The sequence below is a fragment of the Panthera tigris genome, chromosome E2 (genome assembly GCF_018350195.1).
Source record: "Panthera tigris isolate Pti1 chromosome E2, P.tigris_Pti1_mat1.1, whole genome shotgun sequence".
NCBI lineage: Eukaryota > Metazoa > Chordata > Mammalia > Carnivora > Felidae > Panthera > Panthera tigris.
Window position 1 is genome coordinate 57113084 of NC_056674.1, and position 62159 is coordinate 57175242.

General features: G+C 56.4%; 1 protein-coding gene and 1 long non-coding RNA gene across 8 annotated transcripts; one reads left to right on the forward strand and one right to left on the reverse strand.

Moving 5' to 3' along the window:
* Nucleotides 1–4526: 4526 nt before the first annotated feature.
* MEAK7 (MTOR associated protein, eak-7 homolog) lies at nucleotides 4527–25339 on the reverse strand. Of its 6 annotated transcripts, XM_042968136.1 has the most exons (9): nucleotides 25260–25339; nucleotides 25009–25094; nucleotides 17583–17760; nucleotides 14478–14708; nucleotides 14039–14183; nucleotides 11725–12153; nucleotides 7418–7536; nucleotides 5811–5990; nucleotides 4527–5141 (listed from the first exon to the last, which is right to left on the reverse strand). In XM_042968136.1, exons 3-9 carry the CDS (start codon nucleotides 17733–17735, stop codon nucleotides 5028–5030), a joined length of 1371 nt encoding a protein of 456 aa, XP_042824070.1. In that variant the 5' UTR covers nucleotides 17736–17760; nucleotides 25009–25094; nucleotides 25260–25339; the 3' UTR covers nucleotides 4527–5027. The 6 variants fall into 6 exon arrangements, with proteins under 6 accessions (XP_042824070.1, XP_042824068.1, XP_042824073.1 ...); XM_042968134.1 differs by lacking the exons at nucleotides 25009–25094; nucleotides 25260–25339 and adding an exon at nucleotides 23189–23250; XM_042968139.1 differs by lacking the exons at nucleotides 25009–25094; nucleotides 25260–25339 and adding an exon at nucleotides 23012–23178.
* LOC122234014 lies at nucleotides 20209–25883 on the forward strand. 2 transcript variants are annotated; one of them, XR_006211694.1, is made up of 3 exons: nucleotides 20209–20513; nucleotides 22797–22879; nucleotides 25278–25883. It is a non-coding gene; the product is annotated as an uncharacterized LOC122234014 (long non-coding RNA). The 2 variants fall into 2 exon arrangements; XR_006211693.1 differs by lacking the exon at nucleotides 20209–20513 and adding an exon at nucleotides 21350–21554.
* Nucleotides 25884–62159: the final 36276 nt, after the last annotated feature.

A 62159-nucleotide genomic window follows, 5' to 3' on the forward strand; every position in this document is an offset into this window, starting at 1 on the left:
CTGCCCCTCCCCTGTGTGTGTCTCTCTCTAAGAGAAATAAAGATTTAACAGAGAAAATCTAGAAGCCAACCACGAACACAGAACACATCTATCAGAGTCTATACAGTATTACCAAAGAAGGCGGAGCTCAAAGAGAAAAGTGATACCTCTATATACGCATTTACTTCCATTCTTCATGTAGGAACTTAACAATCAACTCAAATTGGAAAAAGAAACAAACAGCAGGAGATACTATAAAAGCAAAATTAATTTAAAAGAAAAACAGAATTGCTACAACATAATGTAGGAAAAATGGAAGTAAAAAGCCACAGCTCAAAAGATTTCATGTAACTGGTCAAACGTACGTAAGTTAACTTGAAAACTTGCATAAGATGAAAAACTTACCAGGATATAAAAAATCGTCAGAATGGATTTTATTCTTAACCGACTGAGCCCCCCAGACGCCCCAGACTAACCTATTTGAACACACAAGTACTGAACCCAGTCCAACTGAATTCACACATTCGAGGCTTGGCAGTTTAAATACAAACCAGCTTGGGGCACCTGGGTGGCTTAGTCGGTTGAGTGTCCGACTTCGGCTCAGGTCACGATCTCACGGTCCCTGAGTTCGAGCCCCGCGTCGGGCTCTGGGCTGATGGCCCAGAGCCTGGAGCCTGCTTTCGATTCTGTGTCTCCCTCTCTCTCTGCCCCTCCCCTGCTCATGCTCTGTCTCTCCCTGTCTCAAAAATAAATAAAAACATTAAAAAAATTAAAGAAAAAATAAATACAAACACTGCTCAGCAGCTGGAGCCCTACTGATTTGGGTTCCTTATTTAAGAGGGAAAACCTTTTTATAACATTCCCCATCTAGACGGAAACTTTTAACGTAAATACAGATGGATCCTTCCTTTACGTGGAAATGTATCTGAAAAGCACCCTGCTTCACGGTAAAAGACCAGGTGCATTTCCATCAAAGTCAGGAATGGTGAGGGCCTATCACTGCTACTGAAGTTCTTAAAGAATTTGCTGATACAATTAAAAGAATAAAAGGCCTAGAAAGTGCAGAGTAGGGAAATTCTCCTCATTTCCAGGTACACAATCGTTAACAATTGCATTCAACACGCTGTATGTACCTACCTCGCAAACTTGCACAGACTCCTGTATCCGTCAGATCTCAATAAGGCTGGAGGGAAAAAGAAGAAATCACAGGGGCCAAAACACTAAGCCTGGGGACTCCTTACAAAGGCCCACTCTCAGGTCCCTCCCCAGCCCTGCCATCTGCACCTCAGGAGGCTTTCTAGAGAATTCTGAGGCCCAAGGTTCAAAACCCCCAGACCAAAGAATTCAGCAAGGTAGCTGGGGTACAAAACTAGGTAGAAAGATCAAGGGCTTTCCTATGTTTAAACAATCCTCAGGAGGAAAAAAAAAAAATCCATATACAGTGCCGATCCCAACGACAAAATCTACATCGCAAACTTCGATGTTCCCATCCTCGGGGACAGGAGGAAGCCACATCCGCCAGATGTCTGCCCTGCCTGTGCCAATCTACGTTCGATGCGGTCTCCAACATACAACCATCAAACTTTTTAGAAGGGTTACCAGCCGTCGGAGAAAATCAACAGGCAGGCATAGGGAGGAACATTCCAAAAGAAACCCGGAAGTCATCGGGGAACAGCTCTGGCATTTTTTATCACAAAACACCACGACTTAAAGCATGAGGTAGAGACTCAAGTTCAAAGAGACACTCAGGTGATGAGAGAGACAGTAGAACTTCTAAGTCAGTGGGAGAGAAATGTACCACTTAATATAAAAGATACTGGAATTTATTTTGGGACAAGATAGAGGTACATTTGAAAATACGTTTTGAATGGGGGCGCCTGGGTGGCTCAGTCGGTTAAGCATCCGGCTCTGGCTCAGGTCACGATCTCGCGGTCCGTGGGTTCGAGCCCCGCGTCAGGCTCTGGGCTGACGGCTCGGAGCCTAGAGCCCGCTTCGGAGTCTGTGTCTCCCTCTCTCTCTGCCCCTCCCCTGCTCACACTCTCCCTCTGTCTCAAAAATAAATAACACATTAAAAAAAAAAAACCTTTAAATACGTTTTGAATGGATCAAAAATTTAGAAGGAAAAATGCAAAGCAGAGGGGCAGCAGCAGAAAACAGGATTTTTTTTTTTTTTAAATCACAGAGTGGGCAAAAAACTTTCCAAGCATACCACTAATCTCAGAAGCCGTCAGAGGAAACGCTGGCCAAATGGGACAAAATGCGAAATTCACATATAGAAAAATCAAGTCCGACAAACTGGAGAAAAATACTTGGCATGCAAGTCACCAGCTACTTTGCTTCGTTCCAAAAAGCACTCTTGCACATCATTCAGAAGAAAACCGACACCCTAGGACACCAGGAGGGCAGGACACAGACGGCTTTTGAAAAAATAAAGCTGAGACGTGATCAGGTCCACGAAAACGAAGTTTTCACACAGTGTCCACACCAACGCAGCAAACAGGTGCTCCCGTACGGCAGGGCTATAAAACCTCAAAAGAGGTTGGCTCATGTGTCAGCCTCTAAAGAGGCATATTTTGGATCCAACCATTCAACTTCTAAGAGTTTCTTCTTCCCGACAAAAATCACAGATGGGGAGACTCAGTGATCTCCACCAAAAAAAATTAAGTGCGGGGGACACACCGTCACGGAAAACAGTTACGCCGGGTGTGCAAGGAGTCCCCTCGTGGTTTTCTCATGAGTGGCTCTGCCTCCCGGGGAGGAAAAGAGCTGGACGGAGATGTAAGCCTGCGTGTTTCAAGCTTCCTTACCGTGTACACCTCCGGCCATTTTTTTAAGTAAAGGAAATGTGGTGGGGAAAAAGCTAACAGTAGCCATGGTCGCACCACAAACGACATGCTTTTGCCTCCTCCTTCGAGCACCTTCTGGGGCCCTCATTGGTCTTCACTCAAGGGGAAACCACGGGTCCCCAATTCTTATTCCTGTTGCACCAAGGAACCAACTCTTCATTCGTTAAAACCACATGCTTCCCAGGCCCGGTGGCGCGTGTGCAGAGAGCAGGTCTGTGTGCGGAGAGCCTCGCACCAAAAGAGGTCACCGGAAGGGTGAACGCCCTCCCCACCCCCGACCCCAGGCTGCTGAGCGCCCGGAGGCGCCCGCCCTTCCTCGTGTGAGGGTGCCGTCTTGGGAGACAGACCCTGGGCTGTAATCTGAACTCTGATGAGAATGAGCACAAGGAAGGAAAGCGGGCCGACCAAGTCTGACCCTCTCTGACAGCCATAAACAGAGGCAGCAGTGAAGGTATTTAAGGTACAGATACCAACAGACCTGTTATTAGTGAGGCATGGAGTTGCACTGACAAGAAAAAATGTTTTTTATATTTGTTCCTTTTTGAGAGAGACAGAGCGTGAGTAGGGGAGGGGCAGAGAGGGGGAGACACAGAATCGGAAGCAGGCTCCAGGCTCCGAGCTGTCGGCACAGAGCCCGACACAGGGCTCGAACCCACGAACCTTGACATGGTGACCTGGGCTGAAGTCGGACGCCCGACCGACTGAGCCACCCAGGCGCCCCTAGTTTCCTTTCCGTGAAAGCAAATTCCTCAACAAACTGAAGGTGCAGGACCTACCTAACTCTTTGGATTTACGGTAACAAATAGAACTTACTACAGAGAGATCTGAGGATCCTAATGTCCTGTGCCTGGGATCCCAGCAGCTGAGGACAGCACACAACGTACCAGAGAAGCTTATTAAAAGCCGGCTTTTTTAAGCAGAATCAGCAGTGACTAAGTCTGTGTCAGACTTAGTCTGACAGCAGAGCGCTGTCCCTCTGCGCGCTGGCCGGACACGCGCGTGCCTTCTGGAAGCTAGGTTGCAAGGCCCTCTGCTCGGCCGGGGGGTAACTGCTGAGTGTAAAGTTGGAGGAGCCTCCTGGCAGCAAAAGCAGAAGCTGAAAAATGCCCACAGCTCAGTTGACGACGGCTTAGAATCCGGCGATGTCGATCATAAGGGGTCACGTTCTTCGTCAGATCTGCAGAAGGTGAAAAGCCTACGGCGAGAGAGGCGAAGAAGAGATACGTGTTCTGGAGACGAGCACACAGCTCTTTGGGGAAGGACTTCTCAGTGAGGCTAGTTTCCTCCAGCCCGTCTCAGACACCGACCTAGATCCCAGTTAGCGGCCGGGGTCACTCGAGTTGGTTCAGAGTGAGTCCCTGCTATCGAATGGCCCGTCACCCCCCCTCTGGGAGCCGCTCTGGGCCAGGGGGCAACACCGAGGAGGCGGTGCCAGGGTCAGGAACCTGGGTCAGTACTTCCCAGCGACTCACCACCAGTTTATGCGACGGGACGTGGCGGGGCTTCCGCCCTGCCCACGTTTAAATCGGTGACAGAACCACACCTCGGCAGCGATCCGTAGATCATGGCACAGGCTCCTTTAAAACCAGCTGAGAAGGGCGGATGTGGAACCCGGTTGCAAACCACTGAGGACCCGTCGCACGGGGACACCTGCTCTCTCCCGAGTCTTTGGCTCTCCCTGCCCACCCCCACCCCCCCCACCGCAGCACACTGTTTGTGCTGCTTTATCAACACAGAAATTTCATGTCAGGGGAAGCTGCTCCCCAAAAGCGCGGAGACCCACACCCCAATGCCTCTGCCCTTGACCAGCTGAAATGCAACATCAAGGCACGGTTTCGGCTGCAGGGTCCTGAGCAGAGGCCAAGCGCCCTCGGCACGTGGAACCCGTCCTGCGCGGCAGGAAGGCACGTGCCCATCAAATGCCCACTCCAGCAGAGGCCTCGGCGTCTGTGTCCCCGGATTGCCTCGGCAAGAAACAACACAAGGACCAAGTTGCTGGCCCTCGGGACTTCTGGGAGAGACACTGACCAATCCGTATACGGCAGCAAAGGAATTTTACTGCGTTCCGGGTGGTCCCGGACGTGACCAGCATGGCTCTGTGTTGAACTTGAGCACGTGCGACAGAGGGAGGGGTCTGTAGGCTGTGCCCTGCACAGGGCAGCCGGGATCCAGCTCTGGGGAGGCCCGAGCCCGGGGGGCTCCTCACTCATCCTCCGGGGCATCCTGGAGCCCTTGGCTGTGGCGAGGGCGCCCCATGATCTCCAGCAGCGCCTGGGCCTCAGGGTCCACAGCCAGGATGCTCCTGTTCCTCTGGGCCTTGGGAAGAAGGGAAGGGAGGTGAGCGTCTCCCCGACAGCCGGGGACAAGCAGGAACGTCCTGCTGACTTCAAGCTCATGACAGCAGGATCAGTATCCCACTGTTGGCCACAAGGAGAACACAGTGGGGGCTCTGGCACTCTCAGTGAGGTGCCCCCCAGCCTGGGAACCATCGTTGGGGGTCATGAGGGGCAGAGGGCCCATCGCAGGACCCCGGAACGAGAAGGAACCCCAGAGCCCCCTCATCTTGCAGACGGGCTGTGCACCCGCCCGGGTTCCCACCTGGGGCAGGAACCTGTTCCAGAACCGGTTTCCTCTACCAAACCGCACGGAGCCCGACAGGACTCCGAGCTCTGCCCTTCACCCGCGGGCATCTCTCCGTCCAGCAGCAGCCGCTGGGAATGAGTTCCGGATAAACCGCCTCCAGATGCAGGAGCACAGGGGCGGCGCGCAGAGAGCGGACAGACAGCACACGGAGAGACGACAGGCGACATGCAGAGAGCAGAGACGCGGAGAGACAGGCGACACGCGGAGAGAGGAGAGATGGCCCACGGAGACACGACATGCGACAGGTGGAGAGGGGAGAGACATGACGCAGAGAGCAGAGACGCCGAGAGAGGAGAGACGGCCCGCGGAGACACGACACGCGGAGCGACGGCCCGCGCTCACCTGCTGCGAGCCCGGCGCCTCGCTCAGTGCCCACACCTCCATCTTCTCAAACCGGAAGTCCTCCTGGGCGGACAGCTGAGGGCTGTGGTACGTGGTGCACTTGGGCTTGGCCTTGCTGTGTCCTTTCCCGAAATCGACATCAACCCACAGCCCAAAGTAATTGTGCTGTCCGCCCATGCCCTGCGGGGGGGGGGTGGGGGCCGAGCGTCAGCGCCTCCTCCGTCCGACGCCCCGCCCGCACCTGCCTTAAGCCCCAAACGGAGACCAGGCGGCTCAGAGGCTCAGAGGCGGATGCGGTTTTCCTCCGCCTTTTTTTAACTGCGAGACACACACACAGCGCGGCAATTTCAGCATCCCGGCACCCGTCCCAAGCCGCTAAGACGGTCATCGCGGCGCCTCCTCCCGGGGCCGCGCTGGCCGGGGGCACCAGTGACAGCAGAGCAGGCCCAAAACCGGAGGCCACGGCCCCGAGACCCCAACCGCGAAAGGAGGAGGCGAGAGGTCAGCACGGACCCCGAGGTTGGAAAATCCGCGTCCGGACCCCCGGACAGGTGCCTGGCTCGCTCAGACCGGGACACTGCCCGTCGCCTACGGGGTGCGGGCGACCGCAGGGACCAGACACAGGAAGCAGACCCGGGGCGACTCATGCCCGTTCTCTCCGCGCCCCCCCCCCCCCACAGTCACGCTCAGCCGGGGGACCGAACTGATGAGCTTCCCCGACGTCCCCACCGCCTCCGCCCTCTGGCGCCCCTGGTGGCCGGCGACTGAAGTTGAGCGACAGACCACAGCAGGAGCTGCCGACTCTCAGGGCTGCGTCTCTCTCGGGCTGATTACTGAGGACCCACTGGGTGCTGCTCCGGAAACCACCCAACTGCCCTTTCCAGGGTCCTCAGGCGGCCCCGCGGGGGCCCTGCAGCAGCCTGGGAAGGAACACGGGGGCGTCTCCGTCGGGACAAGGTGGACCCGCCAGCACAGAGCTGGAGTTTCCCGAAAGCTGCTTTGTGTTAAGAAGCAGAGAAAAGAGACAGGCTGGGGAGCTGGCAGGGGACCCGTTTGTCACGCGAACCAAGCCGGCTCACAAGTACAGGTGGGGGCCCGTTGGTGGGCACCCGACCCAGCTCCCACTCCCCCCACCCACCCTTGGCCTTCACCCCCATCCTCTTCGTCCCGTGGCTGAGTCTCCGGCCGCAGCACAGAGCAGATAGGAGGTGTGTTCACCCTGACGGGAACCCCGGTTTTGTGAGTCGCCCACTGACAACGCCCGATGGGTCCAGGGCGGGACCCAGGTCGGGGCATGCCCCTCCCCCAGCTCATGGCCAGCCACAAAGGCCACAGGCCGGCCAGCTGACCCCGGGAAAACGAGCCGCGTCCACCGTTTGCACACCAGCCACTGACACACACCCCGACCGTGCAGGAGAGACTTCCGTCCCAGCTGTCACGCCAGCACGGAGACCTGCGCAGAATGAACACGGCCCACGCACGCGACCCAGTGCATACGGCTCCCCTGGCTCGCGGTGAGAGCATTGGCCTGGGCACATCAGGACTGGCCCTGCTGCGGGAAGGACAGCACCAAGGTGGCACGTCCCCTGCTCTCCTCAAGTCCTTACCAGGCCGTTTGGGATGGTCTGCTGCCCGTGATTCAGGTACATGTAGTGGTCGTTGTAGCCCGTGGAGGTATACACAGCCATGCGGGGTGAGGTGGAGAACAGGAAGCACCTGTCGTCCCCTGAAAGTGAGCAGGGTGTGGACAAGCAGGGTCACCAATGTGAGCTGGGCACCAGGACAAGCAGGGACTACAAACAAGCCACAGCTCACAAGGCAAACTCTGCACACGGGTCTTCCTGTGCCCATGGAGCTCACCGCACACTGGGACTGTGGCCACCAGGGGTCAGTGGGCAGGTCCCAGACCCCGCAGAGGCTGGGCCTTCTCACTGTCCCCCCACCAGCCCCCCACCTCCGGGCACCCAGAGGTGAGCTCAGGGCAGGGGGGGGAGGGTGGTGGTGAGCGTACCAGCGGCTTGCTGGGGACACCTTCCAGCTCTCACCAAGGAAGACAGAAGGGGAATCACCTGTTGCTCGCTCACCGAGTACACTCAAGTCAAAAGAGCAGTCTCCCCTTCACGCAGGAGCCTCGTCAGCACAGCCCCCTCCAGTGGGCACGTGACACTGAGTGGATGTGTCCCCAGCCTGAAGGAATGCGTCCTCCGGGGGGGGGGGGGGAAGCCTGCAGGTGCACAGCGGCCCCCGGGGCACTTGCGGCCGGAAAGGGAACACACGGGCAGCTGCGATCCTCTGCCTCCCCTCCGGGCACGAGTGTGGACGTGTGTGTGCCCCTCAGGGAAGACGGCGGTCAACACTCTGGAAATGACCAGCATCCTAAGGCTCAGGACTCCCTCCTGTCCGCAGCGATTTCCTCTCTACCAGCACCGTCAGCACCACGGACAGGGATGGAGGTGGGGGGGGGGGGGGCCAGGGACCTCCCTGGGTGGGGACCAAACAGGGGATACTCCCCACAGTTGTGAGAACGCGGCCCTGAGGCCTGGCTCCCCGGGGACATCGTGAAGGCACCTGATATCAAATCACCTGTACAAGAAACTCAACAACCAGCTGCCAGTACTTTGGGGTCGGGCCGCTCGCGACATGGGAAGGAGCTGTCCGGCAGCATGAATGCTGAGGGTGGATATGAAAGGGGGTTCGAGTCCCAGAGGGCTCTGCGGGGCGGGGTGGGGGGGGATACCTCAGCTGGCAGAGTCTGGGCAGGAAACCCTTGGGCCTCCAATCCAGAGAAATCCACGAGGAGAGGGGGGTGGACCCAAGGTCACGAGGGACATCCTGAACCAGAGGCGGCTGAGAGAAAGCACTTCCTGGAGGAGGGACCCCGTGCTGGGACAAGACATGGGCAGGCAGGGAACCGAGGGGCCCCTGGCCACACTGCGGGGTTTGTGAGCGCCGGGGTCAGAGGACAAGACAGATGAGCCTGGGGCCACACGACAGAGGGCTTTACTCCAGGTGAAAGACTCCGGCTTGAGTCCACGGGCTTATGTAGCCCCAGAAGGCCGGGGTGTTTTCGGGCCAATGAACTGCCTGGTCCCACCCTGCTGCCCCGGGTGCCCGTGCAAGCATCACTTTGTCCTGCAACCCCAAGGCTGGCTTTCCAGCAACACTTCCTTGGTCCCAGACGCTAAGCGAGGCGACAGGCCCGCCAAGTGCAGGTGGTCGGCGGCAGGGGGCCTCCTTCGAGGGCATCCGGGTGTGCTCTCACGGGGAGGGCCGTGTCGGGAGGGCCACGTGGGGGCTCCCTCCCTAGGGGCAAAGGTCCAAGGTGTCATTATCGGCTGCAAAGCCGTCAAGCCACCAGAGAAGGCTCATCTAGGTCACGTCAGGGATACCTGCTACCCAAGGGACAGCCGTGGGTTCAGCACCTGCCACCACCCGCGGCGCTCACAGGTGGCCTTTCCGCGCAGCACCAGTTCGTGCGGTGCCGGGGAGCCCAGGCCAGGGAAGGCGAGCCCCCCGCCCAGCACCGGGGAGACCGTCTGCTCGGCCCAAAGCCGCCGGTCTGTCCACCGCACCACAGACACGTAAGCAAAACGGAAGCGACTCGGCAGCTGCTACGACACATCAGGCCCGCAACGTCAAGCAGTGAGGGCAGCTCCTGCGCTGAACCTGACCTGCGTCTGGGACGCGAGGCTGCCCTCTGCTGGACCTCTGCCCTCACGTCTCGGAACAGCACAGACTGGGGTTGGAAAGTTGGGAGCTGGCATTTTTCCACCCTTCTTACTGAAGACTAAGCCCATTTGGCAATAAAACATTAAAACCAGCGGAGACAGCCTGGAGTTAATGCCAAAGGGTCTGGGAGGGGCGGAAGTCCATGCGACTCATAGGCGTGTTCTTCCAAATGCTGAGGCCGAGCCCCCAACCGTGCGGACAGCACCTGTCACTCCCCCAAGGCCTTGAGCGGGGCCGGGCGGGGGGAGGATGCCCCATTCGTTCCCCCAGACACGGTGACAGGGAGGGTGGGGACGAGAGGTGAGCTAACGCAACAGGGCTGAGACTGCGGCCCCCAGAAGGGTCGCTCAGCCGCCATCCGGGGGCTTGGAGGGTCCCCCACTCCCAGAGCTGGCGAGAGCGGCTCCCCGGGCCGACACTTTTGCGCAAACGGTGTGGTTGAGGCCGAGCACCTGCTTTCGTCCCGGGACTCTGGGATTTGGGCACGTGCCGGGCAGAGGGCGCTCACGTGACCGGCCCCCCGATACAACCCGGGGCGCTGAGTCCCTACCGAGCAGCCCTGGTGGGCGGCACCTCACATGTGCTCTCACGCCTCATTGCTGGGGAACTGAGCGTGTCCCGTGTGACCCCGGGGGAGAGGGCTCTGGAAGCTGGCCCCTGTCCCTTTGCCGACCTTGCCCCGTGTCCTCTTGCCGTAATAAATCACGGCCACGAGGAGGACCGTAGCCTGAGACCTGCAGGGGCTCCGAGGGAGTCACTGACACGTGGGCAGTCTTGGGGGTCCCGGCAGCAACTGGATTCAAGATCTAGGACATTCTGAAACCCAGAGAAAAGCAAATCCTAGAACAAACAGGAGCTCAGGGATTCAGCTCCTTCCACCGACCCAGTAATGGCAGCTGTGCCACCTGGACACGACGTCCCGGCCCGCAGAAGCTCGCGGAGTGGAGGAAGGTGTGCAGAGGTGTGCAGTGTGACAGAGGATGAGCAGGAAGCACCTGGCCCTCCCACGTTTGGGAAGGCTTCCTGGAGGAGGTGACCTCGCGCTGAGTCCCAACGAGGAGGCCATGCCAACAGGTCGGGGGGAGAGGAAGAGAAGCGTGTGCCGAATCAGAGGATGGGAGGGTGCCGCTTGCAGGGGGTCCGGGGAGACTGCACACAAAGCACCAGGGGACAGGCGCGGGTCAGGAGGCTGGAGAGAAGAGGCGACCTCCTGTGGGCAGCGTTCAGGGTCTCAGAGGAAGGGCAGCATGTCAGACGCGCTGGGACACGATGGATGGACCGGAAGGTGAGAGGGACACCAGGGGGCTGGTCAGGAGGCCCCCACAGAGTGGCATGGAGAGAAGGCTGGGGACGAACAGATGACCTAGTTCAGACACGCAGTCCCTGTCCCCAAGGGACTGCCTTTCCACCCCGTCTGTCATGTCTAAGGACCTGTTCAGGGCCAGTATTAACCATTTGGCTCCTGGATGTGAGGACAGGGCTGCGTCGGGTCTCCCAGAATCTCCAGGAAAGGCCCGTTTCACAGCCGAGGAGACCCTCCCGGGCCACACGCCGGGGCTCACGCAGGGACATCACTTCTGAGTGTGTGAGCAGCCTGCTGCCCAGGAGATGAACGGTCCTTTAAAAATGTTTATCAGAGCACTTTTCTTTACGGAAGCGGAAAAATTTCCTTAAAAGACCACCATCCAGTGCACGGAAAGTCACATCAAGAGCGTTTGAATTACAACGAAGTCACAAGACTGAAAAACCAGGGCAGAAGGGAAAGACAGAAGCAGCAACGCAGACTCACGGGCAGGGGACGGGCTGTCCAGGAAGGGGGGGCGGCCCGTGGAGGAGACACCCATCGGACAGGAGCAGCCCAAGCCCCCAGCCTCCCCGTGGCCCGGACCTGGCGCTGTTTATTAATGCCGGGCCACTGCTGCCTGGCCTGAATCCGGGGTCGGGATCCCTGTCCTCTCTGCCTTCCTCTGCTGCCAGAATCACAGAAGAAACCCAGGAAGCACCAGACCACATGAGGCAGCGTCTCCTTTCTCCCGACCACATCCAGAACCGCACTGGTAGGACACAGAAGAAAGCCCCGCTTCACGCCCTGCTCGGCTCGGGGGTCCCCAGGCAGCAACCGCGAGGCCGGAAGTCTCAACAAACCCCGTGCTACTGCCTGCGGTTTTGGGGGACCAAATCTCACCTTGAAACTGAGGCTTGACCTCCCAGGAGCAGGACGCAAACCCACCGAACACGTGGCCATCACGGTCCTCGAGCAGCAGCACGCAGGGGCCCTGGTGGGTGATGCGCCCACAGAGCTGGGCGAAGCTGTGCCCGTGGAGCTCAGACGAGAAGAGCAGGTGCCAGCGGTGTCGCTGCTCCCTGGGCAGGTGGGCGTTGACGTAGATGACCGACGGCACGTCCAGGATGCTCTCAAACACCCTCTCCTGGTCCACGTGACGCTCAGGGACCAGGGGGGCCAGATCGAGGGACAAGCGCGGGAGGAGAAAGCCTCTGTGGACGACCACGCTCAGGAACGTGGCCACGTGGGGGGCCCTGAACACCCAGTCCTCGATCACGGCTCGGTCACAGTCACGGTCCAGCTGCTGAGGCCCCGGAAGCTCCTCGCCGCCTAGGGGAGGGGGAGACACAACCAGTGGGGCCATCGCATCAACTGACATCCACGACCCCCATCAGAGCACCTGCCGTGACGCTCATTTGGACAGAGCTGGGCGGTTAGTGCAAAATGCGGCCCTGATTCCAAAGATTTGGTGTCCAAAAAGAAATGTAAGATACCCCGATCACCTTTATGGTGACCGCTGATGTCAGAGTATACTCTGGACACGTGAAAAGTAACTCCCCTGTTTCTTTTTCCTCTTTCAACGTGGCTACTGGAAGATTTACAGTTTCACGTGTGCCTCGCCTCAGTGCCTGCATTCCATTTTTATTGGACGGCGGTGATCTTGACCATCTGACAGCCGCACCTTCTCTCCTCTGCAAGCTGCGCTTCAGAGGCCCAGGAGACGGCCAGGCCTCACCCGTGGGCCCAGCCCCGAAGCCCTCCAGCGGGTGTTCCGGAGACAGCCACACCAAAAGCCGCTCTCTGAGGGCCTCGACTCAACACAGCCAGTTGGCAGAGCTTTCCAAGCGTGATGTTCTCCAGGCAAGTCAGGGTAGTGGCTGGGTAACTTACTGGACACCCCCCACCCCAGTTTATCTGGGAAGAACGGGTTTCACGAACTCTGAATTATGCTTCACATCTATCTACAGTCCTGTTTTATATCTCTTATCCACGAAGAATGGAGGCGATATGGTGGTGGTAACAGAAGACAGACCACTGATATTTTATACGTATTGTTCTTCTTCTGTCCGAGTTCCAAATTTCACCACTTGGTTTTTGAAATATGACCTGTTTCCAAAATGCGTTTTAAAATCCAACTTTATAATAAAAGAATGCTTTTATAAAACAAATCTACTTTGCCAAGAGATTCATTTGCATGAATTGGGATTCATTCAAAGTAGACCAAACCAAAAAAGGTATTTTTAAATCCCAAGTGAATTCAAACACATATGGTTTCTCATCCAACGGGAATAGAATATACATGATTCTCAAGTGCACATGGCACATTCTCTGGAATAGTCCGCATATAAACTAGTGTGTAAAGCATGCCTCAGTGAATTTAAAAGGGCTGAAATCATACCAAGTACGTTCTTCAACCACAATGGAATGAAATTACAAATCAGTAACAGGAGGCGATTTGGGAAATCCACAAACATGTAGAAAAAAAATAACACACATCTAAGCAAGCAAGAGACCAAACAAAGGAGGAATCAAAGAGAAGTTAGAAAATACCAAGAGGAAGGAAGACACACACAACATGTACCGAAACTTATGGGATTCAGCTAAAGCAGTGCTTAGAGGGAAATGTATAGCTGTAAATGCCTATATTGAAAAAGAAGAGAGATCTCGAATCAATAACCTAAACTTCAACCTTAGGGAGCTAAAGAAAGTAGACCAAACGAAATCTGAAGCCCCGAGAAAGAAAGACTAGGATAGAGACAAAGGAAGGAAGAAACACACAGAGAAAACCAACTGTATCAAAAGTGGGCTCTCTGAAAACATCCACCAAAAACCGAGAGACCTTCAGCTAGACTGATCGAGAAAAATCAACAGCCTCAAATGACTGAGATCAGAAACGAAAGTGGGGACATCACTACTGACCTTGCAGAACAAGAGGAAACAGTAGAAACAATTATGTTAATTTCTGCCTGTTTGTGAATTTCCCAAATGCCTCTGGTTCATCCCATCGTGGTTGCAGAACATACTTTGCAGGATTTCAATCCTTTCAAATCTATCGAGGCACGTCTTACGGCCAGCCCAGAAGATAATCCAGAACAGAGCTGGAGGACTCATGTTTACGGATTTCAAAGCTTCACGACAAGGCTACAGTAACTGAGACCGCGGGGTACCAGTCTAGGCGCCAAGGCCTCAGTGGGCGAGCGCACGGGCCACTTGCCTCGGAGTTCCATCTCGGAGAAGAGCTGGGCGGCCAGCACCTGCACCCCGGGCGGGGGGCCCGGGCCCCTCTTCTGGGTCCAGCCTCTCAGCTCCTGTCTGTAGTTTAGCACGTGCACTACAGAGCCAACCAGATCCTCCGTGAACTGCAAGACCACAGTTTTACCATGAGTAACATTTCCACCCTGACCCATGACCTAGTCCTATGAGCACAGGGAAGGGCGTTTATCTTTTCAATGCCGACCATCATGGGCCACAGGGTGGGACGAGATCACACAAAGGGCATTCACGCTCCGGCTCACCAAGGCCTCTGTCCAGGGTCCTGACCTCACCAGGGTTCCCCCCCCCCCCCCAGGGGGACATCTCCCTGTGTCCCACCCTCATCCTAAGCCCCCAGGTGAGGATACGAAACCTCCAAAAGGGTCTCGCGGCCTCGCTACCTCCTGGACTTCTCTCGCTTTCACGGGACCTTCTGTGGCAGAAATCATTTTCACGATCACAAGACTCTTCTCCTCGGAGCTTCCCTTTAGCAAGTGGGACACGAACATTGTGAACTGCTCCCGGGAGACGCTCTCGCTGGGCCCCTTCGCCTTCCCCGGCAGGTCGAGGCTCCGCATGCCATCGTACAGTCTTGTGACCATCTCCGGCGGAAGGGCTTCCCCTAGGTGGCTCTGTTGGGGACAAACCGGAGAGAAGGCTACATGGGGCCAAGCTAAGTGTGGCGGGATCGCAGGAAAAGGACCAGGGACCAAGAGCACCCACTGCTGCTCCCGGATGAGTGCTCCAGCACTCAACCTTGCTAACTCCATGTGGACCCCGTTCCCCCACCCAAGGGCGTCACCCCCCCCCCAAGATGCCCATGCCTGACGCATCCTGGCTCGTGGCTCCTCTTGGCCATGAGGCTCTTCCACAGTCTGTGCCCAGCCTGCCCTGCCAACTTTCCAGTCCCCACCAGATTGGCCACGTCATTCCTGCCTCTGGCCATTGGCTACTCCTCACTCTGCTGGCACTTTCTTCATTCTAGACCAGTGGCAGCCACGTACGTGTCTGAATTTATTAACGCGTGGAACACGTGTCTGGGCACAGCTGATCGGCTCTCCTCCAGCTCTTACTTCTTACCCAAGGTGTTCAATAGGTCTTTTTAATTACATTTTATTTACGTCTAATTCTTTTTTTTTTTTAATTTTTTTTTTAATGTTTATTTTTGAGACAGAGAGAGACAGAGCATGAATGGGGGAGGGTCAGAGAGAGGGAGACACAGAATCTGAAACAGGCTCCGGGCTCTGAGCTGTCAGCCCAGAGCCCGACGCGGGGCTCGAACTCACGGACTGCGAGATCGTGACCTGAGCCGAAGTCGGCCGCTTAACCGACTGAGCCACCCAGGCGCCCCAATTTACGTCTAATTCTTAATTAACATCTTGTCAATAACGTCCTATAAATACGGCTCTCCGTTTTCACTCCAACATCAATCAAATCTGCTTTGCTCCAGGGATTACAAATAAATGGAGAGCGAGCGAGCAAGTCACACACACACTGAATCACGAACTTTCTTTGCAGCGGGGTCTGAAAACTGGATTCTCCTGGAACTGCGGACTGTGTCCGCACGGTGTGTGACAAGACGCATACCCTGAGGGGCTTGTAAGGCAGGTTCCTACACTCACCCTCCAGAGTACTCCCAGTTCTGTCAACGTTTTCCAGGTTCTCCTGAAAAAGCAACCCACCCTTCTTCCCCAGAAGACACTTCATTCAGTGGCCCGGTTTTCTGATCAACCTTTCACCCCACTTACCGTGATACATACACATTTGTGCACATCATTTCTACTCTGAGCTCATGCCTTTAATTGGCCTGGTTGCGGGACGCCTGGGGGGCTCAGTAGGTTAAGCATCCGACTTCAGCTCAGGTCACGATCCCACGGTTTGCGGGTTCGAGCCCCGCCGTCGGGCTCCGTGCTGACAGCTCGGAGCCTGGAGCCTGCTTCGGATTCTGTGTCTCCCTCTCCCTCTGCCCCTCCCCTGCTCGCACTCTGTCTCTCTCTCAAAAATAAATAAACGTTAAGAAAAAAATGTAATTGCCCTGGCTGGTTCTGTCTGCTTCAGCTAAGTGGGTGGCCCAGGAAACTGGGGTGCTTTGGTTTAGTGGAGATCTATACACACATGCTCACGCACACACACACACAGCACATCGCTGTGACCGAGATAACCTCCCCGGCCGATTTCCTCGTCTGCAAAGTGAGCATGTTGGGGATCCCCAAAGGCCCCCCAGCTCCCACTCTGCACATGCTAAAGGAGGCGGCTGCTGGAACGCCTTCCCACACTGCAACCTCCACATCACCCAGGAGGATGTGGTCTTGCCTCTGTCTGGCCAAACACACTGCTAAAAGAGCCCCATGGGAGGGGCGCCTGGGTGGCGCAGTCGGTTAAGCGTCCGACTTCAGCCAGGTCACGATCTCGCGGTCCGTGAGTTCGAGCCCCGCGTCAGGCTCTGGGCTGATGGCTCGGAGCCTGGAGCCTGTTTCCGATTCTGTGTCTCCCTCTCTCTCTGCCCCTCCCCCGTTCATGCTCTGTCTCTCTCTGTCCCAAAAATAAATTAAAAAAAAAAAAAAAAAAAAAAAAGAGCCCCATGGGGGACGCCTGGGTGGCTTGGCTGGTCACGTGTCCGACTCTTGGTTTTGGCTCATGATCTCACCATTTCGTGAGTTCGAGCCCCGTGTGGGCTCTGTGCTGACCGTGTGGAGCCGGCCTGGGATCCTTTCTCTCTCCCTCTCCCTGCCCTTCTCCTGCTTGTGCTGTCTCTTTAACTAAATAAATAAACATTAAAAAAAAAAAAAAAAGCTCCACGGAAAGGGGTGCAAAGATGGGGAAATGGGCAGTTTGAACCCGTTGTCAGGTAAACGCGGAACTTACACGTCATTCTTTTGTTAGGAGGACATTAAATTCCTAGAACATCGAACACTTACAAATTCATCGGAAGGCAAAGTACACTTGAAACTGTGGTTGCTGGGGGCGCCTGGGGGCCTCAGTCGGTTAGGCATTGGACTTCGGCTCAGGTCATGATCTCACACTTCGTGAGTTCAAGCCCCATGTCGGTTAAGCACGAGCCCTTCTCTCTCTCTCTCTCTCTCTCTCTCTCTCTCTCTCTCTCTCCCTCTCTGTCCCTCACTCACTTGTGCCCTCTCTCTCTCAGAAAAAAAAAAAAAAAAAAAAAAGAACCTGTGGTTTCTGGACCCACTAATCTGGCTCAGACATTCCGCCACCCAGTCTCGGAGGAAAATCGGGTGACAAAGGTTTAAGAGACGGGGAGCAGGGCTGGCCCCTTTGGTCTCAGGCTGGAAGTGTCCCCCAACGCACCGTGGCACAGAGGCAGAACGGTCGCGATAGAGATCACGCAGCCCGCGAAGCAGAGAATGCATCCTCTCTGCCCTTTACAGAAGACGCACTTCGCAGGGTGCCGTACGTCCATCAGACAACCACGGAGAGCCGACCTGGGCCCGAAGGCCACAGCACCTGCTCCGGAGTTCACGCTAACGGCCACGTCCCGCTCTCACCTTTAGTGCCTTCAGAGAGAAGGACCTGGGGGAGGTATCCGGGCGCTGCTTCTCCGATGACAGAGCGTCAAACAACCCATCGATCTCGGCCTGCTCCTCGGGGAGAAACTGTGAACAAAACCTCGGCCCCGACTGGCTTCTGCTGTTGCCCATGTCTCCTTGTATCCGGCAGAATTCTCTACAGAAGACACCACGGCACAGATCACGTCAGAGAGGTCAGAACACAGTCGTCATAGAAAATCAACGTTGACAATCACATGGTCAGTCAGTCAGTGCCGAGTTAGCTGGAAAAAGGGGCTGGAACCCCTCAGAGCTAAGCAATGTTCCAAGGTGGTTCAGCAACAGAGTCGATGAAAATAAAGTGGGAAAGCCCGACCCTGGCCCCCTGGAGCATACTCATGACAGCCAAGCAGTCTGGACCGCGTTATTTGAAAACACGGTTCTAAAAAAAAAAAAAAAGAAAGAAAGAAAACACGGTTCTAAAACTCATTGTCACTGAAAAGGTAGAAAAATCAGTATGTTAATTGAAATGCTCGTATTTTTTAAAACCTGACTTGAAAAACGTCTGGAAGGCTGGATGATCACACGTATTTGAATCAAAGCAGCGCCTTAAAAATACCACCTATAAAGTGAACGTGGGACTGGACAGGCGTTTCCCTGTGATCCTGGATCTGCCCCCAGCTGGGGGGTCAGAAAAGCAGGGTCAGGGCCACCTGGGTGGCTCAGTCGGTTAAACGTCCGACTTCGGCTCAGGTCATGATCTCGCGATTCATGGGTTCGAGCCCCACGGTGGGCTCTGTGCTGACAGCTCGGAGCCCGGAGCCTGCTTCGGATCCTGTCTCCGGCTCTCCCTCCCCTGCACGCACACGCTCTCACTCTTTCTATAAACAAATAAACATTAAAAAAAAGAAAGAAAAGCAGAGAGAGGAAGAAAAGCCTCTCAGGAGGCCAAGTGCTGTGGCTCATTCATTCCGTCCTTCGCCTTTGCTTGAGACACAGGCTTGAGACACAGGCACCGTCTCCCGCAGCCCAGGAGAGAGCAGCCTCGGGCCAGGTGGAGCCCGGGAGGGGGGAGGGGGAAGAGGGGAAAGGGGAGGGGGGAGGGGGAAAAGGGGAAAGGGGAGGGGGAGGGGGGAGAGGGGAAAGGGGAGCGGGAAGGGGGGGAGGGGGGAGGGCAGGCCACCAAGACCTGGCTGACCTCAAGGGGAAACGGGGTACAGTAGGGATTCTTCTTTCTTTCCTCTAGAGGAGAGATTCACACAACGTGAAACTAACCATTTTCAAGAGACCCAATTTGGTAGCATATTCAGCTCACCCGCAGTGTCGTGTGACCACCACCTCTACCCGGTTCCAACACACCTCTGTCACCCCGAAAGGAAACCTCGTCCCCCTTGGCGCTCACTCCCTGCCCCCTCCCCCAGCCCCCGGACGCCCCCTATGGCCGTCTCCACGGGCGTCCCTGTTCTGGACGCTCATGTACGTGGAATGACACAATCTGTGGTCTCCGGGGTCCGGTCTCCTTCCCTCAGCACAGTGTTTTCGAGGCTCATCCGCACCGTGGCACAGGCCACTGCATCATCCCTTCCCACGGTTGAATTACTCTGCGGGGATACGGGAGATCGCGTTTGGTGTATCCGCGCATCTGTCCTTGGACGTCGGGGCTGCGTCTGCCTTTTGGGGGTCGCGAATGCCGCCGCTACGAACATAGTACACAGATACTTGTTCGAGTCCCCGCTTTCAGATTTCGGGGGCACATACCTAGGAACCGAGTTGCTGGGTCATACGGTAACCCGACGTTCCACTTCTGAGGAACCGCCGAACTGTTTCCCATTTTCCACCCCAGCAGCAAAGCAGGAGGGTTGCAATTCCTCCATATCCTCTCCAACGCTACTGGTATTTTGGTATCTTTTTTCCCAACAGCCACCGTGGCAGGGGGACCCATGTGCCCCAAAGAGGACCCCAGTAAGGACTCAGACAGGGACCGCAGCGCGCTTACAAAGGCAGCTGGAAACGAGGGCAAGCAGAGCCCAGTCTGGGGCTGTCACTCACAGGCCAGCCGATCTAAATGCTTCCACTCCTCAAGTTTCTCAGCAGCCCGAGAGCCACCCCCCACCCCCCGCACTCAGCCTTTGGGTTCCAAGGCTACTCCGTCCTCCTGACCTTCCTAGAACTGGCATCGCCTTAACTGAAATGGAGCACAGGCCCCTCCCTCCCCGGCTCTGCTCACACTGCCCCCCCCCACCCCCTCCAGGCTCATGCCTGACTTGCCTGCTCAAACCTGGAAGTCACAGAGACTCTGCCCGACAACCACCTGCCTAGCACCCGAGCAACCCAGAGCAGGCAGGCAGGATGCCTGTCCGATGCCCGTCACATCCCTGGCCGGCCTCTCGGGGGGACCGGCCCAGCCTCCCGCTGCCCTGCGGGCTCCCACGTGTCTATTCTGGGAAGCCAGCCTGGCCCGAGTACCCCCCGCCCCCGCCCCCGCCCCGGCGGGACGCACTCCCCACCCTACGGCACTCACGGGCCTCTTGGATCGGTGCCACGTGCTCTACCCCCACGACCGGTCCCCTGCCCAAGGACAAGCTCCGGGATGCCACCTCTATGCCCCACGGTCCGCCAGGGACTCCGCTCGCGCAATTCCGTTTGCCGAACCGTCCCGCCTGGAGAAGAAAACAAACCCAGAAGCCACCGGGGAGAGCCACCAGCAAGGATGGGATCCCCAACGGACACCACCCCCCGGCCTCTCTTTACCAGCGATGCTATCTGATTGCCCCGCGTTCCAGTTCCCCAAATCCTGAGAAAGCCTCCTCCCTGCTCACCGCCAAGGAATCGCCCTACCAGGGGGAGGCCAGCCTCTTTAAGAGGGACATCTGGAGCTAAAAGCCCACCAGCATTTAAACGCCACTCCTCGGAAGTTTCCAAACGTTCCAGGTGAGGGAACAGTGTACCTAGAGGCTGTGCCACGAAGGGGCCACAGGCCCCGCCTCCCAGGCCCTTCTTCGTCTAATCCTGCAGTAAGTGACTCATCGTCCCCTGGGCCAGATCCCATCAGAGTGCGGGCAGACACAGAGAAGCCTCAGGCAGGCGCTAGGCTGCAGGAACTTCCCATCACACAGGGACAGACAGATAAGTGCTGCAGGGGTCAGATGGGATCGAAAGGAGAACACAAGGCAGGAGAAAATGTCCCGAAGGACACGTCCCGGCTGGGTCTCCAGGCTCCCACAGGGGGCTCCCCTGGGAAGTGGGGACAGTGGGCACAAAGGTGCAGGGGGGCGGACTAAGATCACTGAGGGGAACCAGCGGGGCTCCGGAGTCAGGGGGCCCTCCTCGTCTGCCTCCACTCACCTCTGCCCCCCACCTTCTCCTCTGTCCCACGGGAACACGTCCCTCCACTGTTGTCTGAAAACACAGCAGGACGGAGTGGCCCGGCCAGATCTCCCGGGGGCCCAACCGGCTGTGAGGAAGGAACAGGGCTGGGCGAGCCGGCAACATTGAGGACAGGAGAGGTGTAGACCATCAGCAGGGGGCTGGGCACAGGCCAGCGCCAGGAGACAATGGGAAAGGCCCAGAAGTAGGGCCAACCGGCAACACAGGTTTCTTCAAGTGGGAGGGAGAAGGGTGTGCATAGCTGCTTCTGGCAGGACTCCAGGCCTGGAGTCACATGGTGGGGAGGACATCAGCCTCAGAACATCCCCCGGCCCCCCATCCCACTGTGCTTGGCGCCGGCCGAGTGCCGGTGAACAGACACATCTGAAACAGTTCCAAGGACAGGCCCCCCTCCTCTGAAAGAAGGCACAACAACGGCACCAAGTGTCCCGCAGTTCGTCTGGCCTCGCCTAGGTCACTACGATCTTGCCAAGTCTTCCTCACCAACTCTGGAGAAGAAATGAAGGCCTTCAATGCGTCCTTCTCCCCAAATACAACCTCCTGAACTGTCTTCCCTGGCAGTGGTTTTCTCGTGAGACCCTCGCGGTACGTAGGACAGCCTCTTTGCCTGGCAACCCGACGCTGGCCTGAGTCTTCGGTAGGCTCACAGAGACCAAGTTCTCTTTCAGCAGGAAGCACCTAGATGTCACTTTAAGACCGCTTACATCAGCGGTTCCCATCTGGGGGCCATTGTGTCCCCTAGGGCACATCTGGCAGTGAGGTCCGGCTGCTGATGCTGACTGACGTCTAGGGGGTAGGAAGCAGGGGTGCTAAATCTCCTACACTGCACAAGACAGCCCCCCACGACAAATTACCTGCCCCCAAATGCTACAGGGCTGAAGGTGGGAAACTGGCCTTGCAGTTTCGGGGCAGTGGGGCGGAGCCCAAGTGCACAGATAATCCTGAATGCTTGCTTCTCAGCTCAAGGGCCTGAGCTCTGAAGTCACGGTGCAAGCCAAGATGGACAGACCCAAGCTCAAGTTCAGACACTGGCTGGTTTTACAACTACGGGCAAGTTACTAACCCTCTTCCAACCTTAGTAAAATGAGGGAAGTGCTACCAGCCCCATCATGAGGAAGAAACGATTAAATGAGGCAACACGGGGCTCTCTGGGTGCCAGAAATGGAGACAGATGGGCCCAAGCAAGGCAAGTTTGAGTCCCTCCCCAGGAACAACGGAAGCAGCCCGGCCTGGAAGCAAGGAACCCCCTCAGTGTTGGGGGACAGCCAGGAGCAGTCTTCCCGCAGAACGGAGCCGCAGATAGCACAGTCAGTCCTCACAGCCTCCCCCGCTGGCCTCTGTCCTGGGTGCTCTCCCCTCTGGCTGCCAACATCCAGCCCCTGCCTCCAAGGGGCCACTGTCCTGAGGGCAGTCACCTGGCCCTCAGTGCCCCCTTTCTGGGAAGGCCCCCAACCACCTCATCAGGACATACAGACTTCAAGCCCTGCTTACATCCCAGAACCAGCGGCCCTCTGCGAAGGGTCAGCTCAGGCCTGGGCCCGCCGTCAGGCTGCGCGCAGTCCCTGCTGGCCGGAAGGTGACCTGTCCTGCTTCTGCCCAAGGCTGGCTTCCCTTCCTCCAGGGAGCCCCACTTGGCTTATCTGCAGGGCTGTTAGCCCTGGGGCGCTGTTTTTCTCCCCTCTGTGAACTTAGCCACCAGCTCCACTACCCCCCCACCCCCACCCCACAGAGCTAGTAAGTTGTGGTCAGAATACAAGATCCCCCACTCCCACCCCCAGTCCAACATAACCAACCCCCCCCTCCCCCGCCCATCTCCTTCTCCCACAGATGCTCCCCAGTTCTTCCCGCGTCTATGCCGCCTCTACCACCGTCCTTCCCGGAGATCGGGCCTCAACCCAGGGGATTCCGGGGTAAGTAAGCACCTGCTGGGACCCTCTGATCTTAACCACACGAAAGGCAGAAGACGCGGGGTGATTTTGTGCTCCGACTGACCACGCGGGGAGGCCCTCCCTCCCTCGCAGCTGTCCTCCCAAACCCCTCACCTCTCCCGCCCTGGGGCCCAGAGGAGTGGGCGGCCAGAGAGGGGCAGGGCCCAAGCCCACTCCGGGCACCGTTCTCTCCCGGGCCCCGGGCCTTCGCCCCAGACCCCTCCCCTGGCTCAGCTGCTCGCTCCGGGCCGCCGGGCCAGCGCCCCCCGCCCAGCTCCCAGCGGAACATGCCTTTCAGGTCTCCGGCATGGATTTTCCTCCGGAGCAGCCCGCCCCCGTTGCCAGGCGACAGCGCTGACGGGCAGCTATTTGCCCCAATAGCAGACATGGAAGCTGAGGGGGCCGAGCCCTGGAAAGAAGTCAGCCAATAGGCGTGCACCTCATGGCGCTTCGGCGGGCGGGGCTAGGGGCGGGGCCAGCAGGCCGGAAGGAGCACCCGGGAGCGGCAGGATTCCCGCGGGAGCGGCTGCAGAGGAGCAGAGAGGGCGGGCAGGAGAGCGAAGGGGCAGGGTTGGGGCGGGAGGCAACGAGGAGCACCTGGGGGGGAGGGGGGGGGCGTGGGAGAAGCTGGGGTGTGGCTGGGATGAGGGAGTAGCTGGGAGAGAGGAGAGTGGGCCCAGTGGAGACAATGAGGGAAGAGGCAGGTAACTGGCTGCGGATCCAGACCCAGGCGGCTCCCCTGTGATACCCCTAACCCGCAGCTTGGGTGCCAGCCCTCCCCTGCCCTCCCCCAGGTAACCGAGTCCTCTGCCCGCGTTCACTAACTCATCCTTCCCAGCGGTGTTTAACCCGTGCTCATATCCGTTCCAGCCTGACCCACTGTCCCTGACCCCACGCCCTTCTCCACCAATACCCCCACCCCCCTCGCTCCACTCCAGAATGTTTCCAGACTGTTATCCCAACTCGTTCACTTTCCATTCCTTCCTCAAACCCCTGACACCTGGCCCCAGGGGCCCTGTCCCTAAATACAGCGGGCACTTTCAGTCCTCGCATGCATGCCTTATTAAAGCCCTCCTTTCTGGGCTTCTAGGTCGCTAGTCCCTGGCCTCTCTCTTCCCCTCTCCCAGGAAGTTTTCACCGAGCCCCTGCTGACTTCTGCTCTGCGGGAGGCCCTCTCCGTGTTCTCCCCATGCACCCCTTCCCGAGATAACAGCCTTCCTCATGACTTCACTTCCTGCTGTCCACTGTGCTGACCCCCAAGCCTGCACTTTGACCCCATATGCTCTTAGCTTAGCAGGCATCTCTGCAAGGCTGTACCTCAAAGCCAGCCCAGCGGAACCCAAACTCAGCCTCTTCCCTCCAAAACTGTTCCTCTCTACCTCCTTCCTCAGTGCATGTCAACACCTGCCACGCCTCTTCGTCCCTCTTTCCCCAGGTTCTGTTTTACCTCCAAGATAGGTCCTGCATCGACCCCTTTCCCTCCATGTCCCCGGGAGCCCCCTCACCCAGGCCAGACTTCAGTAACAGCCTCCTCCTGGCCCCTTTGCCTCCTCCAACCCCCGCCCTACCCAATCAAGGGAGCACTTGACTGGCAAATACCTATCTTGCCCCCTAGAGACAGAGAACTAGGATTGCGGGATCAGCTGGGCCACTCATCAGGCCCCAATGACAGACACAGACAGATAAAACCAGCTGATGCTTTTTACTGATCCTAAAATTCACAAGAAACGTTCTTTCTCAAGGACGCGTGTCTGTACCTGTAAAGTACCATCAAGATCCCTTTGAGTCGTGAATGTTTCACTCCAAAAGAACTTAAAACTCCGAAATCATAGATCAGCCCAAACTTTGCTGTTGACGCTCTCTCAGTGAGCATGAAAACTTCCCGCTCCCGCCCGGAGAACCTGAGTCAACTTTGCCAGATTTCCAACCCAGGCGCCGAGCTCCAGAATGGCGTTGTGGTTCCCGAGAGAACAGAGCCGCTGCTGCCCTTTGGAGCCCAGACCTGATGCTGGTCCCTTCCACGTGGCCCTGCTTGGCACCAAGGCCTGCTGCTTTCCAACTGCACCCAAACCCCACTTTTCCACAAAACCCTCTGAAAGCTCACGCTTTACCTTTGTCAGGGGAGCTGCCCAAAGTTCCTGGGGCGCTGGGTTCACAAAGCCGCCTTGTCAGATTGCGGGGTTGGTCCTGGTGGAGGCTGTCGTGAGGCAACAGGTGGGAGAGAAGGGAACACACAGCATGTCTAGGCTTCGGAAGGACTCAGAAGCCATCTGAACATTCTCCCTTCTTGTGTCAAGGGTCTCCTGCCTTGCCAAGCTCTTTCTGCCCAGCCTTGCCTCCACCCTCCCTACCACTCACTTACCCCTTGGCCATTTTCCAGCTGGGAACCCGGCGAGGGGAGTTCCTTCCTGCTTCTAGCCCTGCCTGAGGGCTGCACGTGGCTGATGACAACCTGTAAAGCGCGGTCCCTCGTGGCACGACTGGCCTGAGCACCAAGGAGAAGCTGTCCAGGAGAGGCAAGTGTCCCAAAGCCCAGCGACACCGGTGAAGGATCCCCACTCTCCAGCTCATTCGGGTTAGGTCTGTGCCACCTGCAGCCAAGGCAGCGGAAGGATTGGATCCCCCTGTGCTTACGCACACGAGCAGGCTCAGAGGGATAAAAAGCAGACCTACTCACGGTTGGTTTGATAGTGTTCTGGCCTCAAGAGCCAGGGACACCCCTGCACCCATTGTCTGCACCCCCCCCCCCCAGCCCTGGCTGTGCTTTGCCCTCAGGAAACCCTGCAGTAATATTCACAGTGGCTACACCATGCACAGAGTCAGTCTGCTTACCATCACCACGAGCTGGCAATTCTAAGCAACATCGGTGATATAACTGTCCTCCGTGAAAAACGCTTTTACTGGTCTAAGCACTAAAGTAGGGGCTCGCTGGGGCACCTGGGTGGCTCAGTCGCTTGAGCGTCCCACTTCAGCTCAGGTCATGATCTCACAGTTCGTGGGTTCGAGCCCCCCATCAGGCTCTGTGCTGATGGCTCAGATTCTGCGTCTCCCGCTCTCTCTGCCTCTCCCCCACTCATGCTCTGTCTCAAAAATAAATAAACATTAAAAAGAAAATTTAAACTAAGGGCTAGCTGACTTGCCCTGTGAAAGGCCAGGTAGTAAATGTTTTTAAGGTATTTCAAGCCATTCAGTCTCTGTCACAACTACTCGATTCCGTGGTCATTGCACAAAACAGCCACAGACAATACACGAACCATCGAACGTGGCTGTGTTCGGCTAGGACTTTAATGACGGACACTGAAATTTGAATTTCGTGTAACTCTCACACATCATGAAAAATTCTTTTGATCCCCCCCCCCAACCATTGAAAATGTGAAGATCGTTCATAGCTCACTGGCTATACAAAAACAGGCAGCCAGCCAGATTTGGCTCACAAGTTAGTATGGTTAACCATCGTGCTTTAGTAATATTTATATAAGCTTGAAATTTGCACATTTGTATGGCATACCCTTTAAAAGCTGGGTGTTTTGGGGGGAACTCCCCTTCGTAGGTCTGGCTCCCCCCCCCCCCATGGCCTCAGCTGTAGGTGCTCATTTCAAGAGTAAGTTTGAAATATCGGGAATTTTCCAAACTCACTTAGGATGTGGCTTGTACCCCGGCTTCTCCTGGGGTACATTTTCTTGTGTTAAAAGAGCGGATTTGAAGGAAACGTTGGAAGCCTAGTGATCGCCAACGCCAAGAAACAGACCTTGGGCTACTTTGATGAGCTTATGCTGCATGACCCCTGGAGCTTTTGTGATGAACAATTCTCAACAACAGAGCAGGCTAAAAGCCTTTGGAATGAATCCCAAACACACAAAGGCATGAGCAGTTTTTCCGTTTCTGGAATGTCCTACGTAATGAAATTTGTATCAATCTGGGTCAAACGTAGGCTCGCGTCTAAAGCTTGCCCTATTTGTGGAGCTACGTGTCACGAAAGAAGTTTAGGAAGTTAATAAAACAACTACATATATACGATTGACTCAATAATACATGTAGGAGAAGAGGCGAATCTCCCCTTCAAAACAACCCCAAAAACCAAAAAATCCCAATAATTTATGTAGATGCTCTGTAGTCAAGGAGGTGGAGCCTAACTTGCCTGTACACGGACTTCCTTCCAAAGGGGACAGGATGAACGTGGGAGTCGGGTTAACCCTGCCGTGGAGAAGTCTCACCAAAACGACCTCGGCCACGTGATCAAGGTCAACATCAACGGCGATGAGTTGGGTTGGTGGCACGGGCCCTTCTGACCAGAGGGCCTCTCTGTTCCACTGCCTGGCACACCCTTGGACTACCTTCCCTCCTGTGAGCTCACATCTCCACTCCAGGGAGAGTTAATCCCTCCCAGAAGGGGGGATCTTAAGGGCTGTGGAGATGAGGGGAAATCTGAAGGGACTCGCTGGGGGCTGAGGCCGTTTCCCCAGGAGTAAGTGGGGAGCCAGCCTCTCACCTCAGGACCGGGGCTAGGGGAGTGGCGGTCCCCCCACGGGCTCCAGCCAATGCCCACGTCACACGTGCATTACCAGAGGTGTAGGCCCGGCAGAGAAGGGTCTGCTCCTGGCAGTGACCGTCCCGCCACCCCGCTGCTCATCAGACGTGCAGGATCTGGGCCAGGATTCAGAATGCAAAGTGGGCACGACCACCTGGGGTCACCGGGGCCCAGCAAGGACAGACTGCAGGGGCGTGAGCCCGCCCCGGGGCAGACTGGGAGCCACCAGCCAGAGGCCGGGCAATGCCCAGTCGGGGGGAGTTGCAGCGGGCCAGGAAGGCTTCCAAGGATGCACCGAAGTGGACCTGAGATCAAGATCAGCTGTGAACACGGGCTGGGCCCAGATGGCCCAAAGCCAGCTGGCCACAGAGGGGAGGGTCAGAGCCAGACACGGGGACACGGGGATAGAAGGAGAGGGGGGCAGGGAGGGAACAGAAGCTGTGTTACTGGCTTGAAGGTGGAGGAAGGATTTCCAGAAGCCAGAAAAGGCAGGGGAGAAATTCTCTGGAGCCTCCAGCAAGAACACAGACCTGCTGACATCTTGGTCTCAGACACGTGACCTCCTGAACCGTAAGGGAGTGAGTTACTGCTCTCTTAAGCCACTAAAGGTGGGGTAGTTTGCTCCAGCAGCCATGGGGGGTGGGGGGAGCACGGATAACCTCTCCTCCCTCCGTCCCTCAGCTGGGAGCCTGCAGGGGTCAGAAAGCAGGGGGGCCAGAGGTAGCCAATCAAGATACAAGATGCCCAGTTAAATTTGAATTTCAGATCAACAGTCATTGTTTTTGGTAGACTCCCCAATGTTGCAGGGGACCTACTACGTACACTAAAAAGAAATTATCGATACAAATGTTACTGGGCATCCCGGTTTTACCCGGCAACGCTAGTGACAACAGCAGCTGTAAGGGAAGAAGGGAGCAAGGAAGACAAACACCACACTCCCCCACCCCCCCAAATGTCCACAGCAGGCTCTAGAAGGGAGAGGGGAAGATTTAATGTTGAATGAAGGTCCAAGCGTTATCAGTCGGGACTGGACATTTTTCAGTGCTAAACTGAGACCACCAGCAATCTAAAAGTGACCCGAGACTTAGTTTCCCAAGAATGGAGAAAAAAAAAAATCATGGGGAAGTTCTGGACTTTTCATCCAGGGTCAAGCGGGTTCGAGGGGCGGCAGGAAATAAAAAGGCTATCATGGTTGCACCTGCAAGGCTATCTTGGACCGGTGACAGTGGGACAGAAAGCTCCATCTCCAGCTCAAGGTCAAGGGGCAAACAGAAGCAGCCACGATGAAGGGTCCTGTGTTTGCTTCGCATCTGGTCTGGCCCCACCCCTCACCCCTGCTGGGTTAGAGTCACTGCAGGGAAGAAAACTGGCTCCTTCATTTTCCAAACCCAGACCTGTCACAGCGAATGAGGCCATGTGCCCACAAGATGGCACCCACGATCACTGTAAGATACTTTGCTACAGTCCTGTGTGTTTTCAGGGGCGCCTGGCTGGCCGTAGGTGGAACACGTGACTCTTGATCTCAGGGTTGTAAGTTTGAGCCCCAGGTTGGGGGTAGAGATTACTTAAATATAAACTCTTTAGGGGTGCCCGGGTGGCTCAGTCGGTTGGTCATCGGACTCTTGATTTACAAAGTATAGTACACCGGGCACCTGGGTGGCTCAGTCGGTTAAGCCAGCTTGATCTTGGCTCTGGTCATGATCTCACAGTTCATGAGTTCAAGACCCATGTCGGGCTCTACGCTGATGGTGCGGAGCCTGCCTGGAATTCTGTCTCTCCTTTCTCTGTCCCTTCCCCACACATGCATGTGGGCTGGCTCTCTCTCTCTCTCTCTCTCAAAATACATAAATAAACTTTCCTGTGCAACCTACAGCCAGTGTCCCCTATGATTAACATCTTACATTAGTATGGCACATTTGTCACCATTAGTGAAGCAATATTGATCCCTTGTTACATGCAGCTCTCCAGACGGGGATGTTTGCTCAGACTCTCCTCGGTTTTTATGACCGGGACAGTTGGAGGCATGCTGGTCAGGTGTTCTGTCGGGTTCCCCTTTATTGGGATTTGCCTGGTGTTTTCCTCATGACTAGACTAGGGTTGTGGGTTTGAGGGGGTGAAGATTTATACCCCTTTGAGGGGTGTAAAGCGTCTGCTCGTCCATCGTATCAAGGACACATGCCATCACTGTGACTTATCTCGGTTGGTGTTGACCTTGGCCAACCACCATCCAGTGTTGACCTGGGTTTCGCCATCACCCAGTCTCTCTCCTTCCTCTTTTCATACCGTGCTCTTTGAATCGTGTGTTTTTCAAAGGTTTGCGCATGGGACATTTACTTGGGGCTCTAGTCTCTTCCTGCCTCTCCAATTATCCAAATAAAACTTCATCGGGGCGCCTGGGTGGCTCAGTCCGTTGAGCATCCAACTTCGGCTCAGGTCATGATCTTGCGGTTCATGACTTTGAGCCCCGCATCAGTCTCTGGGCTGACAGCTCAGAGCCTGGAGCCCGCTTCGGATTCTGTGTCTCTCCCCCCGCCCCCGCCCCGCTCGCACTCAGTTTCTCTCTCTCAAAAATAAAAACAAACGTTAAAAAAATTAAAAAAAAATTTTTTTTAAACTTCATCAGTATCCTCAAAGGGGTCATAGGAAGGAGAAGGCAGGAGAGGACAGCCAGAGACCAGCAGTGTGAGAAGGCCCCAGGGGCGCCCTGCCCCTGCCCTGGGAGCAGCGACCCCACACCTGTGCCCTCACACCTGTCACCTGCTTAAAAACCCTTCAGTGACCTCCGCCCTCCTGAGCGGACCCCACGACTCTTCACACCCTGGGTTTGGCCGTTCCCCCCGCCCCCCACACACACACGCATGCCATCCCACTCTGGGTGACACGGGACACACATGGCCTCTTCACAGTGTTTCGTGAGCCTCGCAGAGTTGGTGACATCCTAGATTCACAACCCACCATGTCTCACCACGACAAAGCTGCATTTCTGCTTTTGTGGTCCACAGGCCTTTTTCTTCCTCTAAGACCATGAGAGGTGCCAAAACCTCCTCGTTGCTAAAATCCTCTGTGCACAGGCCCAGATGGCAGTGTCTCTACAGCTGAGCTGAGCAAGGCCTGTGTCTCAGCCCGCTCACCTGCGTGGGGCCACCGCGGGGACTGCCTTATATGGTGAAAAGCAGCCCCGGGGCCGGGAGGGCAGCAGGGCTCATAAAGGAAGCCCTCAGTTTCAAAAGAGGCTTTGCACGGATTTTTTGCAGAAGGTCTGGCCTCCAAGCCTGCAGTCTGCTCACTACCTTCCCCGAAGGGACCATGTATCTATGGCAACCAGGAATTAGGTGTCAAAGAGACTTCCTGTCCGGCAGCTAAAACAAAAAGGGGGGGGGGGACAGAACAGGCCTCCAGGAACCACCCCGCCAAGAACGCTGTGCGGAGGGGACGAGGCGACATTGGCCACAACCACGCCCAGGGCCGCGGGGCACAGGTTCAGGGGCTGCTGCCAACGGGATGTGTGGTGCCCGTGAAAGATACCAGACTTCAGCGACGGGGTGGGGTCTTTTCCTAATTTTTAAAATGGTGTGAGAAGACGGTTTTAACCGTCAACTCTCTCAGTAAGTTGCATTTTCTAGAACCCCGAGGAGGGCTTCCTGTATGGGAAACGGCATCCTGAGCCTGGCTTCCCTGGAGGAGACCAGTCCCTTAGGGTAAGTTTGTCACATCATTCACTCGCTCAGCCCCGTCTCCTGCGCCCCTGCTGAGTGCTAGACACCGTGCTAAGGGCCCGGGGACACAGAAGCGAGGCCTGCGCGGCTCAGAAACGTAAAGTGTCCCTGCCCCCGGGGCCCGCGAAGCAGGCCCTGGGGATCCCAGAAGGCCGCCCCACTCCTGACCCCTCCCTGAGCCCACCCGCAAACAAACCGGAGGCAGGGTCGGGGGGCAAGAATCAGGACCACGCGGAGAAGGTGCTGGCGTGCGAAGCTGCTGTCCCCAGTCGGAGCACTCAGGGGCACCCCTGCAGCCCAACGCCCCACTCCTGAGTGTCCCCCAGCCCCCCCCCCCCGCCCACCCATCTGTCCTTCCATCCATCCCAGAGGTACTTAGCCCCCACTGCCCCTTGGACTCCCTGGAAAGATTATGAAAATTCTTTAACCTAAGAGGAACAAAGCAGAATAAAACAAACCCTCCTCTACCCACCGCCTAGATCTAGCAACTGTTAACATTTTGCCCTATTTCCTACGGCTGCCGGTATCTGAAAGGAGACCGGAGTCGTCCTGACCCTCAGCCCTAAATAGGCCCATCTCCGTCCCTGTGAAATAGGACACTTGTCACCCAACCACGATACCGTTAACAAAAATCCTGAATATCGTCTGACCCTCCATCCGGGGGCTCCGGTTAGAAATGCGGGCTCTGGGGTCTTGCCCCAGACCTACTGAACCAGAATCCGCATCGCAAGAAGGTCCCCAACTAACCTGCGTGCACATTACAGTCCGGAAAACAAACTCGACACCCGGTCTGTTGGGGGCTGAATTCTACGCCTCCCGATTCATAGGCCGAAGCCCCAACCCCAGGACTCAGAATGTGGCCTTAGTTGGAAATAGGGTCAGTGCAGACGTCATCAGTTCAGACGACGTCATTCCGGAGCAGGGTGGGCCCCTAATCCAGCGTGACTGGCGTTGTTTTAAAATTTGGACACAGACAGACAGACGCACACGGGGAGGACGACGCGAGGAGACGGGGAAAAGGGCGGCCGTCCACAGGCTGAGGGGCGCCTGAAACAGAGATCCTCACGGCCTCAGAGGGACCAGCGGGGCTGACGCCACCGTGATTCTGGACCCCAGGCCTCCAGAGCGGAGAGAGAGGACGCTTGCGCCGTTTCAGCCAGAGCTTGGGGTCCCGAGCCACAGCGGCCCCGGGACACCATGCGCAGCCCATACTCTAAACCTCGCCTGCAGGGTTTTTTTTTCAACGACCCAAGGCTGAGCCCATGCTGGAAGGTTCTGACAGAGCCCGTCTGGGTGCGGCTTAGACTGTCCCTCACGCCGCTGGCAATTCTCAGCTGCAGCCTGCCTGCTTTCCCAGTTAACCTTGACAAAGTGGGCCGGGGAGGAGGGGTCCGCCACCTGCTGCGGGGGGCTTTGCGAAGAAGGGCTGGCAGGTTATCTGGGGAGAGAAATACCCAACCTCAGGGTGGGGACCCTCAGAGCTGTGGCCCTCAACGTGTGGTCCTGGGCCTGCAGCATCCACATCACCTGGGAGCTTGTGGGAAACGCAGGTGCAGGTATCCCCCCCACCCCAAAGACGTCCGGAATCAAGAGGCTGGGGGCGCCCAACAAGCTATGTTTTAAGGAACCCTCCCTGCAATTCTGATGCATGCCCGAGCCTGAGGAGCAGAGCCTTAAAGAAACAGGGGCCGGGGCGCCTTGGGGGGGCTCAGTCAGTTAAGCGTCCGACTCGAGCTCAGGTCATGATCTCGCGGTTCGTGGGTTCGAGCCCCGCATCAGGCTCTGTGCTGACAGCTCGGAGCCTGGAGCCTGCTGTGGATTCTGCATCTCCCTCTCTCTCTGCCCCTCCCCTGCTCGTGCTCTGTCTCCCTCTTTCAAAAATACATAAACATTAAAAAAATTTTTTAATTAAAAAAAAAAAAAGAAAAGCACGGGCCTGAACTCTGGATGTGTTCTGACAACCTCCATCCATGCCAGCCCGTGGGGACCTTAAGAGCACCCGCGCTCTCTCCGTTGAGGTGGAAAGCAGCAAAATCCCCCATCAATAGCCGCAGGCTGGGTATCTCCTTCCCAGACCCCCAAACTGGCATCTCCATTCAACTGATGGCTCCCGGACGTTCACTCTATTAACTTGTGTGGTGAATCATCCACACGGCCAGCCAACACGGTAACAATTTCAAACAGTTGGAGAGAGAGAGGATAGAATACAAGGGAAATCCTGACACGCGGTCCCCAGTCCCGCTCCCCCAAGGCAGCCACGACCAGAAGCTTCCGGGGGCTTTGCCCGGAGCCAGTCTGTGAATCCACACCCGAGTGCATCCACAGCCCCTTCAACACACACACCGGAAGCCAGCGTCATACCTGGTCTCTTTCCTCCGTGTACCATCCACCCTGGAGCTCATACGACCGTCTGTTTTTATAACGTGCCGCCGTCTGAGAACAGATAACTGAGCCCGTCCCTTACGGACCAGCATGTCGCTTGTTCCCCATCTTTGCCCTTTACGCGCAAGCCTGCATTTCGCGGTCTTGTACATTTTTACACAAAGGGCCCGATGTCGAGCGGCCAGACGTGTGGATTTCACGAGCCAGTTAAAACGTCGAGGGGCTGATACAAAGCGAAAAGGACGTTGAAAAATGAGAATACTCGCATAACTTCTGTTGCATCGAGTAAAATCGTTTCCACACCCGAGTCTCGGGAAGATGAGATTTTTTTTTAAAGAGCCATTAACAGAGCGCGTTGTTTTGTAGGACACTCGCTTTTCTGGTGCGACTACAGGCCTGGAATGTCTTCACCCTGGACCCTGCAGCTGGTTCCTAACCCTTGCAGATCTGTGGGCAAGTGGGGGCATCACCGGGTGCCAGAACCTGCGTTTTTTCCCACGTGATTCACGGGCACGTGAAAGTTCGAGAAGCACTGGGCTAAAGAGGGCTTTGCCAACACCCGCTAAGACCCAGCGAAGGGGCACAGTCAGCGTGAACTTGGGGTGGGGGGCAGGGTGTGTGGTTGGACAGCTGGCTGGGGTCCGATTCTGCAGAGTCTGTTTGCGGGACACTGAGAAAGATGCTTCATCTTTCTGAGCCTCAGTCTCCCCATCTTTTTTCCTTGCGTCAATAAGGAAGGGACCCCAACTCCCTCGGGGGCCATGGTCTTCCGGGCTCTGACCGTCCCAGAAACCCATACGGTCCTACATACTTTAAATTCCGTGGTCGTGGGGTGCCCGGGTGGCTCAGTCGGTTAAGCGTCCGACTTGGGCTCAGGTCATGATCTCACGGTGCGTGGGTTCGAGCCCCGTGTTGGGTTCTGGGCTGACAGCTCGGAGCCTGGAGCCTGCTTCGGATTCTGTGTTCTCCTCTCTCTCTGTTCCTCCCCCGCTCCTGCTCTGTCTGTCTGTCTCTCTCTCAAGAATAAAAAAAAAAAAAAAATGAAGGTAGGGGCAGAGTTGTTTCCCTGGGGGCGGGGCATCCCTTTTGAGTTTCTCCTGACTTCTGGTGGCTCCCAGCGGTCCTCGGTGCCACGGAACTTACAGACGCATCACTCGCCTCTGCTGCCATTGTCACACGGCCTCGTCCGTGTCTGTGACTTCTCTTCTGTCTCCCATAAGGCCACCAGTCATTGGATTCAGGGCCTGTCCTGATCCAGGATGAGCTCATCTCGAATCTTCATTACATCTGCAAAACCTCCATTTCCAAACAAGATCCCGTGTACAGGTGCTGGGCAGACACGTCTTCGGGGGGGGGGGGGGGGAAGAGTGTGGGGGGGCCACCGTTCAAGCCACCACAGCTCGGCCTGCAGTTCGCTCCTCTCTGAGGAGCTTATGCTTGTCACACCCCCTCTCATCCGGGAGGAAGAGAGGCTGTGTCCTCTGAGATGTCAGTCCTCCGGAAGCTGGCGGGGGCCGCGCTCACTCCGGCTGCGTTGTGCACCGCCCTGACCACAGCCCGCGGCTCTTATACCCACCGGGACACCGAGGGCCACAGACACGCAGCCAGGTGGCTGTGAGGCCTGGCCCCACCCAGCAGCCCGCTGATTTCATGGTGCAAACCAGGGCCCCAACATCCAGGGGAGGTCGACAGGGAAGGACGGGCCCCAAATAAAAGGGCGTTCACCTGGCGGTGCTTAGGGAAACACCTCACGACGCCACAGGATCGGGAGCTTGTTTGATGAGCCCCACGGATGAGTGTCCCGAGTCCTCCACGGTCATGTGCGGGAGGCCACCGGGGCTGGGATGCACGCCCGGACACACGCTCTCGGACGGCACAGATGGTCTGCGGGATCCCGTGGGGAGTTCATACAAGCCCGGATGCCCAGGTTGCGTCTACACCAAGGGAGTCAGCAGCTCTGGGAGACGGGGTTCAGGCATCGGGGGTTCCCGTGCACAGCAGCATCGAGAACCACGGGTGTGTAACCGGAAGCTGTTGCCGTGCCGGCTGGGGCTTCGTGGGAGGACATGGGGCTCGAGCTCACGACCCTGAGATCAAGAGTCACACGCTCCTCTGACTGAGCCAGCCGGGCGGCCCGTGCATGCTTTTTGGTTAATGTTTTCCCCTGTCCCATGGACACCGACTTCGTAGTTAGAACCCTTACCTTAACGACTCACTTTCCGTGTGACAACTAAGCGTCCCTTACTTGTAGAGAAACATGAAGGTCCTGGGGATTGCTGACCATTTGCCCAGAGGCGCCTCAGGAAGGTCCTGCTTCGGATTCTGTGTCTCCCCCTCTCTCTGCCCCTTCCCTGCTTGTGCACATACACACTCTCTCTCAAAAATAAATAAACGTTAAAAATTAAAAAAAAAAAGAATTTTCCAACCAAGTTCTGTTCTTTGAGTAAAAACGGACGTTGTTATTTGAAAATGTAACAATACCAAGCAGGCAAATCACACTAGGTGCCCAGCCATGTTCCGAGCCCTTCGAGGCTCAGAACCGTTTAATTATCCCTCAGGCCACGAGGCAAGTTCAGGCATTAACCAAGCGTTACTGCCCCGAGGACACGGAGGCCAAGAAAGCTTAACTGACCTGCTCAAAATCCCATGAGAATGTCTGAGCTGGGATTTGCTTCTGGAATCTGTGAACTCAACCACTGCCCTTTGCTGCAAAGAAAAGAAAGGACGCACGAAGAGAGGAGAAGCCAGCTCAGCTCAGGAACAGGACCCAAACCCACAGAATTTAAGGGCAGAAATGCCCTTAGCCTGCAGCCTCAGGGGCTCGTTGTGGGCAGTACATCAAGAAAGGGGGCAGGGCAGACCCACTAGCTGTGTGACCGGGCCACTTCTCTGCCTGGCTCAGTTACCCCGTCTGTAAAATGGGCAGTGATCGCACCCACCTCCTATTCTAGGCATTAAGGAAAACTCGCAAAATAGCGCCCGGCTCCTCAGTGGCCAGCAGAGGTTGGCTTTCGTTAGTCCTGTTTTTCTGCTCGATTCCACACGCCCAACAAACCACCAGCGCTCCCACGCACCGCGGTCTGGAATGGCGTGAATCTGCGGGGATAACGCAGCCCCCTACCTCAGAATCTGTCCAGGCCGACTTTGTGACAACCGCGTGGGGATCACAGTGGCTTAGGACGTGTGCCTGTGACTTTTAAAAAAACATTTTTTTTAATGTTTCTTTTTGAGAGACAGAGTGCAAGCAGGAGAGGGACAGAGAGAGAGGGGGACCCAGAATCCCAAGCAGGCTCCAGGCTCCGAGCCGTCGGCCCAGAGCCCGACGCGGGGCTCGAACTCACAGACCACGAGATCATGACCTGAGCCGAAGTCGGACGCTTCACCAACGGAGCCCCCCCAGGCGCCCCGATGACCAGGACTTTTTTCAAGGTCATAAAAGGGTTGCAGCTGTATCTTGGGTCAGTTCTCTCATTTCCACACCAAAGCCCCGAACACGGATTCTGGCAGATGGAAAACTAGGCTTCCTCTCGGAGCCTGTTTCCTCCTCTATAAAATGGGCACAGTGAGAGTTGCCTCCATTCGTGTCACTCAGGGTGGCGTCAGGGACCAGCAGCACCAGCAAAGGCTGAGATCCGTTAGAAACGCAGACCCTCGGCCACCACCCCCAGAGCTGCCGAATCAGAAGCTAATTTTGCTGGAGATCCTCTGGGGAATTTGCGGGCACGTTACATTTTTGAAAAGTCCTACCCTGCCTCGCAGAGTCTCGTTTGGAGCAAGTAAATTGTAAGGCTCCTGTACATTATTGACTTAGACACAGGTTAGCTCCTTCCCCTTGACCTTCTTTTCTGCCCAAAGGAAGGTAGAAACTCCACCTTGTCCATAACCTGCAGTCGTGGTGACCCTGGGCGGAGGCTGGTGTCTGTACCTCATAAGCACAAGGTCTCATCCTCCCGGGGGCCCCTCTGGGGTGGAAACTATTGTCCCATGTGACAGACGAGCAAACAGATGCTCAGAGAGGTCCTGTGACTTGCCCACGTTTGCCGAGGCTGAGGCAGGCCGGGGGACGCCGTCTGATGCCACAGCCCTTGTTCTGGTCACCACGCCCTCCTCCCCGTGTCCCTCAGCCTGCGCCCTTTGGGACCCCAGGTTTGGTGCCCTCCCTGCTCCCGTCCTCCAGAGACACCTGCAGGTTGGGGAGGCGGCCCTGCCCCACCCCCCCCCCCCCCACCCCGGGGCCACTCTGGGAAGTCTGGACAAACACCCTCCAAGCCAGACCAGCCAGGACCGAAACAAAGAAACCCAAAAATGTTACCAACTTGCAAATTTATGGGCAGTTGGGGAATGCCGGGCTTGCATATTTTAACGCTGTGTCCTTTTGCCCAGTCCTCTGCAATCACGTCATTCTGATTCTCTCATTCACACGGGTAACGAGGGCGGTGGCTGGGACAGTGAATGTGGACGCAGTGACCCTTCCAGAATAGAGTGGCCAGATGGCTCTGTCTTCCTGAGAGGGGTTCCCCAGACGCGCCTGAGGACCTTGGGAGCGTCCCTGGAAGCTCCTTCCTCGGTGGCTCAGATCTCATCTCTTATTTGGGAGTCCTGATTTCTTTCTTTCTTTCTTTCTTTCTTTCTTTCTTTCTTTCATGTTTATTTATTTATTTTTGAGAGAGAGAGTGAGCGTGAACGGGGGAGGGGCAGAGAGAGAGGGAGACACAGAAACCCAAGCAGGCTCCAGGCTGCCAGCGCAGAGCCCGACCCGGGGCTCGAACTCACGGAACCGTGAGATCATGACCTGAGCCGAAATCAAGAGTCAGCCACTTAACCGGCTGAGCCAGCCAGCCAGCCAGCCGCCCCCGGAGTCCTGATTTCTTGTTTCGCACGAGTTCCCTCCCGGGGACACCCTGGCCGCTTCCTGCATGCAGGAGGGAGGCTGGGAGGGTTCTGCCAATCTCGTCATCGGGAAGGACATCGGAGCCCGAGGGCCAGGAGCAGGAAGCCACACAGCAGAGCGGCTGCTGGAAAGGCCCCTGCGGCTGCCACCCCAAGAACGTGATCTCATTGCTGAAATATCACGGTGGCGCATTCGTTCGACCATTTTAAGGCACATTTAGTCGTTCCTTATCAAAGAAATATAAAGACCTTCCGGACACAAAAAGCAAGAAGCCACACACACACACACACACACACACACACAAACACGGTGTGTCGGGAGTCACCAAGACCATGCCACATTCAGAGACTCCCTAGAAGGACTCCTATTTGCACACGTGGTTGTGTTCATGGCTGAGATCTATTTAGAGCAACGGGGTCAGGATACGCAGCCAGATCCTAAGGAAAAACCCCCAGGTAGAGCCTTTCCAACTGAATGTTTGTGTCCCCTCGAAACTCACATGTTGAGGCTCTAAGCCCCAATGTGATGGCATTGGGAAATGGGGAGCCTCTGGGGGCTTAGGTGGGCTGGACATACACGAACTCACGATGGAGAATGAGAACAAGATTCAGCCGATTCCACGGTTTCTTAAACACGACAATCGACACCAAAGGGCAGGTGTGCGGAGGGGGCCCCTTGGCTGCACTGGGCGAGGAGAAGGTTCTCTTTGCTCTAATCTGGTCCAGACCCGACTTCTGCCCGGTCAGGCGCATGCAGAGGTCCCCTTTGGGATTCTTGAGCTGCCCTGCTCTGCCCTGGAGGGCTCGGCTCTGTCTACACTCGCCCTAGTAACACGGAATTTACCGGAGTTTGCTCCCAATTCCCATGGACCCCTGCCCTGCACGCGTGGGGTCTCCACCAGACATCTGCCCTGGGGCTACCTTTTCTCTCAAATAATCATCCTGGACTTTGTCTGTCCTCTACAGTTCGCCCCACCAGTGGTGGCCCCCCTTGAATGAAGTTCTAGGAGGATCTGAAAGCTCTTTCCTTTGAGTGGAAATACCACCTTTCCAGCCAGGTCTGTCTTGCTCAATTGAGTTCCTTTGGTTGCAGGTAACTTAAACCCAGCGCCGGGTCCATGAGGGCGTAACCTGGATGCCCACAGGCTCTGCTTGGAATTCTTTTTCTTTTAATTTTTTTTTAACACTTATTCATTTTTGAGAGACAGAGAGAGACAGAGCACGAATAAGCGAAGGGCAGGGAGAGAGGGAGACACAGAATCCGAAGCAGGCTCCAGGCTCCCAGCTGTCCGCCCCGAGCCGGATGTGGGGCTCGAACTCACAGACCGTGAGATCGTGACCTGAGCCAAAGTTGGACACTTAACTGGCTGAGCCACCCAGGAGCCCCGAAACCAGGAGATGCCCAGGAGGCCCCTACCCGGTCCTTGAGGGAGCCACCCGGAGGCTGGCCTCACCCAAGAGCGCACGTCCTGTGTCCCAGGACCCGTCTCGACGGCCATTTCACGGGACAGAGACGCTGACCGGCCCCGCTGGGGTCAGGCATCCAGTCCTGGGGCGGCCGCTGCCGGCCAAGGGGTCAGGGGCCCGCGGGAGCGACACGCTTCCGTGTGGAAGCAGAAACCGCTGTCAGCAGTTGGCAGAAAACAAGCGTATCTTGCAACTTGCTGTAGAACACATTCCACGGCCCCCTGGCCGCCGCAGCCCCCGTGCGTGCGCGGCTTAACCATTTCCTTGCTCACTCGCCCGCGAACTGCCCTTCTGGGAGCAGGTCCTCCGAGGGTATCTGGTGATCGATGAGCCGACCTTCGGCCTCCAGTCCATTTCCAGCCGAGCTATCGATCTGGGGGAGATTCTCCGGCTTCTGGCCATTTTCTTGCTCCTCTCGTTTCAACGCGAGCCGACCACGATAAACAAAACTTGACAAGCAGGCCGGGAGGGGGACCGATACGGGTTGCTGTGACCGTGCCTGGTTGGCACAGAAGCCTCACGTACGCGCGCGTGTGCCTTTCTAAGCCTCCCCAGGCGAACCGTGTGTCCTTGGCCCTTCGAAGTCGGGGCCTTTAGGGATGTGTGGCACAGCGTTCTCGGGGGGCCACTCAGGGTTCTGTGTGGGACAGACAGCGGCCTCTCCAAAGGAAGTTGATTAGACTCGGGGAGATAAATCTTCGGCTTCCTTCCTCTCTGAGACGATTCTGGGCAAAGTGCCCCCCGCAGTCCCTGCCGGGGGAACAAAGGCCCTCTGTCCAGCCAGGCGCCTCCACCCGACCTCTTCTGCATTATGAGCCGTGACCTCATGATCATTTCATAAAGCTTGCCAGGCTCTGAAACGGCCACTCCCCGCCCTCGGGCTGCAGGAGACCGCTGGGCCTCTCCAGACCGCCGTCCCCCCCCCCCCCAAATGTCCCCCTCTCTAGCCCTGGGGGCCGGCCAACCCCACCCCCACCCCACCTCCCAGCCATAAATGCAGCCAAGCCTTCTGCTGATGTCACCCTGGCTGTCATCCAGGCCCCCGGAAGGCTTCCTCTAGATGATCGCCCTGAGGGGACCCTGACCTGCAGGAAGGCCTGGTACCCCAAGGGGACGATGAGCGCAGGCTTTAGGGGCGGACACGGCGGCCTTCCAATCCACCCAGCACCCGCTTCCCAGCCACCACTGGGGGGGGTGGGGGTGGGGGGCTCCCGAGCTCCCTGCCTCCGCCTCCTTGTCTGCCCACGGGGGATGGTGACAGCAAGGCTGAGCTCACAGGGGCGGTGAGAGGCTACACGTGGTCACGTGTGTGTGCCGTGCTGGCAGAGGGCAGGGGCCACAGCCAGAGCGGGATAAGCCCCAGCAGGGGGGAGGTGAGAAGGTGTGCCTCCTGGCTCAAAGGACAGGAAAGACCTTTCTCCTTTCTTCTGGCCACCCTCCCCTCCCCCACCCCGCCACCCCCTTCCGCCAACCCTACTTGTCCTGCCGTTTTTAATGCATTATTTGAGGACACACCCCCTGGGGCACAGGACGCTCTCGGACAAGTGGGTGGAGAGCCGCAGTGGTTCCTGGGGAGGGAAGGGAGCCGGCGGCTGTGATGGGTTCTGGGAGGCAGGGAGGTGGCAGCGGGAGGCACCAGCAAGGCCCCCACACGTGCTCCACTGTCCCATCGCACCTGACTTACAAAACGCAAATGCAGGGGCGCCTGGGTGGCTCAGCTGGGTGAGTGTCCAACTTCGGCTCAGGTCATGATCTCGCAGCTCGTGGGTTCGAGCCCCGGATCAGGCTCCACGCTGACAGTTCGGAGTCTGCTTGGGATTCTCCTCCCCTCTCTTTCTCTGCCTCTCCCCTGCTTGTGCATTCTCTCTCTCTCTCTCTCTCTCTCTCTCTCTCTCTTTCTCTCTCAAAAATGGATACATGGGGGCATCTGGGTGGCTCAGTCGGTTAAGCACCCAACTTCAGCTCAGGTCATGATCGCACAGTTCGTGGGTTCGAGCCCCACGTCGGGCTCTGTGCTGACCGCTCGGAGCCTGGAGCCTGGAGCCTGCTTCGGATCCTGTGTCTCCCTCTCTCTCAGCCCCTCCCCCCGCCAAAAATAAACCTGAAGAAATGTTTTTAATGGACAAATGGACTTTAAAAAAGCAGATTAAAACAATGCAAATGCAAAGATAAAATTATTAAGAATTTCAAACCAGCTACCACGGAGAATTAAATCCCAAGCGTGGCCCACCCAATCAGGGGGCCCTGTGTGACTTCACGGCCCAAACGCCCCGGAGACCAGCCCTGACCGTAGTTACTCTTTCGATGCATCCATCACCCCGATTCTTAGATGCGAGAGCGTCATTCATCAGATAAACGGTTTCTAACCACTTGAGAGTATCTACGAATGCCAAACTTAGACACACGCAGCCACTCTACTCCTCAGAACACGCCCACAGGACCAGGGCACGTGTAAGACCTTGTGCTAGAATGTTCTTAGCAGCACTACTCACGCTGGCAATGACGCGAATGCCCATCGACGGTAGAAGGGTGTGGGGGGAAGGGTGGTCTATCCACAGGACAGAGACCCACGCAGAACAAAGAATGAGTTACGACTGACCGTGGCGGCGGGGCCGGGTCTCACGAATGTGACACCAAGTCAGAGGAACCAGACATGAAAAGAGCACGCGGTGTGTGCGTGTGTGTGTTTGTGTATGTGGTTCGCGCACAAAAGCAGGACAATAAATCCATGCTGTTAGAAGTTAGGATGATGTTTACCATGCGGGGGACTCAGTGAGAGAGAGCCAGTGGGTTAAATACTGTGAAGTACGATGTCTTGATATCCTCCTGGTTTGATTTATGGCTCCTGACCGGAGGGGTTCAGGCAGCATTGGATGAGCACCTACTATGTGCCAGGTAACTGGGGACACAAGGTTAAGGATATCTCTCTCTTGAAGAGCTCGGGGTCTGGTGCCAGAGTCAGAGGGATGGCCCTTCCTTTAAAAAAAAATTTTTTTTTTTTTACATTTATTTATTTCTGAGACAGAGACAGAGCATGAATGGGGGAGGGGCAGAGAGAGAGGGAGACACAGAATCCGAAGCAGGCTCCGGGTTCCGAGCTGTCAGCACAGAGCCCGACGTGGGGTTCGAACTCACAAACCATGAGATCATGACCTGAGCCGAAGTCGGTTGCTCAACCAACTGAGCCACCCAGGCACCCGATGGCCCTTCCTTTAGTGTTCAGCGTGTGAAGTGCTCCCCAGGGGAATTCCGGAGGACGGGAAGGCTGGAATGGTTTTACAGGCCCAAGGAGATGGGCCAGCGGGGAACGGGGCGAGCAACACCCCAGCAGCTCAGATCATTTAGGCCTCAATCTACGAGGGGCTCAAGAGCCATAATAAGCCAATAGCAGGGGCCCGTCACTCAGCTTCCTTCTGACTCATGGTTTGGAAAGAGTCACACGAGAGCAAAGCTTAGCTACAAGACTGCTCACTGCAGCGTTGTATAAATAGTGAAAACATTGGAAATAACCTATGTTTCCGACAGCGGGAGATTGGTCCAAAGAGGGACAGGAAAGAGAAATGAGGGAAGGCTGTGCACCCGCTGGAGTGGTGCTGGGGAGGACCACTGAGTGGCCCAGGACCGTGGACGAACAGAACGCATGCCAGGGCGGACCACCGAGTGGCCCGGGACCGTGAATGAGCAAGATGCATGTTGGGGAGGACCCCCAAGTGGCCTGGGACCATGGATGAACAGTACATACACCAGGAGGACCACTGAGTGGCCCGGGACCATGGACGAGCAGGACGCATGCCGGTGGGGGGGACCACTGAGTGGCTCAGGACCGTGGACAAGCAGGACTCATGCCGGGGAGGACCACCAAGTGGTTTAGAACTGTGGACGAGCAGTATATACACCGGGAGGACCACTGAGTGGCCCAGGACCGTGGATGAGCAGGACGCATGCCGGGGAGGACAGCCAAGTGGCCCGGGAACGTGAACGAGCAGGACACATGCTGGGGAGGATCACTGAGTGGTTCAGGACTGTGGACAAGCAGTACATACACCAGGAGGACCACCGAGTGGCTCAGGACCATGGATGAGCAGGACGCATGCTGGGGAGGACCACGGAGTGGCCCAGGACCATGGACGAGCAGGATGCATGCCGGGGAGGACCACCGAGTGGTTTAGGACTATGGATGAGCAGTATATACACCGGGAGGACCACCGAGTGCTCAGGACTGTGGATGAGCAGGACGCATGCTGGGGAGGACCACTGAGTGGCCCGGGACCGTGGATGAGCAGTACATACGCCGAGAGGACCACCGAGCGACCCGGGGACTGCGGTGAGCAGACATCGTTCCCTGCACACAGCCCACGAGTGGCCTACCAGCTCCAAGGCTGAAGGAAGACACGAGCTCTCTGGGTCAGAGAAGGGCTTCATTACCCACAGCACAGCAGCAACGTGAGCTTAGGTCTGCCTCTGCTCCCTGTGTCCCAGGTCCCTCGGGGGCGATGAGCCGTGGCCCAGCATGTTCCTCCCCACGGAGGAACCCTGAGCTCAGGAAATCCAAACCTCTTCTGCTGGGCTGGAAGCCTGCCTGGCCATTGTCCTGAGGCAAGACTCCGTGTCTTAGCGGGCAGAGAACCAAAGCTGCCTTTGGCTCTGGGGAACACGTCCAACCAACAAGGCCTCCTGCTACTTAAACAGCCTTACAGACAGTCAATGCTTCTGCTTACAAGACAGGCAGAAACCTGAGACGGCCATGGAGAAGGGTCCCCCCCAAAATGACACAGAGAAATGGCGGCATCGCAGAGAAACGGTTTACGAAACAGCCCATATGTTGTGCGAGATCTCGAGTCCCGGGGATACACACACGCATATTACAGAAGCGCTCATCCTCTCAGCAACCTCGGAGGCGGTGCTATTCATTACCCCCATTTTCCAGGCGAGGCAAACTGAGGCCTGGAGAGGTCACGCCGTGGGGAATCCGCACAGCTGGATTCTGAACCCAAGGTGTCGTGGCCGCTTAAAACCACTTTCCTCTGTGTCTTATTACTACAGGACAGAAAGCCCCTCCACCAGAAAAATCAAATGAAGCTAAAACCAGCCGTAGCTAGAGATCAACACCATGTAGTAACACGCAAATGCTCCGGGATTAAGTCAAAAGGCAGGATAAGTAATTTACGTTCAGCAGCATCACAGATACGTGCGAAGAAACAGGTACAAATACCCGGATGGTGGGGGAGCATTAGACGCAATAAACGAAGATCCCACTGGCCTCGCTCTGGGGGGCTGATCGCTTCGGGCTGCTTTTTTTCTTTCCTCCATTTTCTGAATTTTCTATAATACAGTTACAATTCTCTCCTAATGAGAAAAGGTAGAAACATTTAAGAAGATAAAGCACCCACGAGGCTACTCGGAAGCTTTTCGGGATAACAGAGGTCAAGACCTACCCAGCCGAGGGGCGCCTGAGCTGAAGTCGGTTAAGTGTCCGACTTCAGCTCAGGTCACGATCTCACGGTCCGTGGGTTCGAGCCCCGCGTCGGGCTCTGGGCTGACGGCTCGGAGCCTGGAGCCTGTTTCCGATTCTGTGTCTCCCTCTCTCTGCCCCTCCCCCGTTCATGCTCTGTCTCTCTCTGTCTCAAAAACAAATAAACTTTAAAAAAAAAAAGACCTACCCAGCCGAGAGGTTGTGCGCAGCCTCATCTGCCCGGAGACTGTTTGACTCAGCTGAATCCTTGCTTGCTTGCTTGTTTATTAAGATTTTATTTGGGGGGGGGGGGGGGGGCGGCATTCGGAAGGATTCAGAACTAACGGTCTCGGCTGCAGAAACACCCCAACTTCTGTCATTCGAGGTAACCGCGTCAAAGCAACATCAGAAGAGGTCGGGCTTCTTTGGGAAACAGGATTCTCAAAAAAATAGACGAGGAAGGGGCCTGTTTGTCTCTCCTTCTAAAGACAATGCTTAATAGCCTCCTTTAAAACAAACAAAACAAAACACAAAAACCCAGCGACTTTAGTTGGGCAGATCTCTCTAACCGAACAGAGCGGCGCGCGTGTACCTTGGCCCTTCCCAGCCGCCAAAGGATCTTGTTACTTTTCTGTCTGAGGCGCTTCCATTTACAAAGAAACAGACCCTGGGGCGCTTGGGTGGCTCTGCCTTGATTTCTGCTCAGGTCATAGTCTTGTGGTTCCTGAAATCCAGCCCCGTGTGGCGAGGCCAAGCCCTACCTGGGGTTCTGTGCTGACGGCTGGGAGCCTGCCTGGGATTCCCTCTCTCTCTCTCTCTCTCTCTGCCCACCCCCTCAACATAAATAAATACACTTTAAAAAAGAAAAGAAAAGAAACAGAAAGTGCCAGACGCACCTAGAGCTTTTTAAATGTGGATTCATTCCAATGAGAATTGGTAAATTTCACATAGAATCCAGGTTTCTGACGCTTCTTGAACTGTTCGCTGATGACACCCCTAACTGGTGAAGTTCACTGAGTTAGGGGGCCACTGCCACTTTCGGGGGAGGGGGGGGACACCTGCTCTGCTCGGCTCTACGGTCTACACGGGGACCACCAACCATTCTGAGTTGCCTGGGACGTGGGTCTTTCGGGTTTAAAACCAGACAGTTCTGAGGCCAAACCTGGGCGGTTGGCCACCCTTGTCCCCACCCAGACCATGTGCTCGCCCGTGGTCCTTGTCTGGCCCTGGAATTGGAGTCTGAGACCCCTTGTGAATTACATGTTAATAATATGTTGACCACGCATGATCTCAGGGTAGGTGGGATCGAGCCCCGAGTCAGGCTCTGTGCTGACGGTATGGAACCGGCTTGGGATTCTCTCTTCCCCTCTCTCTGTCCCTCCCCCACTCGCACTCGTTCTCTCTCTCTCTCTCTCTCAAAATAAATAAATACTAAAAAAATAATATAATCATATATGGACCATATGCCCTCTCTTTTGCCACTCTGGCCCCTGACCCCTTTGCCCTTATGTGATGCGCCCACCTGCCCTCCACCACCCACACCTGCATTTCTTTGCCCAGTGGCTGCTGTCTTTGGCCAGGACCACTCTGCCCACCTGTAAGGGAAGGAAGTGCAGAGGCCTGATGTCCTGGGCCAGTGTGAGGGAGGGGAGGGCAAGTACCAGCTGCCTTGATCTTAGAGGGAACACGACAGCCTCCAGGGTGCCCCGGGGGGACCGAGTCCCTGCTGCCTCGTAGGGTCACAACCCTCCCATTATTTCTTCCCTCCTGTCTCACCTCGACCCTCCTGCTCCCGTATCTGAGACCACTTCCCAAATGACCTTGCCTTGGGTTCTGTTGGTTTGGGACCCGAATTAAGTCAGCCACGAAATCCCCAGCACAGGCTGGCCTGGGGAGCACTCAAGAAAGCATCTTTGAGCAAATCAGCCAAAGGGGTATGTTAGGTAAGCCTTCCTGCTGGCTGAAGTGGGGCCCAGGGCCCGGCTCTGGAGTCAGACCCGATTCCAGAACATCCGTGTCACTTACGGGGGTCACTTACCGCCCCTCTGGGCCGCAGGCCCCTCATCTGTGAAATGGGCATAATCACCACTTGCCCCGAAACGTGGTTGGGAGGACGAGGGAGTTAATGCAGGAACACTCACAGCGCAGGCGAGCATCCCCGTACGTGGCACCTTGTGGGGTCCTTGCTGATCCCGCGGGCATCTCCTCTACCCAGACCCGAGGACCCCCGCGGTCTCACAGCGAGACTGTCAACCGAAGGGCAGGTGCCTGGGGGCTCGGACTCACACTGCCTGGTGTCCGAGGGGCTAAAGCACATCCACCAGACGGAGCCAGTTCTCCTTCACGGTGAACATGCCCGGAGGACAAGCTGAGGTTGACTCTGTGAATACTTCCCGGGGACCACTGCATAAGCAGAGTTCGGACAGGAGCCCAGGGAACATTCCAGAACAGCTCCTGGCTCTCAGGAAAACAGCCAGGCAGAGGTGGGGGGATCTGTGCGTAATAGCTCGGCTCTGGAGGCCCGAGCTGTCTATCTCCAGCAGGGGACAGCTGCTGGGAAACCGCACATCGGTGTGGGGTGACAAGCAAGCCCAGGCACTGTGCTTATGTCTCCATGGCTGACACCCCACCCCTCTCACCATCTATCCTAGCTACACCGGCCTAGCGAAAGTCCCCGTGCATACATGCCTTCGTACCACAGGGCCTTTGCATGGCATCGTGGTTTCCAGTGGCTGCTCGCCAAGTTTGGGAGTCCCAAGACCGCCTCACTTCTGACACCGACGGCAAGTTTGGGGGCACCCGAGATCACACTCAGATTTGACACCTTACCAGGAGGACTCAGAAAAGCCATTGGACCCATGCCATTACCGTTGACACAGACTGAAATCAGCAAAGGGAAGAGGTGTATAGGGCAGAGTGTTCTGGAAACACGGAGCACAAGCTTCCAGGTGTCCCAAAGGGGTGCTTATTCCCGCAGCACTGATGTGCTCGGAGTATCGCCAAAACGAGCGGCTCACCGGAGCCTTGATGTCTAGTTTTCCCGGGGCTCGCTCACTGAGGACGTGGCGGACCACCTGCGCGGCCGATCTCAGCCTCCAGCCCCTCCAGAGGTCAAGTTGAGACTGTGCGCCCACCCTCATCAAAAAAAAAAAAAAAAAAAAAAAAACCCACATTTTTAGCCCAAGGTTAAAATCCCCTCCTGGCCCTTCTGACCCCTAAGAGGCACCGGAGAGAGAGAGAGAGAGAGCACGGGAGGAGGGGAGGGGCAGAGAGAGAATCCCAAGCAGCCTCTGCTTGGTCAGCACAGACCCAATGGCATCCTTGCTCCAAAGTCAAAGCCACGGGGCGCCTGGGGGGCTCAGTCAGTTAAGCGTCTGACTCTCAGTTTCCACTCGGGTCCTGATGTCCCAGTTTCCTGGGTTCGAGCCCTATGTCGGGCTCTGCGCTGACAGTGTGGAGGCCGCTTGGGATTCTCTCTCTCTCTCTCTCTCTCTCTCTCTCTCTGCCCCTCCCCTGCTCGCTCTGTCACTCTAAAAAAAAAAAAAGTCGAAGCCGCTGGATCAGAAATGCTAGGGGTGGGCCCAGCCGTCTGCATTGTAACATGCCCTGCCGGTGGTTCTGCGCCTGCTCAAGCGTCAGGACCCCCCATGGAAGAGTGAGCTTCCCCGTGGATGTTTTAACATTCCAGTGATTACACAGCAATTAACACGAGCCCTAACGTCACCCCCGCAAAATCTCCAGTCTCTTATCCATCGCGTTAAGGAAGACTGACCAGGGGACACTGAGAGCCAGGGAAGCAGAGGGACCGTCAGTCCGGGGGGCCACACAGCTTTCCCCGGGGCAGAACCAGAATCAGAGCGAGGGCCCCCACTCCCCGGCCTGCTGTCTCTGCCCAAGGACCTCCCGTCCAGTGATCCTATCCTGAGTTTTCTTGGTTTCAAAGCCCCCCCTGGGTCAAGGGCACACGATTTTGCATGAAAAAGCCTACATCTGGGGGTCAGATTGCTCTTCAGATGTGGTTTCTACTCTCCTGGCTGTGTAGCCTCTGCAGGGAGGCTGGAGGTCCCCGCATGCGGGGCACATGCAGACAGGAGGGCCCTTCTCGCTCAGCCAGCCTGGGCCCTGAGGCAAACGGCCCCGGGGTCAGCCAGGGTGGAAATCAGAATCTCCCGAAACCAAAGCCCAGAGCAGCCTTTCAAAGTGGAACCCCAGGGTGCCATGAAAATGGCCTCTGGGGGCGCCTGGGTGGCTCAGTCGGTTAAGCACGGGTTCGTGAGTTCGAGCCCCGCGATGGGCTCTGTGCTGACAGCTGGGAGCCTGGAGCTTGGGTTGGATTTTGTGCCTCCCGCTCTCTGCCCCTCCCCCACTCACTCTCTGTCTCTCTCAAACGTAAGCCTTTAAAAAAATATTAAAAGAAAAAAAAAGAAAAGAAAAGAAAATGGCCTCTGGAGCTGTTCTTTTTTTTTTTTTTTTCTTTTTTTTTTAACTGAAAGTGTGCATCATGAATAATTAAATAGCTATCGCGTCCTGTCTTTACGATGGGTTCCGGGCGGGGAGAGAAAGAAAGACGTGAGCGCAACCTTTTGAGCCGACGGGCTTGGGTTCAAGTCCCAGCTTCACCGCTTAGCTTTGTCATCTCAGGCAAAGAGCTTCGGCTCTCTGAGCCTCAGTTTCCTCGCCTGTAAAATGGTTTAACCATACCGCATCCCTCAGAGACGAGCGCGGGGTGTGCCCTCAGTGACAACGGCGGCCCCTCCTGAGCAGGGAGGGCCCTCACCCCCCTTCCCCAAAACACCCCTCACTCTCTCATGTCGGCACCGGGGCGCTGACGGGGGGCTGCATGGGAGGCCCAGAGCCACGGCTTTCCCACACATAAATGAAACCTGAGATCCTAAGTTAATGTGACTGCAGACCTTCGGGTGTAACGGCCTTTGTCTAGAAGAGCCTTTTAGGAAAACTTCCAAGTGGGAGCCAGGTTTTCAGGCCCCTGTGGGCTTGTTAAAACTGGCACGTCCCCCCTCAGCCAGGCAGCCCTAGGGAGGCCTGCTTGCACCCCCAGAGCTCTCCAGCCCCCCGCCCCCGACAGCTGGTGTGCCCCCAGCCTCCTCCCAGAGGCCCGCGCGGGCTGCAGGCTGCAGGGGTGGGGTTTCCTCTCTCCCTCTTTCAGCCCAGGAACAGCCCCAGCCCCCAAGGCCAACTCAGCACAATGCACCCGGCTGGGGAGGTCAGAGCCCTCCCACAGCATCTGCTGAGGGCGAGCATAAATCCAGCCAACAACCCCCTCCGGGGGACATCTCCAGGTCACATGGGGAGGGGGTGCTCGGCCCAAAGGGGGCCTTAAGATACTCCAGGAAAGCAACACACCCAGGCTTGCTTTTCCTCAGATGCTCCGCAGTGCTATGGAAACAGCCAGTCACACAAGCAGCTGAAGAGAATGTTCTAGAATCTTTAAAGAGCCTGGCAGGAACGAGCTGGGCCTGGAGACCGAGCCGGGGGTGTCTGTCTGGGGCTTTCCAGCCTCCAGCAACCTGGGACCCGCTGTTCCCGCACCTCTCGTTCATTCCCTTGGCAAGGGAGCCAGCCCGTGGGGCAGAATGGCTCCCAGCTCCCGACCACCCCCGCTTCTCCACGTCGTCCGGAACAACTAGAACGTGCTTTCTGCATGAGATGCCAGCCCCTGTTCCATAAATATCCCGATCCGGGCCCTCTTTTGAACATCATGAGATCCGAGAACACAACGGCCACTGTGATGTGGGGTGAGAGCCGCCCTCTGAAACAGGGCAGGACCTCTTCCCTGGCCGCAGTCCCCACCCCTCCATGCTGTCCCCTCGCCACTCTGCCCCCCGCCCAGAGAGGGGAGGGCCTGAGGAGGCCCGGGCCAGACAAGATACAGGCGGCTCTCCCACTTGGGATCAGCAGGCTGCAGAACAAGGAAGGTGGGGGCGGGGGGTGGGGGGTAGGGGGGATGGGGGGGACCGGAGGGGCAGGGATGTGTCCATCCCTGTTTGTTTTTTGAGACAGAAAGCACAGTTGGCTGGTCTGGGCTGGGGCGGTGGGGGTAGAGGTAGAGAGGGGCTGCTTAATGGGTAGCAGGTGTTCTTTTGGGGTGATGGAAAGTTCCAGAACCAGACAGCAGTGATGGCTGAGCCACATGATGAATGTGTGTGATGCCGCCGAATAATTCACTTTAAAATGGTTAAAATGGGGGCACCTGGGTGGCTCAGTCGATCAAGTCCTCGGTTTGAGCCCCGTGACGGGCTCTGGGCTGACGGTGCGGAGTCTGCTTGGGATCCTCTCTCTCTCTCCCTCTCTCTCTCTCTCTCTCCCTCTCTCTCTCTCTCTCTCTCTCTCCCCCCCAAATAAATAAACTTAAAAAAATTTTTTTAACTAAATAAAATGGTTAAAGTGGTAGATGTTATGTGTATTTTACCACCAAAACAAAAAACAGAAAAAAAACCATAAGACCCAGTGCAGGTGAGGGCGTGGGGAAGCGGGTGGGGCGCACACAAACCCAGGGCTTCCGGACTGCTGGTTCCTGTCATCATCTAAAGGTTCAGCTTAAAAACCCTGCAGAAACTCTGGAGTGAAAACGTGTTAGCAAAAGAGTTCAAGACAAAGAGGCCAATTAAAGACAAAGGAGCAAAAGCTGGGGACAACCTAAATGCCATATTCCTTTTCTACGGCTGGGGAACAAATTTCCGCCACCTTAAAACCAGACCCTCCCGAGCCCTTGCCACCCACGGACGCCCCCACAGCCGCGCAGGTCAGTGGCACCGAGCACCACGGCTGGGTCCTCGGGGCATCGAAACCCCAAGGCCAGCAAGGTGCAGTCGCCTGGGGCTCAGGGCCGGTTCCAAGCGCGTTCAGCTTGGTGGCGGAATGTGCTTCCTCGTGGCTTTGTACCCGAGATCCCCGTTTTCCCGCTGACCATCGGCCAGGAGTCTCTCTCAGCCACCCGCCCCCAGCAATTGAGTATCCCCGTCGCACCAAACCCTCGGACACTTTGGACTTCCCCGCCAGAGAGGACTCACCCTTTTTAGGTCAGGCCCACCGGGGAGAATCGCCCTTTCTTAAAATCAGCGGTGCCGTGGAACACGCCCCAGCCACAGGAGCGACGCCCCTTCGTCTTTATGGGTCCTCCGCACCCAAGCCCGGGGGATACGCATGGTGTGGGTCACTGGGGGGTCGTCACAGAATTCTGCCTGCCACAGTGTCCATCGCGGGGGATCAGTCAAGTAGGGATACCTCCATGATCTCGAAAGGGAAGGAGAATTTAAGTAAAAGGAGATCCGTCTATGCGAACTGACGACGAACATTTTCTTTGATGCGTTAACTGAAAATAGCACATTGCAAAACTATACACATATATACGTAAAAATAAGACTTCACGTATGTGTACAATGTCACTTAGCATAATTTCTTTTATTTTTGTAAGTTTATTTATTTTAAGGGGGGGGCAGGGGAGGGACAGAGAGAGAGAGGGACAGAGAATCCCAAGCAGCCTCTGTGCTGTCAGCACAGAGCGTGACGCGGGGCTCGATCCCACCAACCGTGATATCGTGACCTGAGCCGAGGTCAAGAGTCAGATGCTTAACCGACGGAGCCACCCAAGCGCCCCACTTACATGTAATTTCATTTTATCAAAAAAATTCTATCTATGCACGCCTGTGTGTGTGTGTGTGTCTGTGTGTGCACATCACAAAGCCACAAGAATACAGAGGATTGAGGCGCCCACAGTTTGTACTTTGGTCTGTGTTCTTCCAGACTTTTTCTTTTATATCCTCCGAAACTACCAGAATTAGTTACATCGGAAATCTATTACTTCTGTAGTTTAAAAAGATTGAAACACTACTAAGAAAAAGGTCACGATGTAATCACTAATTTAATCTCCCCATTTTTTAAGGCACGTAAAGGAAAACCGGTCCACCCCCACAGGCCCTTTGATGTGATGACACTGGGTGTAATTTCCAAGCCAGGCTCGTTCTTTGTAGTTTAGAAATGTTCCTTAGTGACTCCTGAACTTACTCATCGCTAAGTGAAAGATTCCAGAAATCAGAGTGTAGCAAGAACCTGGAACCACTCCCCCGGTACCGTGTTTTTCTCGAGGAGCAGGGACCGAATGCCTGTGTGCAGGCGGGTCACAGTCTGAAGTGGGTTGTCTACACTGGAGGTAAGCAGCAGCCTGAGATCAGAGCCAGGCTCAGAATCAAGACCCAGCCGCTAATGGAAGGTCGGGAGGGGCACACACACCAGGGGCCAGCAGGGGTGGGGACCCAGGCAGGTGGCCTGAGTCAGGCTCTGTACTGAAAGCAGAAACGATTCAAAGCATTTCTAGCAGAAAGCAACTTAGTACAGGGTATTAGGTGCTTACAGAAGCAATGGCTGGCGGAGAAGCAGCTCCGGACCCAGCCGCCGTAATGACCCCCAGATGCCACCGAACTGACCCGCCGGGGGAACCGCCGCCCTCAGGAGGACTAAGAACCAGAAAGCGGTGCAGGAGACCACTGAGTCAAGAACACGCCCTCTGAGCTGCCGTCCAGGCTATCAGCCCCCACGGCTGCCCTGCACCTGCCTCGAGACACCCACAAAACTGGAGACCGGACGTCAGCAACCGCCATGCGCGTCAGGGGGAAACCGGCCACAGACAGACAGCTTCCGTCTCCCCCGCCCCTGCCTTCCGAACCTCACACGAGTGCATCCAATGGACACCACCAGATTCCCACCCAGAGAGCCCTGGCCGAGAGCTTGGGGAATTCTTTTCTCTCTCTCTTTCTTTTTGTAAGATTTTATTTTTAAGAAATCTCTGTGCCCAACGTGGGGTTACAACGTACAACCCTGAGATCATGAGTTGCGTGCTGTACCCACTGAGCCCACCAGGCGCCCCGGGGAATTCATTTTTAACTTTTCAAGGAAGTTAGAACGGGTGCTGGGTCCAAGGGTGGTTGGTTACCCAGGAGGGGGCAGTACGCCCCAGGAGGTCAGGGACCCGGGGGGGGGGGGGGGGGGCGGGGGCGGGGCGGAGAGTCAGGGCAGAATCCAGCTCTAAGGCCCAACACCACGTTCGCGGCCCCAGCGGCAAACACTTTGCCATGGCGCCCAGTTTAGGATTCTTGGATGACTCCAGTGGTCCTTAGGTATAGTAATGGGGGCCGGGTTTCTCTGCTTTACGCTCACCGCGGCTGCGCAGATAAACTCTCGCTCAACTCACACTCTGATTGTTCTCAGTCATCTAAGTTGTGGTGGCCACGACTGAGTGGCTGCCATTACCAGCCAAGCACTGTGTTCAGGGCTAAAGGCCTTGCCATATATCGGACAGTTTGCAGCAACCTCATAAGATGGGGACTGCGCTTGGGGCGCCTGGGTGGCTCAGTCGGTTAAGCGTCTGACTCGTGGTTTCGGCTCAGGTCATGATCTCACAGTTTGTGAGATCGAGCCTCAAGTCGGGCTCTCCACGGACAGCATGGAGTCTGCTTGGGATTCTCTCTCTCTCTCTCTCTCTCTCTCTCTCAATAAATAAACCTTCAATAAATAAATAAGTAGTGACAAAACAGAGGCCCAGAGGAGTTTTGTAACTTGCCCAAGGTCACACAGCAAGTGAATGGCAGAGCCAGGATTAGAACCCCACCTATTTAACTACATGGCATTTAATTAACAGTATGACAACCACAATTCGGCTACCACAATTCATCTTTCATTTTCTGTTTTTTTCTTTTTCTTTTTCTTTTGAGAGAGAGAGAGAGAGAGAGAGAGAGAGAGAGCGGGCACACGTGTGTGCAAGGTAGGCACAGAGAGGAGGAGAGAGAACCCCAAGCAGGCTCCGCGCTGGCCCTACAGAGCCCGACTCTGGGTTTGATCGCACAAACCGGGAGATCACGACCTGAGCCAAAATCACGAGCGAGAGGTTTCACTGACCGAGCCACCCAGGCGCCCCTCGTTTTCTCTTTAAGTGAGAGAACAACTCTGTGCTTCCTAAATGCAGCCTGTTTGGCAGACAAATGTTCAAAGCCTGGGATGCCCGGGGCGGTAAATCATAAAAGGAATCCTTCCTTCGGGGGGAGGAGCCAGAATCTGCAGTACTCTGCGGGGCCCGGGGCTCCCTTCCAGAGCGAACATTCTGTTCTAAAAGCAAGCCTCCTTCCCCTGTGAAACAGTACCTGGGATCTTAGCCACCCTGGAGGTGAAGGCTCAGGGGGTGGGGGGAGGGATGGGGGGTGCTGCTTCTTGGAGGACCCTCTGTGATCACTCTTGAAGCGATCGTAATACGGTCCCGCAGTTGCCATAGCAACTCCCCATCTGGGCTATTTAAATGAAATATAGGAAGCATCTTTGGCTTCCGGCCTATCGTGGCTTTGAAGTGTGAACCCTTCATTCAACACCTATCTACAAGTGTCATCCAGGGTGGCCAACTGAGAGGCTTACGGGGGTCCGACGGTTAACAGAAAGGACTTTTTGTAAAAGGACGGCAGGGGATTAACCAAAAGCCGGGGCCTGTAGGGCCCTGCCAAGTGCACCTCCCCCACTCCCATCTGTACGGGCAGCCATCTCAGGCCCAGCCCCTCCTTGCTCTGCAAGAATGTAATCCCGGCGTTACAGATCTTTTTTGGGTTTGTCAAGAATTGTTGAGAGCTGGGTTTGCCTGTGAAATCTTTCCATCTTAAAAAAATTGGCAACCGGTTCAACATTTGGAGCGGGGCTTCTGAGGACTGGTGTGCAGGTGGCGCACTGCATCACTCGGCGGTCACCTGCTAACGACTATACAACCGTCCAGAAGACAGCAACAATGACGCTGGCGGTTTTCACTGATGGGAAAAAGCATTCGCCATGTCCTAATAAGTGGAAAGAGCAGGTTACAAAAACATAAACAGAGCGTAAGCTCTGTTTTGGAAAATAAAAATGTGTGCTCTGTGTGAAAAAGTCTGAAAGGCTGGGGGCACCCGGGTGGCTCAGTCGGCTGGGCGTCCGACTTCGGGTCCGGTCACGATCTCACAGTTCGTGGATCAAGCCCCGCATCGGGCTCTGTACTGATGGCTCAGAGCCTGGAGGCTGCTTCGGATTCTGCCTCTGTCTCTGTCTCTCTGCCCCTCCCCCCGCTCAAGCTCGCTCTCTCTCTCTCTCCCTCTCTCAAATATAAACATTAAAATAATTTTTTTTTTTTAGAATTTTTTTTTTAACGTTTATTTATTTTTGAGACAGAGAGAGACAGAGCATGAACGGGGGAGGGTCAGAGAGAGGGAGACACAGAATCTGAAACAGGCTCCAGGCTCTGAGCTGTCAGCACAGAGCCTGACGCGGGACTTGAACTCATGGACCGCGAGATCATGACCTGAGCTGAAGTCGGCCGCTTAACCGACTGAGCCACCCAGGCGCCCCTAAAATAATTTTTAAACTTTTTCTAAACATCTGTATTCCAAACAGACAGGAAAAGAGGGCAAATAATCTACCAAACCCCCAGCTGTCCACCACACAGATGCTGACCTTTTATTGTATATATTGTCTGTAGCTCTTTTAAAAATAAATGAAACCAAAGGGATACAGCTGGAGTCCTTCTGTGACCCAGCTCCCTCCTTCCCTCCCCGCCCCCCCAGGGCTCACTATTCATTCTCCCAGCGTCTGATACAGTTTTGCCGATACGTATATATTCACAACCAGTATATTATTCTCTTTAAGAAGGTAGCTCGGGTGTAATCATTCTATATCCTTATCATTTTGCGAGTTGCCTTTTACGCCCGCCTTTACGCTTTATGCTCTGGGGTTTACCAGTGGAATCACATTCCATGTCACCCGTGCACGCCGTCGCCGGTGACATCAGACTCGGGGACTGCTGGGGACGAGCCAACCAAGAACACGTCGCGATCTGCCCCAGCTCTCTCCAATTTGCCAAAACAACCCGTGCCAGAATTAGCTCTCGGTTCAAAGAGCCCTCTTCTCTCCCTTGTCCCCCAGCTGCTGGGCAGCTCCCCCAGACCAGGGATGGGGTCCCCCTCTACAGGCTGCAAGCCCCCTCCCCACACTCCTGGTCTCCAAGTCTCCCCAGACTCACTGGTGTGGCTCTGGGGCTCAGGGCAACACCGGCCCCCTCCTGCCCCTCCTCCCCCACCTGGGAGGGAGCCAGCCCCCCAGCCCTGGGCGCCTCCCCAATGGAACCTTAAGGCCCCCCCAGGGACAATCAGAAGGGAGGTGCAGTCTGGGTAATGGTGGGAAGCTCCTGGAGGTAGAGAAGCTGGACAGGTGCACCAGATAGGTGGATGGACACATAAGGCCTGTGCTCGGCCTCCAGGGGCCATCTGGGGACACAGCCAGAAGTGGGAGCCAGCGTCCAGGTGAGGAAGCTGGGAAGCGCCCCCACTCCCCGCCCCTTTGCCTGGCTCAGCACAGAACAAATGGGAGCAGCGGTGGGTCCTGTGTGTGACCTGGAAGGCAGTGCAGCCCCGTTCACTGACTGTCGCCTGAGCACCTCCTATGTGAGAGGCTCTGGGGACGCTGTCCCTGCCCTGGAGAGGGTGACAGTTAATGGGGGAGGGGGCAGATGCAAAAGAGGTAGGGACGGGTCCTGGGGCTCCTGTGACTTTGACCACCACCTGGGGACTTAAAACAACAGAAATGTCTTCTCTTACGGTTCTGAAGGCCAGAGGGCTGAAATCAAGGTGTGGCAGGGTGGGGGGACCTCCAGATGTTGGAGGCCCTGGGGAGGACACTGTCTGCGTCTTCCAGCTGCTGTGGCTCCAGGCATCCCTCGTCCCGTGGCCACGTCGCTCCAATCCCTGCCTCTGTCTTCATCTGGCCTCCCCCTCTGTGGCTCTGTCTCAAGTCTCCTCTGCTTTCTCTTATAAGGACCACCTGCCATTGGATTCGGAGCCCCTCCTAAATCCAGGATGATCCCATCTGAAGATCCTTAATGTAATTACATCTCAAAGGCCTTATGGCCAAATTCGATCACGTGCGTAGGTTCCAGGGCAAGGACACATCATTCGGGGACTGCTATTCACCCCACTACAGAGGACCTTCTAGAAGAAGCAGATCAGGGCAGAGACCAGTCTCTTGTCCAGGGGGAGGGGGTGGGGCCTTCAGGAAAGTGAGGGGAGGACGGCCGGATCAGCGGTCCAAGGAGGGAAGTGCACAGAGTCCTGGCGGAGAGACAAACAAGGCCTGCTATTCCCCCGGTGGGAAACTTAAACTTGATCCCAGGGCAATGAAGCCCCCCTCCCAGGGGGCTTTTAGCAAAGGGCTGATAAGGAGCTGTAGTCTGGGGAGGGAAACTGTCTTCTAAATTTAGGAGGAGCTTTTCTTTCTTTTTTTTTTAAGTTATTTGGAGCAGGAGAGGGAGCTGGGGAGGGGCAGAGAGAGGGAGACACAGAATCGGAAGCAGGCTCCAGGCTCCCAGCTGTCAGCACAGAGCCCGACGCGGGGCTCGAACCCACGAACCGTGAGATCATGACTGGAGCCGAAGTCAGATGGTTAACCAACCGGGCCCCCCAGGCTCCCCTCTGAGGTTACGGTTTAAAAGGCTATGACTCGACCCATCCTGACCAAGACAAGCAGAATCCAGGCTCGGACGATTGTCCCCGTTGGAAGATGCTTCTGGGTCTGCCTTCAAGGGTCCTCTGGCACATCAAAGAGGCCCGCCAGGTAGAGCGTCATGCGGTCTCCCCCAAGACACCTTCAGTTTTTCTTTGCTCTTATCTTGAACTAGAGGGAAAAAGTGGTAATGGTTCTCACGCTGTCATGGCCCCATGGCCCCATGGCACCATATTGGAGTTCGAATGCCTGGCATTTATCCCTCTTTCTTTAAAAAAAAAAAAAAGGAAAGTTCATTTGAGAGAGAGCGCGAGAGAGTGCACGTGGGGGGAGGGCAGAGAGAGAGAGAGAGAGGGAGATCGAGAATCCCAAGCAGGCTCCACACTCGGTGTGGAGCCCAACGATCTCGTGACTGTGAGATCATGACCCGAGCCGAGATCAAGAGTCGGACACTTACGTGACTGAGCCACCCAGGCACCCCGTCTCTCTTTCGTTGAATGGGAGCCCAGCTGCCAGAATTCCTGCTACACCCTGCCCGGAAGGACCACCTGCTAAGGGGCCCTGTCCCGGCCAACAGGCAGCTGGGGACCCACGTGAGGCCACGCAGCCTCTTCCTGTTGGGCGGGACGTTGGTGCTCACTCCATTCCTGTGGCAGACCCACAGCATGGGCCTGGGTTCAAATCCTGCCTGGCTGTATTTCTGTTCACAAATATTTGGGGACATATCCCTGCCCCACTGGACTCCAGCCTGGCCATATGCCTTGCCCTGGCTACCCCAAAGGGAGGTGAAGTGTCCTCCCTGAGGTCACACAGGCTGTAAGCTGTAGAGCTGGGATGGGAACCCTCCCACCTCACCCCGTGCCGGCTCCCACCACCGGCCCCCCTCCCCATCGGGACGGCTGAGAGCCCCTCCCAAGCCCCTGTTAGAAGGTGGCACCTTGGGGAGGAGACAGGGTCGTGAGGTGGGGCTAGACCTCACGCAGGAGACCCCATGGAGCTCCCTCCCTCACCCCTTCCCTGTGATGACACAGTGAGAACCAGGAGAGAGCCCTCACCTGACCACGCCCACGCCGGTGCCCTGACCTTGGACTTGTGGCCTCCAGGCTGTAAGAAATCAATCTCTGCTCTTTATAAGCCCTCCGGGTCCGCGGTATTTTGCGTAGGAGTTCAGCTGACGAAGACAGGTAAGTACTGTGTGCACGGTCCTGGTTTCTTATTTATTTATTTTTTAAAGTCTTATTTATTTATTTTGGTGAGGGGGCAGGAGGGACAGAGAGAGAGAGAGAGAGAGAAAGAGAAAAAAAGCCCAAGCTTCTACACTGTCAGCCCAGAGCCCAGCATGGGGCTCGATCCCACGAACCCTGAGATCGTGACCCGAGCCAAACTCGAGAGTCGGACACCCCACGGTCCTGCTGTAGAGAGGAAACTGAGGCTCGGAGAGGTGAAGGCACCGGCCGCCTCTAACCTGGCTCGGCCCGAGTGCAGAGGTGTCTCCTGTCCCCAGCGGTCACCTCCTCACAGCTGCCCCTTTGGCACCCGTTTCTTGCCTCTCTTCTGCAGCTCACTGAGAAGCGGGGGGCCGGGAAGCAGTGGAGTGACAGTAATGAGGACAGCCCCTCCTGGGCGGGGGAGGGGCCGCAGGAGGCCTGGCCCCAGCTGGGGCACCCCGGGGCTGGGCCCCCAGAGTCCACGTTGATCAGGAGCCCTGGGTGAAGTAGAGAAACAGGAGCCTCCCCCGAGGATCAATCAGCCAGGAGCCTCGAGCTCCGTGCTCCCCGAGGGCCCAGAAACACCAGGGCAACAAGTGACTTGCCTCTGCCCCACCCCCACCCCCACCGCCACCGCGACCGACCGTCTTTGAGCGGGAGGCTGCCCCTGCCCTAGCAGATGCCTGGCCGCTAACAGGGTCACACAGGCCTTGGCACGCTCCCCACTGAAAGGTGAGGTCCACGTCCCCTCCCCTTGAACTTGGGGGGGGCGGCTCACGACCGCTGCCCCAATAGAATCCAATGGATAGGCTGCCACGTGACTTCCGAGGGCCACCCAGCCTCCCCCTGGTCCTCAGGGACGCTCGTTCTGGGGGAAGAAGTCCAGAACGCTGACCCCGCCAGGCCAGGGTGGGGGGGCCACGCTGGGTGCTCACATCCACTCCCCGCCGAGCTCCCGGATGGCCGCCCGTGTCAGCCGCCAGCCACAGGACAGGGGCCACAGGAGAGGGGCCTGTGGCCGGCTAGCACCACCGGCCAGGCGGATCTGACTGCCACTGCGTTGACACCCTGCTGGTGAGAACCGCCCGGCTGAGCCCTTCCAGGATCCCCGGCTCACAAAATCAAGGGCAAAATAAACGGTGGCTGTTTTTCACCGTGCGATTCGGGGGAACCCGGAACAGCTGTCGAATGACCAAGCGAAGGGTTTCAGAGCGCATCGAGGCGGGGACTTGAGTAGCTAGAACCCCATCCCTACCCCCTGCCAGGCCCTGACCGAGAGGGGGATCAGGGAGGCGGGGCTCAGGGCCCTCTGCCGAGACGGGAGCTGCCAGAGGTCGTCCCCGGCAATGTCACTGGCCCCCTGCCAGGCGCTGGTTACAGGGGATAAAGAGACGCAGAGGCAAAGCCTCTCTCTGCCCTCGAGACCTCACGATCCCCTCAGGTGCCCTCTGAAATCCCAGCAAAGGCCAGAGCCGCCACTGTAGATTAAACCCAAGCTCCTTGACACACAAACCCAGCTTCGCCCTTTGCTTCTTGCCCCGGGCACACATCCCCACGGAGCCTCTGTCCCCCGACCCCCTTCACCCACCTCACTGCTCCTCTCCTTCAGGTTTCAGGCGTCACCTCCTCAGGGAAGCCCTCCTTGATGCCTCTGACCAAGCCCAGGGCCCTCGTAACTTGCCCTCCTGGAGCCCGGCTTTTCTTCCAGAGGGGGCCTGTCCTTACCTGTAAGTGTCCCCAGCTCTCTCACCAGAGTTAAAACCCATGTGCCGCGAAGCCGGAGACCTAGTTCGGCTCGCTCCGTTCCGGGTGGGGGAAAAATCTGGGACACGCAGAGCTAACCAGACCTAGCGGTGGGCCTGGCGTCATGAGAGCGGAGCCCCGACGGGGACACCGGCAGAATCCTTCCCGCCCCTTCTGCCTTCCGACCCCTCCCGGCGGGTGGTAGGTATTCCTGGTTTTGCAGATGAGGAAACTGGGGCCCAGAGAGGTTCAGTAACTTGCCTTAAGCCACTGAGCTTTAGGGAGACGGGCAGGCATTCGAACCCCGTCGCGGCTGGGGCAGGGTGGTGATGGGGGGGGGTTCGGCGGGCTGCCTTCAGCC

Coding starts and splice junctions, on each gene's coding strand:
- MEAK7 (XM_042968136.1), bottom strand. CDS start 17,735: ATGGGCAACAGCAGAAGCCAGTCGGGGCCGAGGTTTTGTTCACAGTTT. Junction 5,991..7,417: donor AGACCATCCCAAACGGCCTG/GTAAGGACTTGA, acceptor CCCCCCCCGCAG/GGCATGGGCGGACAGCACAA. Junction 5,142..5,810: donor AGGCGCCGGGCTCGCAGCAG/GTGAGCGCGGGC, acceptor CTTCTTCCCAAG/GCCCAGAGGAACAGGAGCAT.